Genomic DNA, 72,089 nt, shown 5'->3' on the forward strand with positions numbered 1-72,089 from the left:
AAAATAACCATTCTCCTGAATTTACTGTTTTTTATTATTTTCTGTTTATTATTGTTGTCATTATTTCAGCTTTTATTATATGCACATTCATTACATATATAAGGGGAGACCCCAAAACCCAGAAATTTATTTATTAAAAATTGTACATTTGTTCTTACATGTTTAAACTTCAGTCACCCGCAAAATACTCTCCGTTTGATGCAATACACCTATCAAGACACTTTTTCCACTGCTCAAAATAGTTTTTGAACTCGTCGATTTTGATGCCTTTTAGTGCTTCTGCCATTTTTGTTTCACCTCTTCCACATCAGTAGAACGTTTCCCTTTGAGGATTTTTTTAATCTGGGAAAGCAAAAGTCGCTCGGGCATGATCCAATGAATAGGGAGGGTGGGGCATGAGGGTCATGTTGTTTTGGTCAAAAACACTGAGCACACTGTGGGCAGGTTGTGAGTGTAAATCACCCATCATGAAATGGGCAAATGCACTGAAATAATCTAAAAAAAAAAAAAAATCACTGAAACTGAATGCAGCCTCTCACAACAATGCTCACCGGTACACTGATGCTGACGGGTTCCTAGAACACTTACCTAGTGGGGGAGGTCTGTACTACAGGAGGCCCAGCCTCCAAAAAATAATTCTGAATATTCCTTCAGTTTTGCAGTATACCAAACCCAGTCTCATACCAAAATAAGAATTTATTTTCATGCTCCCAGGTCTGTATGTCAGCGGGGTCAGAATTTCTTCATGTATTTTCATTCCAAGGCTGAAGCTGACGGGATAGTCTCTGGTGACTTGTACTTCTCCTTGTGTAGGTCAGAAGCTCTCAGAAGAGCAAAATGAAAATATGATGCCCCTTAAGGGTTTGGATCAGAACTTTCACACTCTCCATATTCTACTGGACAGAGCAGATCTCATGGCCAAGCTATCAATGGACTGGAAAATTATACTATTCCAATAGAGATAGTGGGAGGAGGCATAAATACTTGCTGAATAATAATCTATTCTATAACAAATATGTGGTATTGTTTTATATGTTTTCAAATTTTATGTGAAAGGTATCTTCTGAATTCATTCTGCACCTTGCTTTAGTCACCAACCTTATGATTTTTAGATGCATTCACACATGTGACTCCAAGACATTCATTTTAACTTTCATTGATTAAATTTACCAAATTTCTTTTCTATTCCCCTACTGGTAGATATTTGACATTCTCTACTCCACATGTCAATGACATTGATAGTCATCATTGTATATGTCTTCTGTTGTACTAAATATGTCTCCATATTCATGCATATTCATGGAAGCGAAGTGAAATGACTAGATCCAAGTATACACCTACATCTTCAACTTTACTAGATATTAACAAATTCCTCTCCAAAAGGTTTATACAGATTTATATTTCAACCAGCAGGGAAGATAGTTCCTATTTCTCACCAGCACTTACTTTGGACTTTTACATTTTTAACAAGTTGGTGGATATGAAATTGTATCTTATTGTCTTTATTTCCCTGAGTTCCAAGCAGTTGAACATCCTATCAAATTCCCTTTTTAGTAAATTACTAAACCTTACCTGTGTTTTTTTACTGAGTTATGTTTTCCTTACTGAATAGTTATTTAACTATTTTATATATTAATCCTCTGTTAGCTATGCCTTTATAAATATCTTCTCCAAGTCTGAGGCTGGCCCTTTCATTTTGTTTATGATAGTGTTTATTGATAAGATTTTTTAAAATGTGTAATTTTTTTAATCATATGTTCATCATTAGTTGGCTAGAAGTGCTGCTTCACTCCAGAATCCAGTATGCCTCCAACTGTAATATTACCTGTCACCATGGGAGAGGAAAAGGAGAGCTCTGGAAGGGCCTATACAGCCAAATACTAATACTGCAGTTTGGAAGTGGCACACATCACTGCTACTCACGATCCCTGACCAGAACTAGTCACATAGCCACTCCCAACACAAAGGGGCCAGAAAAGTTAATCATATATTTTCATTAAACAGAAGTTATTAAATGTTAATGTAGTCAATATATCATTCTTTTGATTTATAGACTGTGCCTTTTGTGTATTTTTAAACAGTCATTTTCTACACTAAAGTTATAAAATATTTTCCTAAATTATGACTTCAAAATTTAAATTTTTTCACGTTTAAGTCATTGATCCATCTGGAATTGAGATTTTTATAAATGGAGTGTGTTAGGGATATAATTTTATTTTCCAAACATATAATCTACTCACAGTATCACTTGTTGAATTATCTATTCTTCCCTCACTGATTTATAATGCTATTTCTATCATATATCTAGTTTCCTTATAATCACAGGTCTGTCCCTTGATCCTTTATTCTGTTCCATTCATCTATTTGTTTATCCCTATGTCAATATCTTACTTGTTAATCATGATAGCTCTAAGTCTTGACATCTGAACACAAATGTGAAAGTCAGCATATAAAGTTGCACTAAAAAGAAGTAGGATACTTATTGGAACTGCATTGAATTTACAAATTCATTTGGGGAAAAAAACTGGCATGCTTTAAGATATCAAGTCTTTCCATTAATGAAACCTATTTATCTCTCCTTTTTGTATTTTCTCTTGCCCTCCAATGATGTTTTACAACTTTCTCTGCATCATTTGTAAGATGTAATCTTGGGTACCTTATATATTTGATTGCAACAGTGAACTGAAATATTTTTCCTGGTCTTGTCTGATTTAAACTAGAATGCTTCTAAAATTTTATTTATTAAGATGTTTCCTGTAAGGCTTGATGGATACCTGTTATCATGATAGAATATTCCTTTTGAGTCCCAGTTAGCTAAAACATTTTTATCATTAATGTCTTAGGATGGTAGTAAAAGAGATAAGTGTGCAGATAAGGAATACATTTTGGAAGTAGAATTGTTAAGATTTGCACATGGATTGGAGGTAGGAGCCAAGGGAAAGAAAGGAATGAGAGATTACTCTCAGCTTTTAGTAGAAGTACTGGTGAGGGTGGAAGAGAAATTTGATAATTTCCTTTGGCATAGGTTAAATTTGAGCAATCTGACCATGCTTATATCAAAGCATCATCATCAAGTAGATAGCATCACCTGGGGGGATTCTATATAGTGAGAGAAGCAATATGCCCTGGGATCTTTTTTATATTGAGAGGTTGAACAGAGGCAGAGGATCCAGAAAAGGATAAGAAGGGCCAACCAAGGAGGTAATGGGGAAAACCAAGTAAATATGGTGCCATTTACTTACTAAGATGGAAATGTTTACAGAAAACAGGTGTAGTGGGGAAGATTTGGATCTTGGTTATGTATATGTATGATTTGTCAAACCTACTAGACATCTCAATAGAGATGTGGAGTAGGTGGTGAGACATATGAGTCTGGGGTTCAGAGAAGTTTGACCTGAAGATACTAATTTGGGAGTTATCATTAAGTCATGGGTTCTCAATCAAGACAGCACATTAAAATCACATGATGACTTATAAAATGTATGCATGTCCAGGCCCTCCCCAAAGCAATTAAATTAAAGCATTTGAAAGTGGATATTGGTATTAGTAACATTTTTATTCTCTAGCTGATTCTGATTTGCAATCAAAGCTGAGAACACTGTATAGATCAGTGCCTCTCAAATTTGAATACAAATGAATCGTCTAGGGATCCTGTTAAAATGCAGATTCTGATTCAGTAGGTCTGGGGTGAGGCCCAGGATACTAAATTTTTTTTTTTTTTGAGTTGGAGTCTCACTCTGTCGCCCAGACTGGAGTGCAGTGGCCGCTCCCGGCCACTTCAGCCTCGACCTGCTGGGCTCCGGGGATCCTTCCGCCTCAGCCTTCCGAGTAGCCGGAATTACAGGCACGCGCTACCACACCCGGTTGATTTTTTGATTTATTGTAGAGAGGAGGTCTCGCTGCCCAGGCGGGTCTCGAACCCGTGGGCTCAGGCAATCCACTCACTTCAGCCTCCCAAAGGCGCGGGATTACAGGCTAAGCTACTGAGCCCAGCTGATACTAAATTTTTAATACACCCCTATGTGTTGCTTATGCTTTAGAACGACAGGTCACACATTGAATAGCAAGGGTATAGATAATATATAAAGCCATAAGATTAAATGAACTTACCAAGGGGGTGGGTGTAGACAAAGAAACTGTGCAAAATAGCAAGATTTTATTTCTCAATGGTCAGAAACTCAGTACAAGCACAGAGCAGGAAATTGTTAAATTTAACCAGCATTAAGACTGTGTTGGATAATTACATGTCAGACTGAGTGAGGTACAGAGGAATGGAACACTTATGTAATAGGTGATTGCCGTAATAAACTATGGACTCAAGATTTGGCAAGTAGGATGGGATCAAAGAGTTGGTAGAGTAGAGATATTAAAGAACATGAGAGACTTGAAATCAGGATTTTGATGATGATATGTTTATTTTGATGATATGATATGTTTATCATCATTAAGAGTGGGTGCTGCAGAAGTTAGGTAGAGGAAGAATATCATTAGAGATAAGAAAGACAAAGAACTTAGAGGCCAAGAAGTTGGAAGAGTAGTTCACATGGATGTTGAACTGTCTAAAAGGATGATAGAAATGAAAATGGAAAAGAGAGTGAGACAGGTGCTAAAGTCCTCAATGAGTGAGGGATGACTAGGAGGTCAGCAGGTGACAGCAGCAATAAATATATGGGTGGTATGGTCTAGTGACTCCCAGAGATTCTGACTCAGTTGAACTGGAATGGGATTAAGGAATCAAAAATTTTAAAAGCTTCCCAGCAGATTCTAATGTTAACCAGCATTAAAAATCACTGCATTAAAGTAAGGTTCATAATCAATGCAAATTTTTAAAAATGAGGCCACTGAATGATTAATACTTTCTAAGTTGCTGGGAATTGTGGAGGTCAACAGCAGATAGGAGATGCTGTCTTAGAGAACTTAGTAAACTCAGCTAAGTAAACTGCCTGAGGACACATAGCTAAGAAACGTTTGAGCTGGGATTCAAACCTTGATTTGTCTGACCCCAGAGCCTGGAATGTCTTTACCATGTTGCCTAGAAGAGCAGTGTTTCAGCACAGAAGATACAAAGACATACTTTGGAAAGAAAGTCAAAGTGCCTCAAATGAGATTCCAATAGGCCACAGTGGGAGGAGATACCATTTCTCTGGAGTAATTCTGATATTTACCTCTTTGTAAACATTTTCCTTTAACTTTCCATCAGCATTTTCCCCCTTCTTTAGTTTCCACCACCTTTTCAGGAAGCAGAGGCTTTACTTGAAAGGGAGCCAGCATCAAGGTCTTGCCCACATGGATGCTGGCTGTCCTCAATGCCCACCTCTCCCAAGTACAGTTATCTGGACCTCCATTCTGGAGAGGAAGGAAAGAGCAGGATACAGTGCTGCCATCAAAACCTAGCATTTTGTCTTCCCCTACTTCTGCCTCCTAACAGATCAGCAGCTCTGTATAATGAAACTGTAAATCATTTGTGTGCACACATAGCAACTGCTTATTTGCTATTAGCTTTGAGGACTCAGTGGGGACTTGATGTATTTAGAGAAGAGATCAACCCTGGGAGAACCTAATCTCAGAAGTAGATGGGAAAAAAATGAAGCTGAAAACGCCTCTCTCTACATATGAGGGAGAGGCCATTAATAAATATCCTTCAACTCCAACCTCTCTCCATCTCAGAAAATGTTCTTAAACCAAAGACACAAGGTGAAGAAGACTCTTTGGAAGGGTCCTGCCTCCTGTCTACTAAGAAGGTTTTCCTAGGTGTAGTTGGAAATTGATTGTGAGTTTTAGAAATAGCTTAGCTTTGTCCTCAAGCCACCAAATGGGGTTTCTTCCATCTTTTATGTAATATATTCACTATTAGTTTTCTTGAAACTTTCATTTTTTCCTATCACCAGGCTGCCTTAAAACCAAATACAATCTTGAAGTTACTCTGCATTAGTATTTCCAGAGAGTGAATGCCAGACTATGAAGAAAGGGTCCCTATCACATACTGAAGGGGGTGGACACTTCCTCTAATACAGCTTGGCAGTTTATAAAGCCCCATCTTCACATATTCTTCCTCATTCTCTCATCATTCAAGGGCTTTCTGTTATTCAGCCACAACCTCATATTGCCACTTACTCTTGCAGAAGACAGAACTTTTTTCCCAGAGGCCAGAACCCTTCCATGTTGGTTCAGGGCACACACTTTTTCTTCGAGGCAGAAACTACTGTCTGAAAGTCACCAGAAGTTATAAGTGAATGGAAGTAGTGACTCCCCTGGGAGTAAGGATAACGAGGGGTGACATTAGAGAGAATAACACTCAAGACAGACCTGAGTGCCTTAACACTTGCCACCCCAGGTGTAGAAATGTCAACCTTCTAGACACAAAGACATGGCAATTGGGCAGTTGTTGCCCATCTGACATTCTATTCTGAAAGGAGTGTCCTGCCAACTGGGCTATTAAGAAATAGTCAATTGACTGTGAGTTAGCCTAGATGAATCACCTCCTACTCTTCACCACTTCTCCAAGATTTAAGTGGTTCCAGGGTAAGAAAAAAACCCATAGTTAGGCATTCAGCCTGCATGCAGAGGCAGCCAGGCATGGGACCAAGTGCAGAGTCTCTGAGGTCCTCACTTCACTCATTCAGCCCTCCACCAGACCCATGTGCTCTTCTTTCTCTCTGTACAACAGCCAGAAGAAGCAGACTTAGCTTCCAAGAGTTTGCTCCCGAACATAGGGAAAAGAGTCGAGGCTAGTCAGATATCTATGCAGAAACAAGGCTTGGCAGTAACGAAACCAGACCCAGGCAGGGAGGAATTTAAATTCAAATTGAACATGGCATTAGATCCCTCTTTGAATATAAGCCCCTACAGGCCCTGTTTCTTCACAGAAAAAAATCTCTTTCAAATCCAGTCGCCATTCCTCCGAAAAGAGGAGGAAACATCCCATCTTACCCCTACCTACAACTAACTCCTACAAGGTGACAGTCATTTTAACTGCTCTTTCAAATTAGCCCCTGTCTTCTCAGTCTCCTTTCCAGGGTCCAAATACTTCATGGTGTGTTTAGGTACCTGGGCTGTGATGGACAGCAAAGTATCTTCCTGGGAAGCAGTGCATAAGGCAATGGTAGTGTTTGGTGGCTAAGAACACTCACTGAGCTGTTCTTTTCTATTTGTCCCTCACACTTCTAAGCTCCCTTCTCTGCCCTTCCCTGCCATGCTCTGTGCCAAAGGAGTCTGACCTGTAGCAACAGGCTTTCTTGCCAGCTGGCGTCTGGCTGAATCTGGCTAATGGTGGACACTAGCAGGAGATCAGAGAGTGAGATGTATGTTCATTCCTCTGTCTCCCTCCCTACTGTGTTATACTTGGGCAGAGACTACATTTTTCAACCTGAGGCCACAGCTCCTGAAAGGCAGCCCGTCTCGCACAACTACAGTTTTTTCTTGGTACAAATAACACTGTTTCTCCTTTTTGTCCCTTAAGTCTTAGGGGCAATAGCAGCTTCTCACTGTTCATAGTCTTTCTATGCCTCACTATCACTGGTAAGTCTCCTTAGCCCTGCCCACACCACCATAAATTGTCTCTTCATTAAACGTGTCTCAGTTAAACTCCCTAAGTATATCATCTGTTTCCCGCTAGGACTCTGGCTTATACTCTTACTTCCACAAATTCTATCCCACAGAATTCCAGAAGGTTCCCTAGTCTGAAGAGAAATCACCTGATATGTCTTTTCTAAAGAGAATGATGTGCCTTTTCCCAAATATTTGACATATTCTCCTTACACTGGGCTCTCCTAAGTTAAGGTTTCTTTACTGTATCTATGCAATAAAAATGAGGTTTAAGCCAGTTCCATTTTTGTTTTAGCTTTTCTTAGTCATCTTTCTTAAATAAAGGAGATTCTGCAGACCCATTACATTGCTTCCTTCCCAGTGAGGTATGCTCAAATTGGCTTTACCTTAAGACACTTAATCTAGTTCCATGAGGGAGATAATACTTGACATGAATTCAATTACTAATACCCTACTTTCTGCTATTCCTCATGTACTTACTATCTTGGTGATAGAAATCACCAACATATTAGGGTGGTCATCCCCAAATTTTCACTTGCCTCCTCCTACACATGTCCATTAGACATTAAATCCTGCAGAACCTACATCCTAAAAATCTTCCTTAAAATTCACTCATCTGCTGGAACCTCAGTCAGTATCTTACTTCAGGATTTGATCCTTTTACATCTTGATTATCTAAATAATCTCTAGTTTTCTTCTTATTCTTTTTCATTTTCATCACTTTAACCAAACTGATCTGTGAAAAAAACACAAATGTGTTCATGTCACTTCCCTTTCAATGGCTCTTCTTTAGGATAAAATCCAAACTCCTTATTCTGGCATAGAAGGTCCCACAGATTCTGGCTACTGCTTTCCTTTTCAGCTTCAGCTTTTGCCACCTCCTTTTTTACACCCGTCTGTCATTCTCATGCTGTCTCCATGCCGTGGCTGACACCACTTCTTGTCTAGTGCACTCTTTTCCTCTGCTGACAAAACTCCCGCTATTCATCTCTCAGAACCATCTTAAGTCTCATATTTGCTAGGAAACTTTCTCATGAACACCTTCTCTTTCCAGTTGGTCCCCATTTCACCTGGTTTGAGATCAGGTACCCTTATTGATGAAGTATTGAAGTATGCCCCCCCCCACAGTTTCCCACTACCGCCAATCCCTTTCTTACAGTATTATGATAATTGTTAGGTGTCCGCTTATGAGTGAGAACATGTGGTACTCAGTTCTTTGTTTCTGTGATAGATATCACTGGTTTAATGGCTTCTCTGTGATCCTTTAACCCATCTTCTTACCATTTCTAGCACTTAATACACTGGCGATTATTTATCAACATGTCTCTCAATACCTTACCACTACCCCTTTAAGAGTGAGAAAAACTGTCTTCATCCTTTAGTCTCCAGGACTTAGTACAGAATGTGGCATATAGTAAGATACTCAAGAAATGTTTCCTGAATGAGTGACTGCATGAATGAATGAACTATAAATGGAGTATGTGTTTGAATTCACTCACTTACGTAAGGTCAATATAAGAACCCTGACCCTTCCTGGAATGGCATATTAACTCATGAAGCCAGTTTTTTTTTTCCTACTTGTCTCCCTCTAGGTATGGTTGCACCCAAACCATGCTGGAATAATTAAAACTAGAAACAGATGAGTTGACCTTTTGAATCACAGGTCCTTCCCAGTCCCTAAAGCTGCAGTTATGGAACAATAGAGCTGGCCTGAATTAACTGGAGAGGGGGGGAGGAGTGAGACAAATTCTGCCCCCAGTAGACACCAGTTTTTCTACACCATCCGTCAGGCTTGAGCACAGATGGGATGGAGTCCAGGCCTAAAAATACATCAGCTCTAGGTGACATCAGAGCTGTGTTTTTTCATGTCTAACTCACTCCAGATGGAAGAGAGATCATTTGACTAGCAGTGTTCAGAGCAGGCAGAGAAACTTATATTATACTAGGAGTAAAGATAGGGGTGAAAGGCCACTGTGGATTTCCTAATCAATAAAAATGAACTCTGATAGAAATTTCAATAAAGGATCCAGCATAAACATCCATGTCACCATTACTGTAAATTCTTATTTACTGAGTGCCCAATAAATGCTAGTCTCTTCTCAGAGCATTTAATTAACATTATTCTGTATCTGCAAAGGACTAAGGAATGCTTGCCATGATAGTTTTTTGCCAGTCACCCAGCCAGAACATAACGTGAACTTCCACGAATATTCTAAAGCATAATTAAGAACAGACTTCAGGCTAAGTACAAGCATCCTTGATTAATGTTTTCCTCACTGGTAGTCACCCTCCCTGCAAGCTTCCCACCAACTAGGAAGGTAGAGAAGCAGGATAAAAAAAGAGTCAAGGTGCAGTCACAAACATTTAAGTAGTGGTACTCCAGAGATGCTTGGAAGTGGCAATAAATATCAGGTGGTGGGCTGTTATGAATGGAGTGGTAGTAAGCTGCCTGGTCCATCTCCTGGTCCCTCCCTGGACAACTGTTCTTATTCAGCCTTTAAGCTTTGGGGTAAGTGGTACACAGGAGCTGTGGAACTTTGAAGAGCTACTTGGTTGTACAGTTACCTTTCAAGTGAGAATCTTATTTTGTATAATGGAGCACTTTGGGACTTCAGGGCTAGTAGGCACTCGCTGGTTGAGTAGACATTTGAGAGAATTATTGTTATAGCTGAATTTTGTAAATAGCCACTGACCTACTGGTATAGAGAAAAGTGAAAATGAATATCAGGTTAGTTAAAAAGCATGCAAACACTAGGCTACACTACTGGCAGTTAGGTGACAACCGGTCTAGTCTTAGTATCTTTTTTTGCGGTTTCCTTCCCTCTCCTTTCCCACCCTCTCCAATCTTCTTTCAAAGCTCAAGGTTTGAGGCAGTGATCAAGCTCCATGGCATAAGAATTGGTGTTCCTCATGATGCTCTCCACCAGCATGACAGGCTTGGGATTTCTTCCAGCAAAGCAAGAGAGCCAGGTGCAGATCAACATGGCTGCAGCTGCTCCACCTCCAGCACAATAATAGGCCCAGCCGAGCCGACAGGTACCTATGAGAACAGGGACAGAGACATGAGGGTTAAGTTGTCTTCTCATACATTCTCCTTAGTAGCAAACTAGAAGCGATTCTAGAAATTATAGTCTTCATACATTCTCCTTGGGATGCTGTGGTTAGCGTGAGAATAAGAAACCGTGAATGCATCTGGCCTTTTCATTTCCTCCTTTGATGACTACTGGTCTTTGCTTTAGTAAGAGGTTATAAGATTTTATATTTGACACTGGATACCAGATCTACTACCAGGGGGAGAGAGGGCTTACTAAAAGCCCAAACCTCACCTACATGCAATTTACTTATGTAGTAAAACTGTACATTTGTCACACAACTCTAAAATAAAATAAAAGAAAATGGAAAAAAAACACAAAATTTTATTTTTCTATTAGAGTAGGAATCTGGGGGTAATGTGGATGATGATTATGCAGTGATGCTAATGACAATGATAACAAGAACAACTTGATTAGGTGTCAAGCATTATGCTAAGCTTTTTATGCACGTATCCCATTGATCATTACAGTATTCATCTCAGATAGGTACTCTTATTACCCCTGTTTTACAGCGGAGTCACAGGTTAAGTTCATTGTAAAAAATCACACAGCTAGAAAGTGGTAGCTTGTCGTGACTCCAAAGCCCAACACTTTTAACACTCTGATATACTACTGTACATAGGCTACTTTCAAAGAGCCATATCCTGAATTAGCAGGAGATTTGACTGGCAAAATCAAATTCCTTCCCCCTTACTATATGTCTCGATCGATCCTAACCCTATCCTTTCAACACCCAGGAAAGAAATATGCATTGGAATCAAAGCCAACTTTCTAGGGGGGTAATTTCAGTTTGAAAAGTAATGGAAAAGGCACCTGCTCAAAACATCCATCCTACCGCCTGCCGTTCTATCAGAGGTAGATTCCTTTGTTTGAAGGATTAGTGGTTTTTTTCAGTGATCCTTCAGAAAATGTCAGTGACCAGAGAAAGAAGGGCTATTATTTAATGAGGTATTAGAGTAACTAACAGTTAAATAAAGTGCTTAAACAAACAGAATTTCAGAAATTGTAGTAGGTGCCCAGTTATACAAAATAATGGAGAGAACCTGAGATGAGAGGTAGGCAGCAACTTTACCCACCTCAAAGTCTTGCAGAAAGCTAGTCCTGACTACAGCCAGTTGAGGATGTTAATACTAATCTTTATGACAATCTTTTTGAAAGGCTAAATTCAGTCAAATAACTACTTATTTTTATTCAGATCGTGCCCAGTGAATCTTAATTTTCCTTTTAATTGACTAGTTTGTGTGTCATAGAAAAGAGTCTAAGATGGCCACAAGTAGGCTACTTTGCTTTTCCATTTAGGCCAGTCTAATTGATCCCAAATTTCCCACCTCAGAAATAGTCTTTCCACCACCAAGTCATCACTCATGTTGTCGCTCCTGCCAGAAACACCTTCTCTCTATTATTCACCAATTCAAATTTTCTTCAGAACACTATTCAGGACTTGGCACCTATAGGAAGTTTTCTTTGACTCACTCCAGTGGGCTCAAGTCACCTATACCAAGTAGCCCTCTAGGAGTTCATCTGTACACTCCATACACAAATGTACTGGTTGGGAAAAACAAAGGGAAAAAGATTTGAATTTCACATTTTTATCTGTCCTTTTTTCTCTTCTATATTGTTGGCTCAACAGTACAGTTGCAGTTATTCTTTTCTTGATGAGGTTTCACGTGCTCTGTCCACAGTGGGTACAATTTCAGTGTGTGTGATTTAGTCTGGCCGTACTTTGAAGCTGGGTATGCTTGAGTTTTCAACCTGCAATGCCCAAAACTATGGCTTAAATTTTGAATTAAAGTGTGCAAAACCAGCTAATGTAGTACCTTATTTGTTTCTGGAATATGTCATGATCCTTTCCAACAAAGTCCTATGTACTGTTGACTTTGCCTAAAATGTTTATTGCATGTGCAAGTGTACACATATACTTCCTATCAGTCTGTGTTCAATGTTCAATCATTCTTCAGAGCTCAGCTCCATCATCAAACCCTCAGTAAAGTTTTTCCTGACCTTTCTGTGTCAAATTCCCTCATCAGAGTCTCTCATAGTGCCATGTACCTTCCTTCTGTACTTGAATAGATGAATGGATCCTGTATCCCCTCTCATGACAAGTGTCAAGTGTTAGTCCTTCAGAGGAAACAATACTTTACCAATAGACCTGGGCAGTCATATAACTTCCAGAACTGCTGTGGTCTCACCCTAAACAGTTATGAAAGACAGACTGAAACAGCTATGAAAACAATGCAAACCTCAGAAAGAGAAAGGCTAGATTTGAAAGAGAAGCCTCCTTAGAGAAAGGAATCCAGCTATGACCAAAATGGCCTCAACATGAACAGCAATGGTGAATTCTGAAAAGACTGAACTGGAGAACATCATGTAGAGGCTAGCCGCCAAAAGATCTATATCCCCCTCTTTGTTGCATCACCTCCTAGACACACACACATGTACTCACTTACTCAAAGTAGAAGGTTTTTTACAATGCTTTGGGATTCATAGAGTGAAAACTCTGGAGACTGGCAAACTTTCAATTTCTGCCATCATTAGGAGAAAGAATGCAGATTTTATTGCATCCACTTCACAAACTGGAATATGAGCCTCAGGTGATAGCTCTAGGAACTCTCAGAAGCAGAGAAGTACAGGCAGAGTTCCAGACCAAATTTCTTTACTCCCAATCCAGCGATCTGCCCTCTACTGGTTTTTTCATGCTCCTCTAACCATTTTCCTTTTACAGTCACCTTGATCTATAAGCCCTGAAGAGAGGACTCTTAAATTAAGGTCTAATAGACTCACCTGAGCTTCTCCTCTAGCCCCCCCCCCCTTCAAAATCTCCGGCACTCACATGGCAGAGTAGACAGGAGTCATCTCTGTGGGTAGGGGAGTGGGGAGGGCACTGCTGAACTACTTCATCCTCTCCAGCTTATTCCCAATCTAGTCTAGACATGGCATCAGAAGTCTCATTCTGTTCATCAGGTCATCTTCTCATTTGAGGAGCAAGGATATTTCTATTAGTAAATGAACTCTGGGACTGGAGAAAGACTTGTTACTCTAAATGAAAAGAATAAGTGCAGAGCATGCCATTACCTCTAAAGCCTTAGGCAGAAAGAAAGCTGACAGAGTGGGCAGCTCCAGCATGAAGAGCTGGCTACAAAGACCTCAATAAACCTTACTGAAGTCAGAACCGGGTGTCAAAAGGCTAGGCGTCAACACCAAAGTGCTCTATTGCCTCCTAAGTGCATTGTGAATTTCCTCTCACAGGGACACTCCTGCTAGGCCTCTGAACAGTATCTAAGTCCCACGGTGCTGCCATACAGGAAACCCATCTTCTGTCTAAACCTTTTTCCACAACCCCACCTGTTATCTGCCCGAGGGAATAGAGAGATTATATCACTGGCCTGGCAAAAAGAAAAAGCAGCATTTTAAAGATTACCTTTCCACTTAGAGAGTCACTGTCAGTACTCAGCTATTTCACATAAAGCTTAGATTCTGGTCTGATGGCCTAGAGAAAAAAACCTTCTACGGAAGGGTGCAAAAGCAGGGAGCAATGGCAATGTGCTGCTACACTTTGCCTCCAGTCATTTTGTAGTGAAGTCTCATGGACCATCACTAATCCCTAAATTGCATTCTTTAAAGTACTGTTGATCCTTGCATTTATCTGACAAACGTGTAATAAGTACTGACTACATGCTGGACATTTTTAACACACAATCTCATTTGATTCTTACAGCAGCCATGATTCTTTCCATTTACAGTGGAAGAAACTGAGTTTTGGAAAGGTAAGTGACTTGGTTAACTATAAGTGTCAGAGTTGAAATTTGATTGCAACACCTAACTCACAGCCCATGATCATCCACTTCAACCATGCCAGTAGCACAAAGCTAAGGACACAAATCACTATAGTCCAAGTTTTATGAGCATGTACAGTACCTTAAACCAATCACTTCACCTTTCTGATCCTCAGTTTTCTTTAAGTGGAACAAATTTTACTGAAGATATTTCTAAAAGTCCCTTCCAATTCAAATTTTCCACTGTACTATGACTATAAGCACTTTAAGAGATATATGTGTAAAATACTAAAGGAACATCCAGGGAAGGAGGAATTGTTTGCCCCTGGGAGAATTCAGGCTCAGGTAAGACTTTATAGAGGACACATTTCAATTTGGCTTTAGTAGCGGGAAGTAGGCATTCCAGGAGGAGGGAGTGGTTGGCATGAGCAAAGTTATATGAGTGAGAAAGCAGATGACATGTTTCAGAGACAGCATAACATTCAGAGTTGTTTCAAAAAAGGAGTGGTAGTTGGCAAAATAATAAGCTGAATCTACATTAGGAGGGGCCAAGAAATCTGTCATTTCTCCCACAAGCAGTGGGGAACAATCGAAAGTTTCAGACCAGGGGATGATATGCTAGAGCAAGGTTTTTCAACCTTGGCACTATTGACATTTTGTGCTGGAAAATTATTTGGTGTGTGTGTATGGGAGTGTCCTACACATTGTAGCCCTCTGGCCTCTACCTACTAGATGTCCACAGCAATTTTTTACTCCTCCCACCAAGTTGTAAAAATAAAAAAAATGCCACCAGACATTTGCCAAGTGTCCCCTGTGTTGGGGGGAAGGAGGTTGCTTCCCATTGAGAACCACTATACTAGAGGTATGGTTTAAAAATAGTAACCTGAAAGCTCTGTGTCAAAGAGATTGGAGGCGTGTGGAGGTCATAGGCAGAGAGGCCAAGGACACTGCCATATATACACCAATACATAAAACAGTACCCCACAAGAAAAAATTATTTGGTCAAAAACGTCACTATTCTTGAGGTTGAGCAACCTTCACCTAGATGGGGACCAGATATTTGTACTTCAAATTCCCTCAAAATGAATCTTGATGACTGAAAGATTAGACCAACAGAGTGAAATTGCCTCTCTTCAGAATGGCCACACATGGTCATTCTTTTTTTTTTTTTTTGAGTTGGAGTCTCACTCCGTCGCCCAGACTGGAGTGCAGTGGCCGCTCCCGGCCACCGCATCCTCGACCTGCTGGGCTCCAGCGATCCTTTCGCCTCAGCCTTCCGAGTAGCCGGAATTATAGGCATGCACTACCATGCCCAGCTGACTTTTTGATTTATTGTAGAGATGAGATCTCGCCTGCCCAGGCGGGTCTCGATCCCGCGGGCTCAGGTCAAGGTCATTCTTGACCTAGGAAGCAGACAGGGACTGAGGCATGGTCAGCCTTGAGCATTCTGATATGTTACCCCTGAAAAGCTGGGGAATGTCAGGCAGAGAAATCTTACAAGTTATTGAGGAAAAAGCATTGATCTCCCAGGAGTCAAAAGACTGGAATCTTTGAAGAAATGTTTTAATCCCAGTAAGTCTAAGCTCTCTCATCCTTCAAATAAAGAAAAATGATTACGTACATGACTAAAGACAGGGCACTAGGACCAGATGAGTTCTTGAAGTCCCATGAGAAATAGCCAGGCTCACTGCTGCCTTGCCTTCAGATTGAATGCACTGACTCTGAGTCTCCACAGTAGAATTGTTCAAGAGCCCATGTCCTCAGAAAATACTGCAGTGAGCTGACATCACACCTAGAAATTTCTCTGTATTCATGCATGGGTGTCTGTGAAGAAAAAGATTGGGTGGCAGGATAGGGGGTGAAAAGAGGTTCTAACTACAAATTAGCTTTATGCAAAACTTCTGGATGAGCCCTAAGAGAAACATGTTCCTTTTTGTGTTCTTCTGTACCATCTCTAACACTCTTATCTGTGAGTCACTCTATTCCAGTGTTGACTTTGCTGTGACAGGATTCCTCATAAAAGTTATTAAATCATCACTCAGCAGTGGGCCTGACATTTAAATCAAGACATGTTGCTTTTATTCCAAGTTGCAAATCAAATTGGTTTGGAGTTTGACTCTGTTTCCTTTGATTCAGCATTGTTATGTTTTACGGCCCTACTAAAAAATTGTCACTGGTTGCCACTTAAACTAATCACCCTCCACAGAGCACCATTCCTATGTCTTTCAGAGGAGTGGCCTTGGGTCAGCTGTCACTGCATCGTGATGAGCTACTAGGAGGATTTAGCCCCAAACTAATGCTTGTGGTGGGGTCTAGCATTGGTGTGGGCATCAAAGTTAAAAACCAAAGTAGCACAGAATCTGACAGTGAGACTCCCCCTTTGGGGGCATAGTCAGAATGCCAGCTTAGAAGTCAAGAATGCTGGGGAAATGATCCAAGGAAAGGCAGAAAATAATGTTGAAAAAAAGGCATATAATGAGAGTGATGTAAGTCTGCCTTTTGAGCTTCCTGAGTCTTCTCTTCCAGAGAATCATCTGATAGAATCCAAGGCCCCTGAAAGGTTGAAGGAAGAGTAAGGGAAGGAGGAATATAGCAGGCATACAATGACAACAAACACCCTGAAACCAAGTAGGGCTAGATGAAATGTAATGAAACTTTTAGATATATGAAGATTTAACTTAACATGAATGTTGCCAGCAGTCAAATTCTGTGAGCTGTTACTCTAGAAAAGGACATGTTTATGACTCAAGAATAGTTATAAAAGGCCCTAAATATTGGTGTGATAAGGGAGAGGCTGATGGGGAGAGGATAAGAATTGTGAAGTAGCTTAGAACTTCAGAGTGGGGTAAGAAGGGATAAAGCTGTTTGAATAATGTGAATAGTTCGGGGGTATATATAGAGAGGTTATAGTCCTGTACAAAGATGAAGTCCAAAATATATGAATTCTTAGAGTCAAAAGATTGGAGGTATTTCAGGTAAGGGGAGAGAGAACAATATTAGCATCTGGATTTTTTTTTCACCTAATATATTTCAATAATCAGAAAATTTGAGAGATACTGCTTTGGCCTTAGATGGCAAAGTAAGAGAAGAAGTGACCTCAAGGATATAGAGGACCTAAAATGGAAACCTGCATATCATCCTCAACCTCACCCCTCAGTGTAGAGGAACAGGACAGATAATGCAGAGACTTCTGTATGGGAGACCTAAGGGCCTTCACAGTCTTCCCCATATCAAGCCAAGCTGCCTATACTGGGCCCTGAGGACAAGACACAATGCTACAAAGAGACACCTAAGAATCTTTGGGAATTTAATAGAGTATGAGGGGAAAGAGCAGAGAGAGATCAAAGAAGAAAAAGAGACTAAAGGAGAATCAATGGGATAGATGGAACAAGATTAGAACACGAGAGATAAATATCATGATACATGGGGACTGAGAGGTGGGGGTGATTACCAGACCTCTTCCTAGTGAGGGTATTTATCGTCCAAAACAGACCTAGCTCAGGAAAACCAGCCATTCTTTCGATCACTGTGGAACCATATAAATTCATGAAACCCGGCAACAATCCATCTCCCAAACCAGTTTGGTGTGAAGGATAGGGTAAGGAAGAGGGAGGGTTGCTATTTGCTGACTCAGAATATGTTTGCCATGGGGACCTGGATTTTGTATTAGCAGGAGCAGTAGAGATTTGGAAGGAGTTAGTGACCTCATCTATTTGGAGACATACTGCAGATTTGGGGGTCTTACTAGGTAGTGACTTAAAAATATTTTCAATGCAGCCAAGCTAAATGATCAGGGAACGTTCTTTGTTAGGTTCTGCAAACAGAGATGAATAATCTTCAAAGATAAAGCAAAGCCAATGAATTCAAGAGCAATTTCCAAACATGCTACCACCCCCACCATGGCCCCCAGTAAAAAAAAAAAAAAAAAAAGACAGCCAAAGCTATGAGAACAACTCTTTTCTCACTCTCTAGGCTGGGTGTGAGTGTCAACAGCAGCCCAGATTGGAGGCCCAGAACCTACTGAAGATTCCATAAAGTTGCCAGGCGCCCTTGCCAGAGAAGAAGAAGGGAGGAAATCCCTCTGAAAACTGCATTTGTTCAGGTAGACATGCTATTTCTGGTAACCACTTTTGGCCCAGTTAGGTCTGCTAGGGACATAGTATATTCTGAGTTTTCACCTTCATTTCAGTTCAACCCAGTGTTCAAAAGGGTTGAGGAAGACCAGGGCACTTCCTAGAAAGTCAAGGCAGCAGTCAATGAGGAACCAAGTCCTCATGGTGACAGAATGCCCTGATTTGGCTGATTCTTTTTCTCTCTCACACACTTCTACCAAGCAAATTGAGTCCTTCTATTGAACTTCCTTGCCACTATTGAGCATTAACTTCTGAATTTTTTTCATGCTTTGCCAATCTGTATTTCCTATTTATATCATTTCTTACACAGCCATCCTGAGTTTTAACTACTTTACTCATCTTTTTCTTCAATGGAGGTAAGCTTGTCTCTGGTCAAGTTAAATTGTGATTCTGGGTCTTCCCCCCAACCTGCCTCTATAAAAACTTCTATGTCACCCATGTTACCTTTTGTACAGACCATCAGCTACACTTGGAGCAGCTTTTCAGAAGAACTTTGGACACTCTCCTCAAGAAACTAAGTCAAAACCTAGCTAACCAAATATTGGATCTCAATACTGGACCTCTTTGATTCAGCAGGAACTCTCTAGGTCACTTAAGCTCTAGGAAATTGGCACCTCTTCTCTAATGTGTGCTCAATAGCCCTCTGCTTGCTTCCACTTGAACTTTATCAGCTAATTAAGTATGAAACTGGAATAGTAATAGCTAATATTGGTCAAATGCTACTACCTGCCAGGCACTGTAGTAAGTTCTTTAAATATGTTCTCACATAGGTCATAGATTAATAAACTAGATGAGTATATTGGCAGAGACAGAAGTAGGATAAACATACAGACTATGAGTGTGACAAGTACTATGATATAGAGTGCTACAAGGATACAGATGAGGGGAATCACATCCAGTTGAAAGGAGATAAGCAGTTTCCAAGGGAAAGTAAGAAGTTAACTAGGTAAGGAAGGGGAGAAGGGTATTCCTAGCAAAGGGAATAACACATGTGAAGTTGCAAAGGTGTGGAGGACCATGGTCTGTTCGGGGCAGCTGGACAAGAGAAGAAGATAGAGTAGTAATGAAAGTGAGTCCCTGGAAGACTTTGCTATAGAGTCTGGACTTTATCCTGAAGGCAATGGGGAACCACAGCTACAGAAGGAGAATGACATCAGATTGGCATTTTGGAATGTTACTTTGGCCACAAAATGGGAGACAGATCAAAGGGGTGGTGTGCAATGTCTTTGGGGAGGAGAGAGAGAGAGAGAGACAGAAAAAGAGAGAAAGAGTGAGTGAGTCAGGGACCGTTTTCAGTAATCTAGATGAGAATTGATATTAAGAGAAAGAACAGAGTCTAGAGTTCTCACTGCGTGTCGTAGCCTCATGACAGTAATTTACTCCTGACAACACTACACATTTGGGATTGATATCATTGCAGTTGTATTTGTTACATAATATATATGAGGGTGCCAAAAAATTATACACATTTTAAGAGATGTTATCTACATATTACTTTGTGAAGTTGAATTGAATTACAGAAGCAACATGTAGTATGACGTCCACACAACCGTGCTTCCGCCGTTTCTTTAACTGTCCTGCCTGTCACATGGTGACGCTAGCATTCATTTTATTAACACCAACTTATGAGCAAATGTCATACTTAAAATATGTATACATTTTTGTTACCCCTGTGTGTGTGTATGTGCGTTTGTGTAAAATGTTTCCTCAAATAAACTACAAGCTCCTTGAAGACTAGATCTTTGATGAATTATTCTCATTTTTACAGTGCATTATTCAGCATCTTGTATTTGGTGAATGTCCATAATAAGTTCATTAAGTGACTATCATTTGTTTTTTACATAATCCTTGAATACTCAAGAATTTCAGAAAACCAGACCTGCAAGGTAACCTACCTCAGGACTCAGAAGTGCATGCTCCCTCATTCCAGCCATTAAATTAGCCCCATACCTGCAATGCCAGCATTGAACATTAGCTATTTCCATCCATGCTCCACCAGCCAACAGATTGACACTATAGAGACTTTTCTGTGGTTCAAGTTCCCTGGGTAATAACATATGTCACAAATAATACTGCTCAATCTGAGTGTAGTGCTTTATATATTTTTTGAGTTGGAATCTCACTCTGCCACCCAGGCTGGAGTGGCAAAATTAAAAGGTTCACTGCAGCCTCGACCTCCTGGGCTCATGCGATCCTTCTAACTCCTCCTCCCAACTATCTGAGACTACAGGCATGTGCCACCACACTCATCTAATTTTTATTGTTTTGTAGCAATGAGGTCTCAGTATATTGCCCAGGTTGATCGCGAACTCCTGGGCTCAAGCAATACTCTCACTTTAGCCTCCCAAAGTCCTGGGATTACAGAAGTAAGTCACTGCACGTAGCCTATAATTTATAAGGATCTCCTTCATTCATTATCTCATTTATTCCTCTTTAATTTGTTTTATTCATCCATCAGGTTCCAGCCAGAGGCAGGAATATTATTATAGAGGAAGGAATTGAGTAGCCAGATGAAGTGTCTGACCAATGTCCACCATTAGACAGACAGTATAGAGCCTGGGCCCAGACTTGTGTGTGTTCAGGAAATCAGTATGGTGTAGGGAAAAGAGTTCAGAATGAGAGTTACAGGGAACTATGTTTTAAGCCATGTCTTGTCACAAACTGAACCTCTTGGGCAAGTCATTTAATCTTTCTGAGTTCCAGTTCCCCTATGGGTAAAATGGAAGTGATGCCACCTACCTCACAGAGCAGTTGTGAAGGTCAAATGAGACGATACATATAAAGTACTCAGAACAGTGCCTAGAATAATTATTACTTCTCAGCTCCATTTTCTCTCAGTCAAACACTCTGGCAACTGTTCTGCTAGTTCCCAAAAGTGACTGGGAGAGCTTTAAAAAATACAGACTCCTAGGCCCCACTCAAGATCTATAAGATTAGTATGTCTGGAGAGAGGGCCGAGGTGATACTAATGTACAGCTCTGTGGTGAGTCACCTGAACTAAACCATATCATTAGTCCACACCGGTCTAGCTTTTAGAGGAACCGTGAAGGGAATCAACATTTATTGAGAATCTACAATGTGCCTGATGCAGTGCGAGAGACTTGTACTTGAAAGATACATTTGTCTCTTCTTCACAATTTTTGACAGTTTGCCTAGGAGGGGCTTGGCGACAAAGGTTTGAAAAAGTCATATGACCCAGACTTTCACTCCTATAATTCTAACCTCTCCAGGGAATTGCTCCTAGGATTTGCAGTTGTCCCTGGTTTTCCTCCTGTTGTCTGCCTTTGAAACTCTCTTCATTTTATTTAAATAAATAAATAAATAAATAAATAAATAAATAAATAAATACCTTCTGGGTTATCTAACTTCTATTAATAACAATAGTAATCATATTCACCATTGTTAGCATTTATTGGGTGCAGACCTTGTATTACTTAATATTTCATTTCATCCCCCTGAGAGCCCTGTGAAATGGGTGCTACAGTATTAGCATCCCGATTTTTAAAATATCTAAGCCTGGTGCGGTGGCTCACACCAGTAATCTCAGCACTTTGGGAGGTTGAGGTAGGAGGATTGCTTGAGACCAAGAATGCAAGACAAGCCTGGGAAACAAAGCAAAACCTCGTCTCTACAAAAGATAGAAACCATTAGCCAGTCATGGCAGTGCATGCCTGTAGTCCCATCTACTCGGGAGGCTAAGGTGAGAGGAATGCTTGAGCCCAGGAGGTAGAGGCTGTCACTGCACACTCTACAGCCTAGATGAGAGTGGGACTCTGACTCAAAAAAGGGGGGGGGTCTGCTTTTTAAACAATGGCTTATGATAAAGTATTATTCTACAGTAGACATGGAAAGATAAACACTCAACTAGGGTAAAGAAGGAAAAAGAAGCCAACACCAAGGTTTATAGAGGAATTCCAGTGGGCGAAATGGATGCAAGGAAATTAAATGTGATTTGCAATCTTTTTTCTTTCTTTTTTTGTAGCTTTAGGGTGTACAAATAATTTTTGGTTACATGGATGCGTTGTATAGTGACAAAGAAGTCTGGGCTTTAAATCTACCCATCACCTCCACCTGTACACATTGTATCTGATAAAGACCTGAGGCAGAACTCAAAAAGCAACAAAGAACAGAATAAATTCTCCTGACTTTCCTGCCATCGTGTGGTCGTCTGATGTATAGACGACCGGTTCACAATTCTGCCTCCTTTTAGTCATTGAGCCTACTAGACCCGCTGCAAGATGATGAGGAAATAAGGCCAAGTAAAGCAGAGGACCTGCCCTTAAAGCCTTTGTCACAACCCTGTCTTCCTCTGGAGTCACCAAGTTGGAAGTCATCTTAACGATCAACTACTTTGAAGGTGGGTACCTCTTTCTCATGCAGACTATTTTAGGAAAGAGAAATGTTTATAAGCACCATCATTATTTTTTCTATTCAAAATGAAAATAGCTTAGTGCCCCAGGGGGTGTATAAAGTCTCATTACTTTAAGCACTTTACTATTTTGAATAGAAGATAATCAGTGAGAATATCTATAGTAGATTGGTTTTCTAATCTTTTATGCCTTATACCTATAGGACATTGTTTTCATAAATCATACTTATGTCCACTTTGTCATTTTATGGCCAAAAAAATTCCTGAAGGTAGGAAATGTTGTCTTCACTTTAGTATGGAAAAGTAGGTTTAAAGAAGTGAAGTGACTTGTCTATGGTCACACATCTTGATAGCAACAGAGCTGCCCTACAATTCGTTCATTCCATTCTATGCAACATTTAGAGATCCCCAAGAGTATGCCAGGCACTAGAAATATGCAGTTAAATTAAGTTGCTCCATGACTCACTAACTCCCTCCTGCCTTCTCCAGTTTAACCCAGCTTCTCCTCTAAATGGACACTGCTTTCTGTGTGAACAAGATAGGAAACTAAAAAACCTTAAGCAACACCTGAGCCATGAATTTTCAAGAATTGGTCACCAGGGCATTCTAGATGATGCTACCACAGTAGATGAGTTGCTTTGGGCAATCCCTGGCCCCCACTGTTATGAGAAGTACTAAAAAGTACTTCTCCTCTAGAAGAGATTACTTAAGCAAATTGATTTATTTTTAGACATATATATATATACATATATATGGTATAAAACATGTTTTGATATAAAATAGTGAAATTATTACTATAGTCAAACAAATTACATATCCATCTCCTAAAACAGTTACCTTCTGTGTGGTGTGGTGTGTGTGTGTGTGTGTGTGTGTGTGTGTATGTGTGTGTGTGTGTGTACGCGCTAAGAGCACCGGACATCTACTTTTCTGCTTTTTAAGAACAAAATACATAAATATGAAATTAGATCAAAGGCCTTACCATAAAGGTAGGAGTGTCACAACAGGGAGCTAGGTCCGCGTCTGGGGACTCTGTTGCCCATCCATGTGAGCTCTCTATGTGAGAATAAGGAAACCAAAGTTCTGAGTGGGCAAGAGACGTGCTCAAGCAAGTTAAAGGAAATCAAAACCCAGGTATCTTGATATTCTAGCCAGGGACGTTTCTATCAGACTCTGATGCCCCTCTGTGGGCATGGGAATGTATTAAGTTGTCTAATTGTGCTCTTTTGAGCACAAGAAAATAGAATGTCCATAAAGAAGGAAACTGACAGAAAGGAAAGGTAACAGGAAATGCCTGGAAACTGAATCTACAAAGGCCAAACCCCAAGTCACCATAAAAGGCTTTGAACTGGCAAGAATGAGAGGAAATGATGGGAGAGCAAAGGAAATGAGCCTCCAGAAGGGGAAATACAGGGAGCACACACAAGACCTGTGGGCACACACAAGTCTCTCTTGAAGGACTTCAACAAGTTGGGGGGGGGGGTCCTTTCCTTCCTAGCATCTCCTCTAAAGAGGCTCTTGAGAACTAGGCTGCTACTAATAACAAGTTACATTTAATTTGTCTATTACTTCATTTTGTCTTCTCAATAACCCTGTAGACAGAAATACAATTGCCAATCCCCATTAAAGGAGACAGAGAAAGGACAAATAGCAAGTTCGGTTTGCACAACTAGTAATTAGCAGGTCTCAAATTTGAAACCAGGTTTTTCTACAATTAACCTTTGTGTTTGTCCTTCATGCTGTGTATACTGGCTCCTTGCTCTAATCGTTTGTTTTGTTTTGTTGTGAAAACTAAAGTACTGGGAATATTTTCATTTTGACAATTTGTATCAATATAATGATGATGATGATAATGATTTCTGACAGCAACTATTGGCTGGTTACTATATACCAAACTTGGTACTAAGTGTATTACATGCACACTCGCATTTAAATCTCAAAACAAGGTGGGTTCGGTGGCTCAGTCTGAGGTGAGTGGATTGCCTGAGCCCGCGGGTTCGAGACCCGACTGGGCAGCGAGACCTCATCTCTACAATAAATCAAAAAATCAGCCGGGCATGGTAGCGCATGCCTGTAATTCCGGCTACTCGGAAGGCTGAAGTGGAAGGATCGCCGGAGCCCAGCATGTCGAGGCTGCGGTGGCCGGGAGCGGCCACTGCACTCCAGTCTGGGCGACAGAGTGAGACTCCAACTCAGAAGAAAAATCTCAAAACAATCCCATGAGGTAGCAACAAATTCACAAAGTTTGAATGATTTGCCCAAGGTCACAGAGCTAATGATGTAGCTATGTTAAAGCCCAATCTTAAATCTATACAATCTATGCCAGGCCCTCCTCCCATGGTTTCATCTCTGTTCCTTGAATTCCATTGCTTTTGGTGCCAACTAGATACTTGGTAAAGAATAGCTAGGAGTTGGAGTTAAACACATCAATTTAGCATTGAACTTATCAAGGATTCACTTATGTGGAATCAAGTCCATAAAATCTACATTTGATGGCTAGAGTCCAGTTAACAACCAGCAAAGCACCTTTCTCAGTTTGAATCTTTCATTTATTTAATAAAATTAAGGTATGTGAAAGGCATTGCACTCAAGAGGTCTATTGCTGGGAACATTTTCCTGACTTTCCCCTTCTTATTGCAAGGGTGATTCATTCAACAAACAGATACTGGGTTGCCATTGAGCTTCTCCTACAGTGCACATAGAAGTCAGGAAGCTAGTCCTAGTTACTAGATGTGGGACCTTGAAAAAATCACCTGCCCTTATTGGGCCTCAGTAGCTATAAAAGCTCCCTCCCATCATAGGTTTCAGTGCAAGCTTGTGGTTAATGTTTGTTCATTTTCTGTTTTAAATATTTATTTGCTAGTTTCTTAAGTGAAGAAAAGAAGAAAAAGAGTTAATTTTTTAAACTGTTCAACTGAAGACTCTGGTGGGTGAGAGTCAGGTAAGTGATTTTCCAGGTAGTTAGAGCAGGCACCAGGGGAGTATTGGGACAGCAGGAGACCTGGGAGATGGACTGGGAGATATCCTAGAGACAGGAGAGGTGGTAGAAGAAAGGAGGTCAAACTTGGGGGGAATAAGGGGTTTGAGATTCTTTTTGCAATTGTATGTTTTTGTCCTCAGAGCTGTGTCTTTTACAAATCCCCTCCAATTATTCATTCTCCTCACCTCCCCCCAAACACACATACTTCCTCTCAAGAAGAAAGACTGAGATAAGTAGCACATAAGGAATAAACACCCCAGAAAACCAAAAAAGACAAGAGGTAGAATCTATATGATCTACATGTGGAACACAAAAACTCTGTATATCTTTTTTCTTTGAATTTAGGCGCCTTTGTTGGTGTGAGTCAAACCTAGAGGCACTTTAAAATCTCCCATATAATGAAGGCAATACTCCACATTTTTAAAATAAAATAACAAAAATAAAATCTTAAAAATATATTTAAAAATCCCATACATATCCATTGCACTGGGAACTTCTTTCAGAATCTCATTAGGTCCAGCCACTGCCTTATTTATTTTTATGCTGATTATACTAAAATTTTAACAGTGGACTGAGGCTGAGGGTAGGGGAGGCGACACAAGATGCACTACTGGGTACTTTCTATAATGTTTCAGACATTTGTTCCTGAAAACAATAGAGCTAAAGTGTATCTTTAAAAAAATTCATTGTAGCACACACAGGACAGTGCTATTCTGCCTTTAATTTGCTGTGTGACCTTCCACAAATCACTTTAGCTCTCCATCTCGGGGTTTCCTCATTATAAAAATGGCATATTACCATCAGTTATGCATGGGTTATTGAGGATCATATTAGATTATATTCATGAGAACATATTGCAAATATGATCTATTTATGGACAACACAGAACTTACCTTAGAATAAAGTGTGATTCATAACACAATGGTTTTATAAGCATGCTTAAAAACAGCTATGTCCCATTAGAAGTATTTAGCTTCTCTAAGTTCTCAGTGGAACCTATTTGGGTGTCTCCTGTCATTAGGAATTGGGTATGAAGGAATTCCCTAGTAGACTGTGTGTTTAAGAAGATTTTGAAAATCTCAGCCTATTCATTCTGCAGGTTTCTTCATAAATCCCACCTTATTAAAAAAAAAATCACACTTTTTTTTGAGGTGGGGATCTCTGTCACCCACGCTGGAGTGCAGTGTGGCATAATCATGCTCACTGTAGCCTCGACCTCCAGGGCTCAAGTAATCCTTCTGCCTCAGTCTCCCAAGTAGCTGGAACTTCAGGCCGCACCACCACATCTAGCTAATAAAAAAAATGTAGAGACAAAGTCTTGTTATGTTTCCTAGGCTGGTCTCAAATTCCTGGCCTCATGCGATCCTTCTGCTCATCCTCCCAAAATGCTGAGATGACAGGTGTGAGACACCATGCCCAGCCTAAATGTCATCTTCTTAGAGAGGTCTTCCCTAATCTTCTCGCAATTTAAGTTAGGTGCCCCCCCCAAGTATCCTCTCTCAGAATCTTGTTTTTTTCCTTCAGATTGTTTATCAATACTATAATTAGGTATCATGGGAACAACTACCATTTTGTTAACCACTGTAGTCCCTTGTTCCCCCTAGCACAGTGCCTGCCTGTAAGTCAGGAAACCTAGGCTGTGTGATCTGTTTAAGTTCTTCCCCAGACCTCAGGTTTCTTGTCTTCAAATTGAGGAAGTTGGACCAAAGTTATTGACTCAATAAGCATTTATTGAATGTGAAAATGGACAGACGAGGTCTCTACCAACATGAAGCTTCCATTCTAATAAAGGAAACAGGTAATCAAATAAGCAAATTTAATAATTACATATTGTGACTAATACTACAGAGGAAATAAAAAAGATGCTGTAATATGGAAAGTATGGTTATGGAAGACATTTGCAGTGGTGATATTTAAGACAGAGGATAATAAAAAGCTAGCCAAACCCAAATGATAACTGAAATCCATTTTGTTTGTACATTTCGTGATTCTATGCAAAAATATGCTACATGTAGCTAAATATACCAAGCAATATAAAGGAGGGTGCCATATTAAAACTGGCACCAAGGGCTTTGAGAGTGTTATTCTTCCTCTCAAGATAATACCAGTAGATAAAATCAACATCATGGAGTTGTTTTAAGAAACCAATATGGTAATGAATGTAAAGTTCATATAGTACAATCACCATATGGAGTGAATACAACATTTAAGTTTTGCAAATTCAGTTACCTCTTTTGGACAGGCGGGAGATGTAATCAGGGCAGGGTATACACATGGATTCAATCATATTAGTAAGGGTTCATTTCTTAAGCTGGTATTCAAATCCCAGCACTGCTATTCTACCAGCTGAGTGATGTTAGGCAAGCTATACAACCTTAAGTACTTATTCAGTGACAGATACATGGATTTTCATTATATTATTTTCACATCTATAATCCTAGCAATTTGGGAAGCCAAGGCGGCAGGATCACTTGAGCCCAGGAGTTCAAGACCAGCCTGGGGAACATAGCAAGACCTCATCCCTACAAAAAATCAAAAAAATTAGCCAGGGGTGGTGGCACACACCTGTAGTCCTGACTACACAGGAAGCTGAGGAGAATGGATTGCCTGAACCCAGGAGGTCAAGGTGCAATGAGCCGTGACAGTGCCATTGTACTCCAGACTGGGTGACAGAGTGATAAACCCCAACTCAAAAAATAATAATAATAAATAAAAACAAAAATTCTGGAGACTACAAAGGAACTTAATGGTCCCTTTGGGGAATGGAATTGAAGTTAGGAAAAAGATTGACTTTTCACTTTAAACCATTATGTATGTACTGTTTTATTTTGTCACATACATGAATTATCTTTATTAGAGTAGCTATACATATATTTTATATACATATAAGTATATATGTAATTTGGCATTTTTATGGCTATCCATTGCTATATGATAAACTACTTCAGAGCATAGCAGCTTAAAACAATGATCATTTTGTTTATATCTCTTGGTTCGGTGGGTCACAATTTGGTCAGAGTTCAGATGGTCAATTCTTTTACTCTAACTGGCATTCACTGGGGTCATTCAATGGTATTCAAATGGCCAATATGAAGAGTCAAAATGGCTTGACCCACATGTCTGATGTCTTGACAGGAATGGCTGAAAGGCTGAACTCAGCTAAGCCTCCCTTTCTTCAAGTATCTCTAGAACTTTCCATGTCGCCTCTCCAGCAAAGTAGTCAGACTTCTCAGATAATATCTCAGAGCCCCAAGAAACCGAGATGAAAACTGGAAGTTGTTTAGAAACTAAACCTAAAACAAACTTGACATCACTTCTGCCATATTCTTTAGTTTCTATAAATAGGCTAATTAGAGTATTAAGTCTAATGTTCTAATCAGATTTAATTAGATTAGGTTAAAGTGGTTATAAGCCAGCACAGATTCGGGGAACAGACAGAGATTGACTCAGCTTCCCTATGGGAAGAGTGTCAAAGAATTTGTGGCTATCTTTAATCTAATATAGACATCAAGATAGGTACCTTTATACAAGTTATATCTTTGGTAATTCAAGTTGGGACTAAATGAATACTGTGGATGGTTTGAGATAACTCGAATAAAAATGTAGGGAAAAAGAGGTTAAAGACATGAGTATGACCCTTTCATACTGGAGACTGCAGTAGGCCTGTAAGAGTGTCAGAGCAAGAAATATTTTTAACTTACTCTGACAGATGGATAATGTCTGTCAGATTACTGATAGAATGCCTCTATTCTCCCTTTCCCCTTCCTCTCTCTCTCAAGCAAGTCAGGGTTAAAAAAAATTGTTTCTCTTGTAGGGACCATGTCTTTTGTTGACTCTGTGTATCTCCCTTTCCAAATTACAAAGCACATAGTAGAGTATGGAACCTTTAGCAGAGTCGGATTAAATGCCACCACTTATAGTCTACCCCCCAGAACATTACTCTGTTATCTTTTAAAGAAGGTCACCATTTATTTTGAGACAAACACCATGCTAGGTACTTTATTATACCTTTTACTATTTCATTCTAACAACAACATTGGAACAGAAGCTATTATTATCCATATTTTACAGAAAAGGAAACTAAGGTATAAAATAAAGCAACTCTATCTCATACAATTATTAGGTGGCAGAGCCTGGATACCAACTGAGATTGTTGACTCTACGCCTATTTCAGTGCACTGTGCTGCTTCCTAAGGAAAAGGGAACAAAAGTCTGCACACTGGATATCCAGTATACTTTTCTCCTATCTCATTCATTCATTCACACAATACCTAACGTGAGCCAAGGATGCTTCTACAATGTCAGAATCTCCAGAGTATTAAATAAAGATTTAAGGAGAAAGGCCATATTTTTAGCTTTGGCATTCCCAAGTTTTGGCAATCTCAGGTATGATATTTCCAACACATCATTTTTTTTTAAATTATTTTTTTAAAAAACTTCTACTACATGCCTTACTGCTATCTTGGCACCTCAACTTTACAAGGAAACAACTGTTAATGTAGTTTAAATTGGCTTGTATGTCTGGACAACTGACCAGGAAAGGATCAAGGATGGCACAGGTATTTTCTTCTTTTCAATGTTAACCAGAAAGGTGCTAATATATAGGCATGAAATTAAAGAATATGGACAGGAAATGTGAACCTCAGAGGGATGAGAAACATGTAGGCAGTTGGAAGAACTCAAAGATAGTTCGTAAAAGGGACCTATGGGGCTTGATTCAAGCAAGATTCAGCAATCCCTTTATCCCTGAGGATTCACAGAACAACACGGTATCCATTGCACTGAAGAGAGAGGAGCTAGAGTTCTCCAGCAGTCATAAGGTGCAGGAGAGAAGCAGAACTAAAAGAGAAGAAGGTAATAGAAAGAGAAATGATACAAAAAAACTGAGCATGAGAAGATTAGAAATGATGTGGTAAAGATGAGTAAGGACCATCAACTTGGGACACAGGCAGCCACACACAAAATTGTCCATTTTAGGGGTGGTTATAGGAGCAGAAAACAAAGTTAGAAAATATCCTGCAAATGATATATCTCACTTTTTTACTTTGTCCTCTTACATTAATCAAAGCAGAATCACAGAAACTCATTATATTAAGCTAGTATTGCCCTAATACCAAAATCCAACAAACACATCACAAGAAATTTACAGACCAATATCCCTAATGAATACAGATGCAAAAACCTGCAACAAAACACTAGATAAGAATCTACCAATATATAAAATGGATCATGCACCATGATCAATGGTGACTTATCCCAGAAATGTAAGATTAGTTTAACAAATGAAAATCAATCAATAAATTGCACTATATTAAAAGGAGAAAGAACAGTTACATGGTTATCCCAGTAGATGATGTAAAAGCATTTGACAAAATGCAACATCCTTTCTTGGTGAACATACTCAACAAACTAGGAATAGAAGGAAGTTCTTCAACCTGATAAAAATCATCTATCTATGAGAAAACATAACTAACATCAATACTTAGGGGTGACAAAATGGATACTCTACCCCTAAGACCAGAGATAAGACAAGGATTTTCACTCTCACTAGTTCTACCTAACATTGTCCTGAAGGTTCTTGCCAAGGCAAATAGGCAAGAAAAAAAGAGACAAAAGGCATCCAAATTTGAAAGGAAAAAGTAAAACTATTTTCAAATAACACAATCTTGTATATAGAAAATCCTAAGGAATCTACTTTTTAAAAATCATTAGAATTAATAAAGGAGTTCAGCAAGTTTGCAAGAAAAAACTTAACATACAAAAATAATTTGTATGCTCCTTAAATTATAGTGGGGTTGCATCCCAATAAACCCATGTTAACTGGAAAATATTGTAAGTTGATAATTCATTAAATACACCTAACCTACTAACCATAATAGCTTAGCCTAGCCTATCTTAAACATGCTCAGAACACTTACAGTAGTCCACAGTTGGGCAAAATCATCTGGCAACACAGTGCCCTGTAGAGTATTGATTATCATCATGGTTGTGTGGCTGACTGGGAGCTGTGGTTTACTGCCACTGCCTGGCATCGCAAGAGCATATATACTACAAATCTCCAATCAAGGAAAAATTCAAAATTCAAAATGTGAAGTACAGTTTCTACTGAATGTGTATCACTTTTGCACCATTGAGTAGTCAAACAAATCATGAGTCAAACCATCATAATTGGGACCATCTGTATTTCTATACTCTAACAATAAGCAATCTGAAAATAAAATAAACACAGAAAACAATTCTGTGCTAATTAGCCTGACTTAATCATTCCACAATGTATATATGGAAAACTGTACAACTTTTAGAAAAAAACAAAGGTAAATCTTCACATTGCAACCCATAAATATATACAAGTATTATTTTTCAATTAATAATATAACTTCACATTGTAACCCATAAATATATACAATTATTACTTTTCAATTAATAATAAAATATTAAATTTTTAAAAAAATAAAATGCTTAGGAATAAATTTAGCTAGAGAAGTGACAGACTTATACACTGAAAACTACAAAGCATCATTGAAAGAAATTAAAAGTGACCTAAGTGGAAAGACATCTCGAGATGTTCATGAAATAGAAAACTTAATATTATTAGGGTAACAATATTCCCCAACATAATCTACAGATTCCACACAATCTGTCTCAAAATGTAAGTTAGAGCTTGTGTAGAAATTGACATGCTGAACCTAAAATACACATGGAAATTCAAGGGACACAGAATAGCCAAAATAGTCTTTAAAAAGAATGAAGACTCACACATCCTTATTTCAGAACTTACCACAAGGCTATAGTAATCAAGACAGAGTGGTAAATATATATCAATGTAATAGAATCAAGAGTCCAGTTATATACCCTTACATTTATGGTTAATTGATTTTCAACAAGGATACCAGTGAGAGAGGAGATAACTAGAGAAAAGCTAAGCAGACAGACAGGGCAGGCCCCCTGGTAACAAAGTAGTAAACTTCTTGCAGGCCTCTCAGAATGATACACTCATGTAGGTAAACAAGCTCCCTATATGCCCGGCAGGCTACGGCAAGAAAACACTCACTGCCAGGATTGGAAAACAAAGTAATCAGCTCACTGCTAAGTGCTGACCAATCAGCTCACTATTGGGCCCCTACCTCTGGACAATTGGTTCTCAGGACTGACCAATCAGCACAGCTAGTGCCAACCAATCAGCACACAGCTAGTGCTAGCCAATCAGCTCAGTCTTAGGGCTCTATAAGCACCAGGTTTCAGCTCCAAATTGGCAGCCCCCTGGGTCCCCTCCTGCTGTGGAAGCTTTTCTGTCCTCTCAATAAATCCTGCTTTCCCACCTTCCGGCCATCAGTGTCCCTCATTCCTCCTGAATGAGAGACAAGAAACCACACCTGAAGAGCTGCAGAAGATCGTGGGAGCTGAAGAACTGCACACCCCAGACAGAGTTGGCTGAACTAGGAGAGCTGCTGGCAGAAGGCGAGACTCTGAAACTGAGACACTTCTGGAAGCTGGTTTACCAGCCCACTGAATCAACACTTTCAGGGATTGGCTTGCCAGTCCACTAGAGCCAACACTCCTGGGGCTAGGCTTGCCAACCCATCGAGCTGACACTCTTTGGGGCTCAGTTTGCTGACCTATTGAGCTGACACTCTCAGATTCCAGCCAATTAGATAAAAATTCTTATCACCAGGACCATTCAGTAAGTTGAAATAATCGGATTTTCAATAAATGGTGCTAGAACAACTGGATACTTACATGTAAATAATGAATATAAACCTGTGCCTCACACCATATAAAAATGAACTAAAAATTAAAAAATGTCTATTTATAAGAGCTAAAACTATACAACTTTTAGAAAAAAACAAAGGTAAATCTTCATGACCTTGAATTTGTTCATGTATTCTTAGATAGAACACCTAAAACACAGCAAAAAGAAAAAAGATTGATAAGTTGTATTTCTTCAAAATTAAATACTTTTATACTTCAAAGGATGGCATTAAGAAAGTAAAAAGACAGTCCACAGAGTGGCAGAAAGTATTTACAAATCATATATCGGAAAAGGGTCTTGTACCAGAATATATAAAGAACACATATAACTCAACAAAAAACTACAAGATTTGAATATACATTACTTCAGATGAGATATAGAAATTAACAATAAGCACATGAAGAGGCTCAGCATCATCAGTCACTAGGGACATGCAAATCAAAACCACAATGAGATAGCACTTTATATATACTAGGATGGCTATACTAAAAAATGGAAAATAAGTATTGGTCAAGATGTTGGGAAATTGAAACCCTTGCACATTGTTGATGGGAATGGCAAATGGTAGTCACTTTGCAAAACAGCTTGGCAGTTCCTCAGAAGGCTTAAATATAAAGTTACTATTTAACCCAGTTATTATACTCCTAGATATATACTCAAAAGGAATGAAAATATATGTCCACACAATATTCATAGCAACATTATTGATTATAGCCAAAAAATGAAAATAACCCAAGCATTCATCAACTGATAAATGGATAAATAAAATGTGTTACATCTATACCACAGAATATTGCTCAGTCTTACAAAAATAAAGTACTGACACAAACTATAACATGAATGAATCTTAAAAACTTTCTGCTAAGTAAACAAAGCCAGACACAAAAAGTCATATATTATAGGATTTGATTTACATAAAATGTCCAGAATAGGTATATTCATATTAACAGTGGTTTCCAAGGGCTGGGAGCAGAAGAAAATGGGCACTGACTGCTAATGGGTAAGGGGTTTCTTTTTGGACTGATGAAAATATTATGGAATTGAGTAATGGTAATGGTTGCACAACCTTGTGAATATACTAAAAATCACTGATTATATGCTTGAAAAGGGCAAATGTTATGATAAGTGAATTATATATTAATAAAGCTGTTGTTTTTAAAAAGTAGAATCAGTTCCCTAACCAAGTAGGAGAAATATGTTAAATCTTCAGCTTTTACTACAGCTAGCAGAACAGTGACTTGTTTTCCATTTCTTCAGCATTCATTCCTCTACCTAAGGCAGAATTCTATTTACAAGTCAGCTATGCTCTGGGTCAAGAACACTGGATCTTCTAGAGCCCACACTGGTTACATGTTCCTTCCTGTTATGTTTGTACAGAGAACAACTTCTTCCTCCCAAAATGGGTCAAGTGAGACTCAAAAAACAGTCTGAGCTAACAGAGAGAAAGAGAAGTTTTGGAACACAGGCTGTATGTGAATGGATGGCCTCGCTGTTCCCAAATCCTTTGTACAATTGAGAATACTTAAGGAAACCTATGTATTTCCTCTCCTATTCTCTTCCGTCATGATAAGTTGGGGAAATATTTTGAAGTCTTCCAGTTAGAGTCTAATCTATTATCATTTCATAATAATGATCCTAAACAATTCTCAAAGAGAGTTAGCAACTAGAGAATGGTCCAGGACTATTTCTGTCACCCACTAATATTTAACAGTGTTTGCCATTAGGAGCAATTTACAATATTTAATCTAGGTTTATCAGGCTTCATGTGAACTAAATTACCTCTTATTACATCCTCAGTGAAGACTGGTAAAAGATACTGCTGATTTACATTTGGGAAATAGTTCCTAGAAGGAAACACTAATGGAAACTAGGATTTATACAGAAGAAGGGAGATTGTTGGTCTCCAAGTATTTTAAATCACTCTGAAGATAGGGTTGCCCCAAACTGATAAAAGTTATCTGGGGAAAAGTGCATTAATGGTGTGGAGAGATAATTAAAGAAGTGGAATTTACAGCCAACCTTTATGAAGTAAGCCAGCACTTCCCACGTGGTAACAGAGTGATAGAGATTCAGGCAAGTGCCACACTAGCAATCAGAAGCCCCTCCAAAAGGTAAAGCACCTTAGAAAACAGATTTCCCACGAACCATCACTTCCATTTGCTCAGGCCATCTTACCTAATTGAAATTGATTGGAGACATTCCCACAGGTTTGCATTACCTCTGGGCTATTCCATCCTAAGGGGTATAATGCACAGCCTGAGCTTATCAGCAGTCCTAGAAAGAAACACATACACATAGGTAGAAAAAAAATAACGTCTTCTGTCACCCCAACATTCCTTTTGGATTAGCTCAGCTCAGATTCTGCCTCCTCTACTCAGAGCTTACATTTCCTCTTTTACCCTAAATTTCTATACTAGTCCTGGCTCAACAGGATTTCTTTGCCATGCCATAGATGGTAGGTACAGTAGATAGCAGAGGACAACCATGAAAAATTGAGACGGCCAATGTACTTTTTATAGCCAAAATATTTTTGACAATGACATATAAGGCTAGGTTGTCTTCTCCAACCTCTTTTTCCTTGGCCTGGTTTACAGAAAATTACAGTGTGGAAACTACTACTCTTTCCTGAAATCCAGTTTTTTCTAAGCATCACTTAGATCCAACTAGCTGAAAGTAGGTCATGATTTCTATCACTGAGAGTCAGCTGCTGGACTGAAATCTACAAGGAACAGACACATTGAGTAGGCTTCTGGTGAACAGGACACCATACTCCCTCTTCTCTGAGAAATTATTCCAGCTTTATACCTAGCATTCCTCTGTTCTTTGGTTCCAATATCTTCTTTGACCCTTTCTTTTGATTTAGGTCATTTAGTCACTGCGGGGAAATTCTGTAGGACCTTAAAGTGGGACTTCTTTGGGACTTTATCTTAGTAAGATAATTTTACTTTTCCAAACAGAGATGCAAATCTTGGTCTTCTTGCCAAGTCTACCTCCTAAGAACAACTGCCTCACCCACCATTCTTTCTTGTTGCCTAGGTTTTCACATCTTATAACCTATGGCACCACCCTGCCTCTTTGTACCTCTGGCCACAAAGGATTGGGCTGAGCATTGGCATCTGACACAAAAACAACCAAATTCACCATTGGTGAATGGGTGATATTGTAGCCTGGCATGAAGAGATGCTAGATTCATGAAGAGGACTAGATTCTTTTTTTTTTTTTTTTTTTGAGAAGGGAGAGAGGCTTTTATTTTGTGACTTTCTGTTCTTTTTGAATTTTCCAACTAATGTGTGTATTTTATTTTTTAATTGTATTTTATTTTAAAGTTGTGAGGTACTTTCTGGAAATTTTAATCAAGAAACATAGAGATGCTAAGCTAGTTAACAGGTAGAGCAGAAGTTGGAAAAATTTTTTAAAAATAAAACACCAGGAGGTAGAATCAAGTCTATGTCTGACTTAAGCCAAGTTCAATTCAAAGTTATGAGTAGACATCAATTCTGGGTAAGTTGAGCAAACTGATTGGTAGAGGAAGAGAATAGAGGAGTATAGTGGCATGAATCAGACACATCATGAGATGAGCTCAATACTGTCCATGAAGGAGCTGGAGAAAAGAGATGTCAGTTCTTCCTGATGTCTTTTCATTATACTTCCTTTATATTATAATAAACTCCCTTTTCTTTGAGAGAACCTAAGTGAGTCTCTGCAACTTGCAACTCAAAGAGCCTAATTACAAGAACACTATACTTGGGTACCACATGAAAGATCACAAGAGAGACACCTGTCATGAGTGTGGATTCAGAAAGTAACACATAGCACAGGACCACCTCAAAGCAACTGCTTGATTAGTGATGAATGAATGGGATTTTTATAGGTTCTGAAGCTCTGTGGTTCAACTGGACAGGGAAAGGCAGGCTGCTCCAGGGACTGCTGATTTCTCCGCCTCTTTTTCCTCACTGAGGAAGAGTCCAGATACACTCTAGGAAGCTAATACAGGAGGGACACCAAAAACATTGGAATTATTTTTTGGAGAGTGGGCCCCTTGTAGTACAGGCTTCCCCTGCTAGCTCAGTGGTCTAGGAATCCATTGGCATTAGTGTACCAACTAGCATTGTGATAGGCTGCGCTTAGCTTCAGTGAATTATTTTTGGGGTAGATTATTTCAGCACATTTTCCCATTTCATGATAGATGATTTACGGGCACACCTACCCACACTATGCTGAGTATTCAGTAGTTTTTGACCAAAAATGGCCTGACCTCTGTGCCCTACCCTCCCTATTCACCTGATCTCACCCAGAGCAAGATTTTTGTTTTGTTCTGTTTTCCTGAATGAAAAAGTCCTCAAAGGGAAACATTTGGCCAATGTGGAAGAGGTGAAACAAAAAATGGTAGAAGCACTAAACGGCATTAAAATTGATGAGTTCAAAAACTGTTTTGACCAGTGGAAAAAGCATTTTGATAGATGTATTGCATCAAACAGAGAGTACTTTGAAGGTGACTGAAGTTTAAACATGTAAGAATAAATACACAATTTTTAATAAATAAATTCCAGGGTTTTTTGCCCCCCCCATGAGCTCACTTTGTCTTCAGATGACTTCTTTAGGAAGAGGATGTCAAAGTAGCCTCCAAACTTGTCTTCCCAGTGGCAACCAGCTTTTCTCGATATTCAATGAGGCCACAGGAGAAGACAAGGGCCTTAAGAAATAGCAAGACAGGCTTAAATAAGAAAACAGGGAGAACTTACTGAGAGTGAAGACGATTTTAGAAACTAAAAGAATGACCAATTAAGGTTAGAAATTGCCTTCAGTGGTGTGCTTAAAATTAGAAAGCATTCTTATCAGTCTCATATTCTCACAGGAAACGAAGCTGGTTTCTCAAAAACCTTTCTAGGCTCTGGAATTCATTCAGTGGCAACACAACAACAACCATTTTTCACCACAGATAAACTTAAATCCTACTACATGAGGAGATAGCCAAGAATACGCACAATGGGTTAAGGACAAAATTGGAAATGAAACTGAAGGCTTTTCCTGCTGCAAGTGTATATTATTTGCAGGAAAAGTTAATGAAGACAGCTTTCCCACACAGTCTAGGAAGAAAAGAACACAAGTTTATCAGCTCTAATTTCTAACCTCCACATTCAGATCCTTGGGATTGGCATGAACTCTGCCTTTTCAAGCAGGAACTAGAGCAGGACAAGTGCCTTTCTTGGCACAGCACAGGAAATCTTCCACCTTCTTCAGCCCCCTTGCTTCTCAGACCTTCCCATGTCCTGAGGAGCTCAGGACAGGGATTACCTCCCCCAGGAAACCTTCCTTCATCATCCCCAACCTCCAAGCTATTACATGCTCCTCCTCTCTGTTCCCATAGCACTCTGTACTTATTCCTGTGACTAAAATAGCCTGTAATATATATTCTTCACATCAGTTTGTCATCTACTTCCCTCACTAGAGTGTGTGTTCCTTGAAGGCAGGAGCCATTATTTATCTTTACCTCCATCCTTGACACCTGGTACACAATAAGTGTTCAATAAGTGCATCTTTTTAGTAATATGCACAGCCTACATAACAAACAGCTTCCCACATTGCCCAAGGGGAAAGCCTTATAAAGGGACTTCTATTGCAGGCTTGGGAGATCGTCCTAGACACCTGATGCAGTCAAGGAATCTTAGAGAGGAAAGGCCTTTCGAGATTACCTGCCCTACCTACCCTCTTCTTGTTACAGATGTGGATATTGATACCTAGATAGGGAAAGTGATTTACCCAAGGTTGCATAGCTAGTGACTAGCAGCAATTTTTCTCACTGGTCAAACAGATAATCAACCCTTAGAGACTCTGTCCTTCTAGAGACATATGACCAAGAATGATTACGTTTTAGCAACAATATCTCCAGCAGTTGCTAGGAATTTTGCAGGCATTAGATCTGGAGAGACAACATTACATGATGGCTTAAGACAATGGGGTCTGTAGTTAACCTAGTCCTAAATTCAAATTCCAGCACTGCCTCCTAGATAGAGGTTGTGTGACTTTAGGCAAGTTACTTAATCTCTCTGTGTCTCAGTTGCCTCATGTTTAAAATGGAAATAGTAATAATACACTTGTCCCTTTGTATCCACAGGGGATTGATTCCAGGACCCCTGTGGTTACCAAAATCTTCAGATATTCAAGTCCTTTATATAAAATCATCTAATGTTTACATATAACCTAGAATATTCTTTTGTCTATTTTAAATCATCTCTAGATTGTTTATAGTGTTAATGTAAAGTAGTTGCTATACTGTATTTTTATTGTTTTTTCTAAATATTTTTTATCTGTAGTTGAATTCGTGGATACAGAACTTGCAGATACAGAGGGCTGACTGTAATTTACAGAGCTATTCAAGAATTAATGAGATTAATATACATAAAGTACCTGGGACATAGAAAGTGCCTAACAAAGAGTTATTATTAAACAGCTGTCTCTCCCTGTGGCTCTTCTCTCAGTTTTCACCTATATTTCCCATGCTAATTTCTTCCTCGCCTCTATGTCCTCATAACAAACAGCTCAAAAGTCAAAAGCTGGGCAAGGTTTGATTCAAAAGCTTCCTGGCTGGAGTTATCTTGCCATTTTGCAGAGGCACCTGTTAAGAAACCAGCAATCTCTGCAAAGCCTGTGCTTTACTCCAGCACATGTAGCTCCATGCTCCGCCCAGCCTGCCCTCCCAACCCTCCCATCCCCCTTCCTGCCTTTTGACAGGTGAGCACATTAGCTTGTAAACATACTTCATGGAGATATTTGACTTGTAACTGATAGCTGATTCCATTACATTTGATCATAATTGGAGAAAGATGCCCTGGGGAACACATTAAAAATAAAAATGAAGTCATAGGGCAATTCATCCTCAATTATATTTGTCACTAACAACTCTTCTCATCATTTTGGAGTTGTGAAGATACGCTTCAAGCAACAACAGAGAATTTATTTGCCAGGGCCAGGCCCTGCCACTTTCTGAAAGAATGGAGGCTTATGAAAAATGTAGATTTTTAGGCTTCAGCCCCAGGTATTTGATTGTAGCCCGGGAATACTCATTTTTAAATTACCCTGTGATGTTGAGCACCTGGTCCTGATACGAACACTTAAGAAAAACACCACTAAAAATGTTACAAGCAGGAGCTCTGAGAACAGAGAAAACTTGTTTAAATCTCAAGCCTGCCACAAATGAATTGCAGCCTGGCTAACACTACTCTTGGAGAAGTCTGTACCAACTGCATATGCTCAGCTGGGGATTTTCCTAGTCCTAGTCTCAACTGCCTCTAGAAGGAAAAGAAAGTCCTTTACAGTGTGTAATAATCTTTACTTCCCTATTGCATGTGGACAGATGTACAATAGCCTGCCATCTTGTTTCTCTCCCTCAACTACTCCCCTCCATAAAACTCCTCATCACAAAAGGTACCAAATGTTCTCTTCAACATGGTTGCTGTGACTTGAATTCACTGAGCTGTCCAAGCAGAGGCCTGAAGTTAGACACTTTACTCAGCTTCAGCTCTTGTGGCAACCTCCACACCAATACAAACCTTCAAGTACAAAATCTCAGACTGAACTGGGAATCCTTCCTCCAGCTACATCTCAGCTATCTACTTTCCCCTACTTCTTGAATTACTATTTTTCCATATCTCAATAGCTGTATAACCCTCTCCCAACTACACATTCTCAATTAGGTAGATGCCTAATCTTTGTCTCCAGGCAAGAATAGCCTCTTCACTGGATGTTACCAATCCTTTCCCCCATTTACAAGTGCAACTCCAATTTTTTTAACTTTATTTTATTATAGAGGTGTAGGGTACAAGTCAAGACTAGGTACATAAGTAATCTACATCAAGTTAATTTTTTGATTTTTTGTAAAACGAGATCTCCCTATGTTGTGTAGGCTGGCCTTTTGGCCTAGTGGGCAGCCATTTTGTTACACTTTCCACTGCCATCCCCAAGTCCCCTGTCTTTTCATGGCTGCTAATTCTTTTCAAACATGATTATTAGTTAGCTTGGATGTACTACCTTGAGTAAAAACCTAAGTGGATTAATTTGTTATTAATTTGTTAAATTTATTGCCCTTATAACAACTTCAACTCCAACATAACACTGGAAAATTTACAAACCTGACTGTCAACTAGAACTCAGCTTCTTCTTTCAAGGGAACTTCCCACTTACCTCCCCCCTTCATTTGACCCCATATTCTCTCTCGGAGTTGCAGGATAGTTTAGATCTCCTGGAAATGTCAAAAGTAGATCAGGGGAAGCTTCACAGAAAGGCTGCATTGGACCTGGCCTTTGAGAGATAGACAGATATTTATAGGCAGAGATGGAAGAAAAGGAAATTCCAGAAAGAAGCTACCATAAGCAAAGCTGAGCAGAGTTTCTCAAAGTTTAATGTGTACTAGATTCATGCTGGGGAATGATTAATCATAAATCCAAGACAGTTGTTTCCTTTGCAATGGGGACAAGGGAATGAATGTGATCAGGGAGTGATGAGTACATGTGAAATATTTCATAATATATTTTCAAAACTATATGATCCAGAGGTGCTGTGTAAAATTCATTTTAGCAGGCACTGGTGTACTCTGTAGCACTAAAGAATCTGCATTAGCAAACTTCCCAGACTCTGTGTGGTGGCTCACGCCTGTAATCCCAGTGCTTTGGAAGGCCAAAATGAGAGGATTGCTTAAGCCCAGGAGATCAGGGCCAGTCTATCTATGCAACATAGGGAGACCATGTTTTACAAAAAAATCAAAAATTAGCCAGACATAGATTACTTATGTACCTAATCCTGACTTGTATCCCACATCTCTATAATAAAGTAAAATAAAAAAATTAGCTGGGCATGGTCACAGCTGTGACTGTAGTCCTAGCTACTTGGGAGGCTGAGGTGGGAGGATCTCTTGAGCCCAGGAGTTTGAGGGTGTGGTGAATTGTGGTTGTGCCACTGCACTCCAACCTGCGTGACAGAGTCAGACCCTGACTCCAGAAAGAAAGAAAGAAGAAGAAGAAGAAAACAACATCCCAGGTAATTCTTATGCAGGTGATTCAGGGACCACTCTGAGAAAACACTGTGATAGCAATTATTTTCCATGGGGAAAAAGAAATATCAAGAGCATCAGTGCATAAAGCTCAGGACTAGGGGGCAGAAGCCCTGGACCATAGTCTCAGCTCTGCTCCAACTTGCTACATGAGTCCTTGTTAGTAAGTTAACTTCCTTGAATACTATTTCCTAAATAGAAAATCACTTTTATAATCCTTGCTCAGCATGGTGAGGAAAAATAAAATGATGTCTGGTGAAACTTTGGAGGATTTTCCAAAAAATGCATGGTTTCCAGAGAATATATTCATTTTTGGAAACATAGCATCCTTCCTGGAATCAAGTTCTCAGTGATGTCGTTCCAGTGGCAACTTTTATTCAGTTTAAAGCAGGTAGCATTAGAACCTCACATGCAGGAAAGCACTGGTGCCTGGATGTGTTAAATGATGTTCCTTTAACAAAAATATGTCCAGGGCTGGGAAAAGGGAATACACATAGACATTAAAGTCACTGGGAGATTTTTCTAAATGTGCAGTCTTACACCTGTTGCTATGTGTGTGTAAGAATGGGAAAGGAGACTGAAGAGTTGGGGAGATCACATTTTCTAAGCACTCCTGGTGATTCTGATACATTCCCTGCTTTAGGAAGATTATTGGCCTCCCTTTCATAAACTGATCCAAGATCTTACAATTTTTTCCTGTCAAGAAATTCCTTATATTTACTTATCACTTATTTGTTCTTTGTTTAGCTTTCACTGACGATAGAGGATAACTCACAAGCATCTTGTACACGTATACACAAGGGGAAAGTGAACAATGGCCATGTTCTCAGGGACCTGGGGACCAGCTGTATAGCAACCTCAGCATCCCCAGGGTTGAAATAATCTCCTGGCCAGATGTTTCCTTCCCTGGTTGGAGCAGGGCATGAAGGTCCCAGTGGAAGGCTCTCTGGACCCTAAGCTTGTCCAGCTGGATCAGTTGCAGGTGGAGCAAATGGGACCCAAGGGCCCCATTGGGTCACCTTGCTGAGTATGAGTCAGGCAAGCAGCTCTTTATTTCTTCCTGTCTCTCCCACTTCCCACCACTCATCTCTGTGGGCAGCCGCCAGACCGGGGAACAAGAGTCAGGCAAGGGAGGGGGTAGTTCTTAATGGATACTCCATCTTTTCAGTGGTTTGGGGTCTGGCAGAAAGAAACCAGACCTAAAACAAATTGGGTCCTCCCCCTGAGGTATTTCGGTTAATGCACTAGCTGCCGAGAAGCAGCCAGGCCTCCAGCAACAAAATCAATTCCCCTAGGCTAAACAGCAAGCTTGAACTTAACCCCCAAAGCTCTTTCTCTTGTGTCTTTTATCCACAGGACTTAGAATGCTGCCCAGGCTTGGCTTCCTACCACTGGCAAAGCTCATCTCAGAGGGTCAGACCCAAGATCTCTAAAGAGCCTTGGGTAGTGGTCATGTACCAAGAGGTTTCCAAAAAATATGGCACATCCAAGTAGTTTTCACCATTCCTTTACATCCGACAGAACCTTGACAACCACCAGTCTCTAAAAAGGGGGTGAGAATGCCTCTTCTTTGGTTGGTGCTACAGATGGGGAAGCTGTGGAGGTTTAGCAATCTATTCCACTATCATTCCTGGCCCAAGAATAAACTTGGTAGCACACCCTAGGTCTTGACCCTTTCTAGTTCTACTGCCAAATGGCACTTTATTCTTACTTTAAAGACCCTCATCTACATGTAAACACTGTGACCATGTTCCTATGAGCAAGGGTCATGAGGAACACAGAATGTCAGAATCGTATGGTCATGAGAGCCATACTCATGGTTTTATTTCCTCTATATGACACCTGCCACTCAGTCAAGTTCTGCCCTGCCCAGTTTGTGAATGTTCAAGTCTGTATTACCTTCTCCCACCCCCCCCCTACAATTTCTTTTGAGCTTCTAGACCTAGTAGGTAAGGTCAACTAAAATGCATCATATGGAGAAATACAAGGGTTTGTAACAGTCTCAATTGTACCCCAAAGAGGAAGAAAGCTAGGAGAAGGAGCCACTATTATGCATGGATCCTGATGGAGGCTGTTGCTACTGGCCTTCTGATTCTTGCCAGTTAGCCCCTTTCTCCTCACTCTCTGTTGGAATCTCTTAGAAATGCAAGTAAGTCTAAGTTGTCACTCTCATGTCAGAAGAGAAGATAGCTCAGGGTGTTGACAGCCCTGCAATGGAAGGCTTGGAAAAAGAGGAAAGAATGTGCACTAACCTGGCTCTCACATATTCAAAGTATCCCAACATACACTACATATATTGCCTTTACTGTGCAGTCATCTTTTCTATAGTTACCGAACATCTGCTGTGTGCCAGGCACTGATCTGGGCCCCGAAGCTATAAACATGAATTGCAAGGACTACACCTCTCTCCTACCAGCCAAGTGTCTCTTCCTGAAATAATGTATCCATAGAAGTTCTGAGTTAACCCTATCATACCAAGAATACAAGTGAAAATTGAGCCTTAGACTCATTTGTGATCCCCACAGTGCTACAAAAGGGAGCTATGATCATTGGTTTAGATCAACCTTAGCATGTAGTTTGGTATCATAGTTTTCAAAGAGAAGAAACTAACCTAATTCTACTTTTCAGTGTGGATTAGAAAACTATTAGTGGCTAAATGGGAAAATTTAGAGATGGGAGAGTCTAAAATGGTAAAGAAGGAGAAAATCCAGAGATGTGGGAAGCTAGAATGGAATTTCAGGTTTAGAATTTTTACAGCAAGTCCAGCACAAGAGGGAACCAGAAACCATCACCTTAACTGGCATCACAAAAGGAACCCGATGTTTTTCATAAGCAGGTCAAGAAACCATGACACCCGGCTCAAGGTTTCTCAAACTTAGCATTATTGACATTTTGAGCTGGATATTTCTTTGTTGGGGGTGGGGGTTGTCTTCCTCTTGCACATTGTAGGATGTTTAGCAGCATCTCTCACCTTTACTCACAGGATGTCAGTAGCACTCTCCCAATTTATAATCCTTAAAATGTCTCCAGCCATTACTAAACATTACGAAATGTCCTCTGGAGGAAGGGCGATGCAAAAGTATTTCTAGTTGAGAACCACTACCTTAGTTCATCACTACCATCATATCTAAGGCCACCTGAATGTGGTCATTAGTGATAAAAAAGAAAATTCAAACCTGAGCTATATCACCAGGGGAAACACACAAAGTGAAGCACAGGGAAGCCCTGTCATTTGCCCACTATGGCCACAGAGCAACCTGGTGAAAGAACCAGAACTGGAATTCAAGTTTCCTGGTTCTAGTTACCTTCACTTTGATGCTAATGGAGGTAATAATGATGATGAATTGGATAATGATTCTAACACTCTGTAACAATAACTAACTTCAGCAGTAGGTTCTACAAGCACTTTTTCTCAGTGTCCCATTCAGGTTTTGCAAAATGGCTCAAATATTTACACACAAATTTGCCTGTCTTTCTAAACTTGTTTTTCCTTCTCAGATAGTTATTAAACTGCTCCCATTGCCTTCTTGCAGTCTACCACTTTTGCATTTTCCTCTTCCCTAGCCCACCCACACACTGCCAGCATCCCAGGTTATCTGCACTAAAATTTGGGGGAGTCAGAATGAGAGAAAGAACAAGTAAAGTGGAACAGACTCACAAGAAATCTGGGTAGACTGCTAATAGCTGCTAGACAGGGCTGGCCTTAAATGTAGGCCAAATAAGTAGTGATATACAATTTGGCTGGTACCTAGCATTTCACTTATAGAGATGTATTTCTTTGGTGAGTGCTGTTAGTAATTTGCATCTTTGTGTATGTGTTTATCAGCTTACTGTTCTCTGAGATAACTATCAGAGAGTAGGGCTCCTGGAGATCAAGTTTATATTGAAGTAGTACTATTAAAGTATATGCTACTACCCTGGAAAGGCAGGCTTAAACAATATTCTTAAATGGGTATCCTACAGGCAGAAAAAGGTGACAAAAATAGAGGCTAAACAACAGATATCAACTCTGCCTACTAGCCATATTTGCTATAAATAAAAACCCTATTGTAGTCTGCACTTTAGGGAGTCCTAGACTAGATATTTTAAATGGGATCTCATTCATAGATTTGGAAAAAAAAGAGGAGGTAAGAATGGATTTCCCCATAAGACCACACTCCCCACTGCCCCAAATCCCCCAAACCCACCCAATCCCAGAAACAGTCTTACCTCCCACAAACTGTGCTGCTCCCATGCAACGTCCCATCATTCTGGAGATGAGCTCCTCCATGCAGCAACCTAGGACAGCAGCCAGTGCCACCAGGAGCAGCAGAGCACAGCCAGCACCTGTCACCACAGTGCACATCTGCCAGGCCAGGCTTGGGATGGCATTGAAGCTGGCATAGCGCCCACACTCTTCCACCATGATCAGACTGTGTCCCTCTCCCCGCACAGGGTAATTGCACCTCCGGAATGTGCTGAATGACACTGGCTTCCCCAGCTGGGATCCAAAGAGCCAATAAGGCAGGAAGTAACTGGTAGAACTAGCCACAGCAGTAACAAGGGACAGGAAGGCCCAGAGGGTTCCCACCATGGTCAGGCTGCTCCTCATGATTGTAGGTTTCTCTGCAGAGATGGGGAGACAAGTTGGATCACAGCACCAAATGCAAAAAGTTACCACATAGGCCCCACCAGCCTATTCTTCATCCCGTTGACCAGTGCTGGGGCTATTATGTGCCACTTGGTCCTTGCTTCTGGATAAGATTATTATCTTGAGGATCATTTGGATCCCTGTGGGATTATGCTTTCCAGTACCTTTTTCATCTTCCCTTCCTTCTGAAACTTCTGATTCAGAGTTCTCTAATCCCTAGGCTGCAAAGGAGCAATGACAGAACTGAATTAATGACTGCTCTGCCAACTCAAATACACCCTGAGCAGACAACATTTAACTCGTGACACACCCCATGGAACAAGTGACAAGAAGAAATTCTGAATGAAAGCAAGGCTACTCCACCCTCAGCCCCCCACCCCCACCGGGCTTCCAGCTGAATGGTCTTGCTGGCCTGGAGGACTGGAAGAAAGTAGTATCTATGTTTTTTTTTTTCTTTTTGAGTTGGAGTCTCACTCTGTCACCCAGTCTGGAGTGCAGTGGCATGTTCAGGACCACTGCAGCCTCGACCAGCTTGGCTTAGGTGATCCTTCTGCCTTAGCCTTCCAAGTAGCTGGAACCACAGGATACGCCACCATGCCCAGCTAATTTTTTGATTTATTGTAGAGACGAGGTCTCACCATGTTGCTCAGGCTGGTTTTGAACCCCTGAGCTCCAGTAATCTCACCTTTGTCTCCCAAAGTGCTAGGATTACATTACAGGCATGAGCCACTGTGCTCAGCAGAAGGTAGTATCTAAAAGAAGGTCAGAAATAAAGTTGTTCTCAGAGAGTGAAGGAGGAAGAAAGATAACTCAACAGTATCTGTCCCTTCAATAAGGTAAGAGGGAAGGGAAGCTCACTATGGAGTTACAGGAGGTTCCCATTTGACTTTGGTAGGATGCCTAACAGTGTGTTAGTGTAGGCTTTACAACTGTGTTGAAATGGGTAAAGTAAAACAAGGGATACCTAGTCTTGTACCCTATACCTGTCTCTGAGAGAGCACTGACCAGTCACTTTTCTCTCAGTTGAAATGGGAGGCAACTTTCCAACCAGTGGGGTTAACTCTAGACTAGCTACTAAGAAAAGTCTCCTTGTCTTTTGTTGGATATAGTCAGTAAAGTTTCCCAGGATGGACACTGGCTCACGCCTGTAATCCCAGAACTTTGGGAGGCTGAGGGCGGAAAATTGCTTGAGCCTAGGCATTCAATATTAGCCTAGGCAACATAGTGAGACTTTGTCTCTACAAAAAATCAAAAAATTAACTGAGCATAGTGACACAGGCCTATAGTCCCAACTACTTGGAGGACCGAGGTAGAAGGATCGCCTGAGCCCAGGGTTTGAAGCTGCAGTGAGCTGTGATCATGCCAGTACACTACAGTCTGGGCAACAGAGTGAGACTCTGATTCAAAAAAAATAAAAGAAAGGAAGAAAGGAAGAAAGGAAAAGAAAGGAAGGAAGGAAGGAAGGAAGGAACGAAGAAGGAAAAAGAAAGAAAGAAAAAGAAAGAGCCGGGCTCGGTGGCTCAGCCTGTAATCCCGCGCCTTTGGGAGGCTGAGGTGAGTGGATTGCCTGAGCCCACGGGTTCGAGATCCGCCTGGGCAGCGAGACCTCATCTCTACAATAAATAAAAAAAAAATCAGCTGGGCGTGGTAGCACGCGCCTGTAATTCCGGCTACTCGGAAGGCTGAGGCGGAAGGATCCCCTGAGCCCAGCAGGTCGAGGCTGCGGTGGCGGGGAGCGGCCACTGCACTCCAGTCTGGGCGACAGAGTGAGACTCCAACTCGAAAAAAACAAAAAACGAAAGAAAGAAAGAAAAAACGAAAGAAAGAAAGAAAGAAAGAAAGAAAGAAAGAAAGAAAGAAAGAAAGAAAGAAAGAAAGAAAGAGCAAGCTTCTCATATAGCTGAAATATATCAGGATTAGACACTCCTTGCCTTACAGCAGGAATATATAGCTGTAAGGACCTTTCAAGGTCCCTTTGGAGCAAGTAATCTCAGATTCAAGACACTGAGAGTCTTTCCAGATCTGGTCCCCTCAGCCTAGCTCACAAATGGCTTTCACAGACCCCCTCTGTCAAAAATCAACCACTTCCCTCCCAACTCCATTAATCTGCCATTGCTTTCTGGCCTGTTTCTCTATTGGGGCGGCTAGAGACCACACTGAAACTTGATGACAGCACCTTGAATATCTCCAGCAGGCAGATGGTGGAGTATGTTTCAGAAACTATTTCTGTGATTCATCATCATTGCTTAAAGTTACAGGTTTGGGGTGTGGGGGATGAGAAAAGAGGTGGAGGACTTAAAGCAGGAATGCGTAGGAATTGGTTGTATAGGGTCACCACATTGACAGTTGGGGACACTGGAAGGAGCAAAAAGGAGTTGTACTCTGGGTTTCAATGTCCCAGCCATAAGCCCTTCCACAATCATCATCAAACAGTGCCTGGCACAGAGTAGAAACTCCTAGTCATGTTTGTTTAATGAAACTCCTTTCATAGAATCATCCAATTTCCAGATTGGCAGAGACCTTAATGCATCACCTAATCCAACCTTCTTGTTTTACATATGGGGGAGTTTGACCCAGTAAAGGAGGAAGTGATTTCCCCCTAACCATAGACTAGGTTAGCAAGTTGCAACACCAGAACCAGAAACCTGATCTACAGATTCCTAGGTCAGTACTTTTCTACCACATAGTGTTAACCGACTCCCTCTCCCATTACTTTACAGATGATAATATGAAGAGGAAGTGATTTACCCAAGGGTAAAGGGCTAGTGAGGTCTGCTGGCCAAACCAGAGCCCAGTTATTAGATTCTTAGTATAAATGCTCTTTTTTCACTCCACTGCAATTCCCCTCTTGATACATATGTATTTTGTGCTATGTGTTTTGTGTAGGAAGGGAGCAGCAACCGTAAATTGCAGGTGCTTTCTTTGGAATGTTAGGGCTTGGGAAGAAAGTGCCCTGAGTTGGGCCCCTGAGAATCGGGCTTTGTGCCTGAGAATAGTAGTGGGAGGGGGGAGAAGAGAGAGAGAAAGACGTGATGAGGGATTGAAGGCCAACAGGGAGAGAAGTGGAACTAGTTTTGAGTAATTGCTGTTAGAAAGCAGGTATGTTTGGCCACAGTGAGGTAATGTTTCTGCTTGTTATATTAGAGTTTGGAAGATTATGAAACATGCACACAGCCCTCTGTTATGGACTAATTTCCTGATGAAGAAGCCTGGGCCAGAGGAGGAAAGGAAGCAGGCTGACAAACAGATGCTGGCTGCATCATTATGACCCCTTCCAAATCTGTTATTTCAGTGCTCTGCCCATCAGTCTTCTTAGGTTGGTAGGAAAGATACCCCCAATTTACAAGTGAGCAAACTGAGTTCCAGAAAGCCAAGTGACTTGCCTAAGGGGACATGGTAATTTAGTGGCAAAGTTATAATTTTCCACTTCTCCTTCACCTGTAGCCTTCTCCCATAGTATTACTCCAAGAATATTACAATTAAAAGCCTCTGTGGCTTCCCATACAGAATTTTAAAAAATGCTTAATGATGGGATTTCAGGGGAAGATAGGGAAGGTAGGAGAAAAGACAGTTTCTTCATAGTGTGTAAGCCATCAGAACAAGAGCATTCACTGTTTCAAGCTCAGCACTTATAGACAGAACAAATCTGCATGTCACCCATGGACATCATCATCGTAAGATCAAAAGTCTCAGTATGACAACCAGTAGGAGGAGCAGAGAACTTAAGGCAGAAGAAGGAACTGTATCAGTGAGTGGTACCCAGACTATAGTAGAAATCAAAGGAGAGGTTCTGATATAAGGTTGTCCTCATCTGTGACAAACAAGGATGTTAAATAAACTATAATACTACTGTTGTCATGATTTCATTTTAAATTTTTTTTTTAGTTTTTGGTTTTTTTAGAGTTTTGGGGTACATGTGAGGATTTACTACATAAGTAAATTGCATGCAAGTGACATTTGGGCTTCTAGAAAGCCCCGTCTCCTCCTAGTAGTGGACCTAGTACCCAGTGTGTAGTTGTATGCCCCTTATCCCTCCTTCCTCCTGCCCTTCTTTACCAATGTCCAGAGTCTTTTGTTCCCACCTTTGTGTTCTCATGTTCAGTGATCAGGGCCTGCTTATGCATGAAATTATGTTCTACACAGTCATAAAGAAGAACATAATTCCATGTTTAAAGTGAAAATTTGAAAGCTATGATGTAGGAAGACAGATTCTAAAATTTTAGTTTAAATGTGTTTAGCTTTAGAAAAACTCATTGTCCTTCAGAATTTAGATGAAGTACCTCCAAATTTAGGAAAAACTCATTGTCTTTATTTCATTCAGGACAAGGGTGACCAACCATGCCAGTGTTCCTGGGACTTAAGGGTTTCCTGGAATGTGGGACTTTCAGTGATAAATTCATGAAATTCCCAAGCAACCTTGGATGAGGTGGTCATTCTATTTAGGCCAAAATGTTGTAAGCCAGCCCCATCCATGGACAACAAGTAGAGATTCACTGCCACAGATAATGCTCTAATATTCTCTTTCCAGGATACAAATAATATTAAGTTGAAAGTGACCATGAAATTAAACACTGAAGAGATGAAGCATATATACTTTGAATATAAACATTTCTAAATCATAGACTTGACCTTATACAGTCAAGGAAGAAATCTCAGAGATCCAATTGCTTAATAGTTTCTGAGCACAAAATGAGTCCCAGCCCAGCTTCTCCTGTGGCTGGATAGGTAGACAGCAGGGCACATGGAATCTGTGTGCACACACTGCTTCATGTTCACATGTACTGGACAGGGGAATGAGTTCTAACAAATGCTTTTATTTATATCATCTGCAATGGAGTAATATCCTTTATGACAGCTCTCCAAAGCAATCCAAGTTCATTTCCAGAAACTAAGTCACTATGTATTCACATAAATAAAAGGCACAAACAATGCTATAAATCTATCTTAATTCTTCTTGTATACTTAATGTATACAATAGCTTTGTTTCCCTGTCCTGAAATGTCTAGGAACCAAAAACTCACCCTGGTGCTCCTGCTGAGTGGTTCAGTAACTAGGCATTGATAGGATCGCAGTTTAACCTCTCTCTTTAAGATGTCACATTGTTCCTCATCCTTCGGTTTCTTCATCTGCTAGATGGGTCACATGCCTGTTTCTGAGAGTAGTTGTATGAGACGCAGTGAATGTGGTCAGAAAGTTGTGATAACTAGGATAAAGAATGTGGTATGTTCTGAATTTGCTGCCCTTACTAAAACCTGATGTTCACTCATCTTTACAGATATGCTAATCATTCTAGTACAGCCTCATGAGTAGAGGTCATCTCAATCTATATGACATAAGAAACCTGCCTAAGCCATATATAGCAAATGGTTATCTCTACTACTTTTAGAGAACTCCAGGAAAAAGAAATCTATAATTTTTCTCAGTAGTTTAACAACTTTCACTGTCAATAAATCGTTTGTTGTATGCCTTTATAAATCTTTGCTGCTGCAACCTAAGGCCAGTTTCTTTTGTTAGATCCTCAGGGGAAAAGGAGATCAGCTGGCCACTGCCCTCCAGATGAGAGCTCTTTATCAACTGATTGCTGGTAGGATATCTTTAGCTTTTTTCGGCTCAAAACAAGCATTCTCCCTCTCCCTCAGGTGTCTCATTGCCAAACCTTTAATTATTTGTTCATACGTTTTCACTCTCCTGTATACTTACTTATATGTGAGCACTTACAATAAGTATCAATGAAACTGGAAACACTGCCCTTATATTTTTCTTGGTGGAGAAAAACAAACCAACTTCTTCCTCTATCATCTCCTCCCCAACCCCACAGAAAAAGACAAAAATTATTTTGTTTCCATATGAGCTTGTCATGCAACTTCTGAGTAAATGAAAGTACCACCTTACCAAGGGTAACAGGGTCCAAGAAAAACAGCCAGAGACTTAAAGACCAGAACACAAAGTGGCCACAAAGGAAGTCAGTGACTTGCAGCTGCTGAGGAAAGCATGGCTGCAAGACTGCCCATTTAGGGCTGGTCTGTGAGGAGCAGCTTTCTTGGCACTGGTGTTGGCAAAGGAATGTGAACAGCCCTTTCTCCTCACGCCCCCAGACAGTGTGCATTGTCTTCCTGCCAATGTTATTACAAATACATTTTACTCAGTGTTGGGACTTTCCTAGGAGATGAGTGAGATATGCAGGCGTATGTTTCCAGTGGGCAAACAGAGTCCTGCTCCAGAGAAATGCCTTGAACCAATGTGACCCCTTGTATCAAGATGGATATATAAATAGCCTGACCATTCTAGATCTTTCTGCTTCAGACACAGTGTCAAAACAAACAAGCAAAACAAAACAAAAGCTATTATCACTCCTCAAATATGTCTCTCCTCATTTTCTGCCACCTGTTTCCCTCAGAAATTTCTTTTCCTCTGGAAATCTCCATGATAGAAATTGCTGCAGCTTCTCCTGCACCTGAAATTGTCTCATGATGTAGTCACTCAAAGGGCTTTATCTTCCATTTGTATCTCAGTGACACTAAGAAGTCCTCACTTTTGACATTTCTTTTTCAAATTCCTCAACTGACTTGTTTCAAATAGCTCAGTTGGCTGAACCTCTATCTAAGCCTTCTCTCTCTTTCCCTCCTCTCTTAGATTTTGGTAGAAAGACTAGTAAAACTCTGTGTTGGGTTAGTTTATGTATTTGCATCTCTCCATCCTGAGGTGGAGATGCTCACAAGAAAGTGAGGCATTAAAAGGCAGAAAGCCAGAGACTAAGTAGAAAGAGAGGCCCAACTGAGCAATTGATAACCTAGAAATAGTCAACTCTAAATAACAGAGTTAACCACACAGAGACAGAAAGAGCTTATAAAAAAGAGCCTCCACATCAGTTCCTGGGCTATTCTCTTTCTCCAGAGTTTGAGATTGGAAAGGTGGGAATTAGAATTATATTCCCAAATTTCATGTGAGTTTCTCCTTCATTCCCCACAAAAATGCTGCTCACTGAGCTTCCCATCTGTTTTACGCTTTGGGAAGTGGGGGGTGCCAACTAGAGACCTTCATCTCAGTTCTTACTCTGGCTAGACAGGTGTCACCACCGTCAGTGGCCAATTGGATGGCTAGGAGTCCTATCTCACACCCTCAGCCAGTTAGAAACTGCCCTGACAAGATACTAAGTCCTATCAACATAGGGCTAACTGGTAAAGCATCCCCTCAAAGCTCTTAGGTTCATAGCCCTGGCACTGCTATTGTTTCTCAATAGTCCCTCTACTCCATGGCATCAGCTGGGTATAAAATGCCACAATGACTGACCACCTCCTCTGAGTGAATCTGACCAGTGTAGGAAGAAGGTGGGCTGGTTGCTTCTCCAATCATTTCAGAGGAGCTGGGAGGCAGCACAGTATATCAAGAATGTTTCTCAAAGTAAGACTCTAACCCCCGCTATGTCAGAGTCACCTTCAATGGTTGTTCAAAATGCAGAATATGACTCTCCCAGATTCACTGAATTCAATTTATGGAAATCTGCATTTTAAATAATCCTCAATTGATTCTGATGAGAACTAATGATTGAGGAATACTGTTTTAGTAAAAAAAAAAAAAAAAATGCCAAGATGATTTTGGAATCAGATTCCAGATAGGGTCCTGAGGTTTGCCCCTTGCAAGATATATGAACTTGAGAAGATCACTTAAAACCTCTGAGTTTCACTTTCAGCTGTAAAATGGAAAGGATGGAGCATAAAGTTCAAATGAAACAACGTCTATGCTATACCTAATGGCAGGGTTGTTATCAATTCTCGCCCTCTCTGAGAAGATTCCATTCTCTCATAAGTGATAGAGAAGACTTGAAGCTACACAAAAAGTAGAGAATCAATCCTCTCCTCTCTCTCCCCAAAACCACTCTACTGTTGAGTTCTCCTTGTCCCTAGGATGTGTTTTGCTTTCAGTTTCCCACCAGAAAATGAAACCACTTGGCAGAGTGTTCTTTGCAATAATGGATTTATGGTTAAACTATGTTAGGTGCTTCTGGAAATCATCATGCTTTGGCACATAGTAGGAACTCATAAATATTTACTGAATGAATGCAACCTTTTTTCCAGCTTCACTGGCTTCAACATCTGCATTTCAGTTTAACCTCAGCACCCCATTTCAGTCCTCTAATTCCTTAGATCTAGGCAAGTCTAAGAGACCAACTACATCAGCAGACCGGATCCATTTTTATTTGTATAGACAGGTCAGAACAAAATCCCTCCCTCCACTCCCAGAGACAAGCACTTCCTCTACTCAGATTACCAACTCTCCTGGGGAGAGCAACTTGCACTTAACCCTTGAGCCCTCAAATCTTGTCACTATGAAATAGGAATTCAGCCCTGATTTCTCTTAGTCTCTGTGCAAACAATGGACTATGAGGAAGTAAAAATGCACCAGGCCGCCCTTGGGAAGAAAACAGCTTCTCTGAGCTTTGAGATGAAAGGACAGGAAGCCTGAGAAGGAAGGGGAGAAGGGGGGCTGAGGAGGGGAGAGCAAAGCAGTTTCTTATCCAGCTGTTTCAATTGCATTTGGCCCAAGTTGCATATTTACCTTCTGACCACGAAGGCTGACTGACTTGTTCCCACTCTTCGGGCTCAGATCTGAGAAACAACTCCTCGCAGCTTGTCAGACAGGGATGGGAATCCCAGCTGCTCTTTGCAGTGATGCCTGAAAACCTTGCTTTACCTTTGGGAGAGAGGGGCGGAGTCCAACCTAATGGGAATTAACTCCAAACACGCTGGAGGCTTCAAGTCCAGCCTCAGACAAACAGGCACTTGAAGTAGAAGGTCGCTTAGTGGGCACAAAGTCCCCCACCTCCAACCTCACAACTGACAAGTCAGCTGTGTGTGTGTGTGTGTGTGTGTGTGTGTGTGTGTGTGTGCATGCGCAAGCCTGCTTTTATCTATCTCACTTCCTTGCCTGCTGCCCAAATGTCTGCTGAGGACCAGATTCTTCCTAACTTTCTTCCAAAGCCCTAAATCTCCAACATATGCTAGGTAGAAAAACTATGTGACTGGAAATGACTGAGAGAACACACGCCTAAACGGAGTAAGACAGAACAACCTTCTTTTCCCCAAAACTGATTTCCACTGTATAATTGGACAGATGCTGCAGCAGAACAATCTTTGACTCCAAGATGTAACAAGCGTACATTTAGGAAACTGTTAAAATCACACATAGAAAAGGATAACTAATACCTTTTGCATAATAACAGTGCTACCAAAAGTCAGTATCTAATTTACAAAGCACCAATAACTGCTTTTCTGGTTGGGAAAAATGCTGAGAGGTCTGGAGATGAATGGAGCTTTGCCTGATGCTCTGCTTCAACCTGTTGTCATCTTACCCACCAATGAATGTCCCTGGCATTTCAGATTTATTTGGGGAAACTTACAACCTTCTACCTTGTATTAGATTTTTTGTTTTGTTTTACATGTGTGTCTCATTTCCCATTCTAGATGCCTTGTGACCAGGGAATTTTGCTGACCAAAATGAATTGGAAGGAGGAATGGTAACTAATAGCTTAACTTAACAGAACATGCTGGACTAATCCAAAGTATCTACACTTCTCTAATGACCCATTTACCTTCCCAAAATGCTATAAAGGTGATCAGGCTTGTTTTCCTGCTTTTTGTGCCAATAATGCAAATTATGAGAGTAAATTAACACTTTAATTGTACTCTGCTTCTTTAATGAAGTTACTAAAGTTTTTCCTGCCTGCGGTGTCTATAACCTGCATCCTGTCTTATATCAGTGATATAGCCTTATATTCATGTATGCAGTTGTCTATCAAGCTACTTTCTTTCTATCTGCAGTTTTTAGTCCTTTTTTTCTGCTCCCCACTATATTCATAAACCACATTTTCATCTGTAACCATGGCTTCCTGAGGCAGTTTCAGGGGGAAGAACAGATGACCCCTTAGATGAAATGTCAGACTTTTACCAGGGTGAGCTTCCCAGATATTTTTAATAATCTCCCAGCGTAGTCCCCTTAAGAATCACTGCTTCAGATAAAGGTCTATATATAATGAAATGCTAGCACCTTCTTCATTAAAGATAAGTCAATTTATTTTTAATTTTAGATTCAGGGGTACACATTCATTTTTGCTTTATAGACTTATTGTGTAGTGATGAGGATTGGGTCTCAAGTAAAAATAAGTCAATATTAACAGACACATAGTAACTGTGTGTGAGAGATGGTTGAAATTTTTGACATATGAAAAATAGTTGATTCCACTCCATGCACCAGCAAATATTGCCCTTTGTTTAGTGGCTAAAACTGTCATTTGGAGAACCTATCACTATTTGAAATTTTAAGAAGAGTACATTTTTATTTTCTCTTTTTAGCATCTTTTCCCTGTGCCTCCAGTTTCCTTAAGTGAAATAATATGGACATTTAAGTGTACACTAAATAATAATCTAATTTATTAGGCAGAATTTTATGTCCTGCTCTTAATTTAACAGTCGAAATCTCTTTCAGAAAAAAATTGCTTGTATCCTGTGGCTCTTGATATATTTCCAATTAAAGATGCTCTTCAGTCATGCTTCCATAAAATCATGTGGGAACATTTGAGGAGGGAACACTTCTTGTAATATATTTAGGGGATAGCATTTTAATTATGCTAAAAGGGATATTGTACAGAGAACCAGAGAATACCTAAGTTCTACCTTTGATGAATGTAGAATAAGAGATTCTGCAAAGATATTATACAAGTGACAGGTGATTCAGATATGTACCCCCATTACCATTACCATCCCTAGTTTGCCAAACACTGCTCTATGTAGGAGCATTTCCCAGACAAGATCAACAATCCCACAACATCTTGCAGTCTTGATAGGGGGTCAACAAGCCAGAGCCTGTGCATGCCAAATCCAGTGGACTCTTTGCTTTTGTAAGTTTTATTGACACACAACCACAACTTATTTATGTATCATCTATGGCTTCTTTCACACACAATTGCAGAGTTGAGTAGTTGAGTGACTGAGATCTTATGGTACAGAAAGTCTAAAATATTTACTATTTGGCTCTTTACAGAGAAAACATGTTCACCCCTGGTTAGACCCACACCAGTAGATTATATTGGAGACATTATTAACTGATAGAAGAAAGAGGTTGGGAAGGAGGGGGAAAGTTAAATAAAAGAAATGCTGCTTGCTTTCAGCTCGGTTAGGGAGCTGGTTCACCCTCACTAGTTCTTTAAAATCTCCTGCTTGTGAGTTAACAACAGACTGGAGTCCAATATAAGCCAAATATTTGGTAGTCTTGTGAAAAAGTATTTTTCTGTTAACTATACTTTGAACTTGTATTGGTGTTGCTTTCTAATATATTTTAAAGTTTTTTAATCTTTTATCAAAGCTTCTTCTTTGAAGACTAACTGCCAACTTTTGCTTTTGATTTTATAAAGTATCTTATTAATATGAATGAATGTATGTTCTGCAAGACCCTGTTTATTGTTTTTTTCCCATAAGCATGGAATGTTTTTCCATTGGTTGGTGTCATCCTTTGGGCCCATTTATCTTAAACGTCATTTCTAGAGTTCTAGTGCCTTTGAACTTTAGGAAGTTTGCATGTAAGTGCTTGCAATTTAAAACCATATAGACTCCGTGACCTGTAACCCATCCAGGTTGAATATGGAAAGTATTCCTTACCTATACTATAGTTTAAGTCCTAGATTGAAAAATTAGAGATGAAACTTTAGTGTATAAGACTCAGAACCAACAACTCTTGTCGAGTTGCCTTATTGATCTCAGAGGATGAACTGATAATATTAGTGATGAAGTGTGCTAGTTAATGTGTATTAACTGGAGAACAGAGGCAAGAGAATCTTGGTTTGTGGTATTTGCTGATTCCCATAGTGTAAATATTCCCACCATGGCCAATTTCAAGCTACCACCTTGACGTCAATAAAAGTGTAATTGAAAAGAGAAGTGCACAATCGATTCTCACAAGCTACTGCAAGCCTGTTCTAGCACATCACTGGAACTCTGTTTCAAGGAATTGCTTCAGCTTTGGTCTCTATAACTTTATAAGCTACATACAATATTAGCCAAAATTGGGTTGCTATCATAGTTGTTTCATATGTTACACATAGGCTTCTCCCTACTACACAATATGTTTCAAAATATATTTTAAAATACATTTCAAACATATTTTGCTGCACCAACTCTTAAGCTTTTCTAGTGCAATTTGTGTATTACTCAGAAGTAAACCAAAAATAAATTGCTCATGGATTTCAGTGCCTGCTCTAACAGCCTTTGAGGGAGGATTTTTATTATATTTATAGTAGGTGGAAATAAACCAGATTGCAAATTCTTTTTTAACTAAAATCATGTACCAAGTTTTTGGTCCAAACTGTATAGGGTAAGTTAAGCTAAATTGCATTTTATTAACCATTATGAGTATCTTCATGTAAGTACATTTATATTGAAATAAACATAAAATAAACAGATTCAGGAAGATAAAGAGTAGATTGGTGGTTACTAATGGCTAGGAAAGGTGAGGTGGATAGATAAAGAGAGATTGATTAATGGGTGCAAATATACAGTTAGAATAAATAAGACGTAGTGCTTGATAAATCACTAGGGTGACTCTAGTTGACATTAATTTATTGTACATTTCAAAATAGCTAGAAGAGAATAATTTGAGTGTTTTTAGCATGTAGAGAAGATAAATATTTAAGGTGATAGATATTTCAGTTACCCTAATTTTATCTTTACACATTATATGAATATATCACATTATCATATATACCCTGAAAATATGTACATCTATTATATACCAATAAAAAAACAGATTTACAGAAAATTTTCATCAAGATGTTAAATTAAAGTCTTTAAATGTGCTAGATACCAGAATTCTATATACTCTTTGGCCCCTGCATTCATGGTACCCCAGTGCTGAACTAATTATGATATTGATTTGCCTAGGAATGGAAAGTTCACTCTCTCATGCTCCAGTCCAAGGAGTTTTGAGTAGACTTTTATTCTTAAAGTAGTGTCCTATATGATGGCCTGGAATGCTTAAAGAACAAATTGTCTCCCACCATTCTCAACAGTATTTCCTCTGTCATTCTTCCCCATCCCACTTCTCTTACCACAAAGACTTTTGTGTCTTTTGAAGCCTATCTAACACCAACATCTCTCTTTTCTCAGTCAGCCAAACCACGTGGGGTAGTGGCTATTGGTAGCATAACTGATCTTCCAAACCACCCCAATTAATTTCCCAGAGAATTTTTTTTCTAAAACAGAGTTTTACAAAATCCAATGAAATAGGAGAAGCAATATTCCAGAAACAAGAAATCATTATTCTTGTCTCTGTCTCCTAAAGTAAGTCATGGAACTTTGTCAATTCATTCATGAAAACTTTGGTTTCTAGGCATCTAGTTGGTTATTACAGCATAACAACACTTTCCTGGCTCTGCTGAATGTTGTAGCCAGCCAGGCTGCTGCAAAAGACCTGGACAACTACACCACAGGTGGACATCAAAAGCACTAAAAGAATGAGAGTATCTTCTGCCATTTTAGTGCTGACTTAGAAGCTAAAGGAAAAGTGATGGTTACAAGACAATTGAAAATTGCTCAAGAAATGAGATAAGGACCTCAGGAAATATACAACAATCTTTACCACAGGGTCATAATCCGTTAGGGCCAGTGGCAAGCCAGACTACTTACCCACAAAGATTCCACGAAGCAACAGCTACAAGAAGCAAAGATTATACAATAAGAAAAATCCTACTCTATAAATCTCAGCTTTGTTCTCCAGGTAAATATATGGGTGCACATTTGAACATTTGAACATTTGCCTAGTAATCTGCAATATAAACCATATTTTCTTGATAGTAATGAGTAAAACAATTGACAGCCAAAAATCTCTGTTTTGCCTCTTCTTAAAAGATGTAATTCTTCTTTCTGGTGAAATCATAGGCAAATTAGTGACTCTAAAGTGGCTTCTATTTAGAAGATCTTCCCAAAACGTAGTCATTAAGAGTGTTTTTTTTTTGAGTTGGAGTCTCACTCTGTCGCCCAGACTGGAGTGTGGTGGCATGCTCCCGGCCACCACAGCCTTGACTTGGGCTCCAGCGATACTTCTGCCTCAGCCTTCCAAGTAGCTGGAACTACAGGTGCACGCTACTATGCCCAGCTAATTTTTAATTTATTGTAGAGACAAGGTCTCGCCAAGTTGCCCGGGTGGGTCTCAAACCCGCAAACTCAGGCAATTCACTAAGAGTATTTTCTGGGTATTATAGGCAAATATTATCTAATCTTTCCAAGCATGATGGCTTTTGATGAGTAATCATTCTTTAAATCTGAATAGTAAAGTTGATCCTCACAACAACCTTATTAAATAGGTATTACCTTCATTTTCATAACAAGAAACTGAAGTTTAGAAAGGTTAAATAACTTTTCCAAAGCCACTGACTCTTAAGTCAACTAAATTATATATTCAGGGAAAAAAAAAAACTTGGAGACAGAAGACAAGCTGGATGGGAACAGAAGGCAGGGGCCAGAAGAGGTTTGAGGGAAAGGGGGGAACTATAATATAAAACCTAATTTCTGCTTTGAGAAAATGGGTGCATAAAGAGATCCTTCGTTAAAATTAGAATAAAGGCATATAGCAACGTCTCCTGAAGATGAATAAATTATTGAATTTACCTTGGTTATTAAGCATCTTAAAGCATCTCTGTACATCCTAGTGAAGATGTAAAATAAACAGATAAGCCGGGCTCGGTGACTCAGCCTGTAATCCCGCGCCTTTGGGAGGCTGAGGTGAGTGGATTGCCTGAGCCCGTGGGTTCGAGACCCGCCTGGGCAGTGAGACCTCATCTCTACAATAAATCAAAAAACCAGCCAGGTGTGGTAGCACACGCCTGTAATTCCGGCTACTTGGAAGGCTGAGGCGGAAGGTTCGCCGGCTCCCAGCAGGTCGAGGCTGCGGTGGCCAGGAGCGGCCACTGCACTCCAGTCTGGGTGACTGAGTGAGACTCCAACTCAAAAAATAAAATAAAATAAAATAAAATAAAATAAAATAAAATAAACAGATAGTTATATTGGCATAGAGCTCAGGATAAAGTTCTGGAATGAAAGTTCATGTGTGGAAGACACTAGCTCTAAGAGTAGATGATATGACCATGGTGTTTGTCAACTATGAGGGCCAAGGACAGGTGAAACCTTGAGAAACACCCATATTAAGGAATGTGTAAAAAGGCAAGGACTTGTGAAGGAGACAAAGATTGGTCAGTCCTTCCACAATCATTCTATTTCCCACACACCACAGCAGCTCAAGGACAAGATCTAGCTCAGAAAGAACTGGCTCAGGAAGGATGTGGGAATGAGGGACAAAGTGGTTAAATATTCTTCCAGTTTTAAGTGCTTTATCGACCAACCATTGTCCGGAGGTAACCAGGGATGAGCTGTGAAAACCCAATATTACTCAGAAATGCAACAATATTTCCAGCTTCTTTAACAATTCTTTTTCATTTTTAATGAGTTCTAAGGAGCCTCTAAGTAGTTGATTCTTGCTGTGCTTGTCAAAAAAACCATCAACTTTGGTACCACCTGGTTTTCTCTCTTGAACTTAGACAAACTTTGAAGAAAGACAGGGAAGCTGGAAGCAGGATATGGCCTTGAGTACTCCAAGCCACGTGACTTTTGTGTCTTTCTCATTCACTCTTGTGGCATACCACAAGCTAAATTAATGCTGTGGGAATTCTTCCACAAATCAGAGACTCTCAATTTGACCTTGGACAACTACTTTCACCCTTCTCAGAGCGTAATTACCCTACCCAGGGAAAAATTTTAGGAAACTAAAAAACATCCTTATATACTGTAAAAAAAGAGTATTCATTAACCTGCAAAGTGATTTGAAGGGCATTGTTATTAGTATTACTACTACTTATAAGACCACTACATTCATTCTACAGTGATTTGTTGACCACATATTATGTGTCAGGTGATAGAGATACAGTGATGAGGACAGACAAGGTCCTTGCTCTTGCAGGGAAGAAAGCCAAGAAAACAAGTGAACAATTAATGAAATATAGTAATAAGTTCTAAAACAAAATAAAATTTGTTCATAGGAGAGGGTGTTGGGGTGACAATAGGAACAACTTTCGATTAGATGGGGTGGTTAGAAGAGACCTTGAGGTGATATTTGACATGAGACCTAAAAATATCAGAAACCAGTCATACAAAGAACAGAGGTAAGAAAATTCCAGGCAGAGGAAACAGTAAATGAGGAGGCCTCAAGTCATAAAAATAATGAAAATGTTTAAAAAACAAAAAGCAGATTAAGGGCAACTGGATATTCATTTGTAAAAGAATAAAGTTGGACTCCCTATCTCACCTTACACCATATTTAAAAAGTTCAAAATGTACCAAATAACTAAATATAAGAGTTAAAATCATAAAACTCGTTGACTACATGACCTTGAATTAGGCAATGAGTTTTAGATATGACACCAAAAGAACAAGGAACAAAAGAGAAAAAATTATGAACTGAACTTCATCAAAATTCAAAACGTTTGTGCATCAAAGGACACTATTAAGAAAGTAAAAAGACAACCCACATGAGGGAGAAAACATTTATAAATCATATACCCGATAGGGGCCTAGTATCTAGAATATATAAACAGCAAAAAATATAACCCAATTATATTTATTTTTCTTTAACTTTTTTACTAATACATAATAATTGTATCTATTTATGGGGTACAAGTGATATTTTGATACATGCACTCAATATGTAATGGTCAAATCAGGGTAATTGGGATATCCATTACCTCAAACATTTATCACTTGTTTTGAGATTATTCTAAATCTTCTCTCTAGATTTTTGAAATACACAATAAATTATTAACTATAGCTGGGCTCGGTGGCTTAGCCTGTAATCCTGCACTTTGGGAAGCTGAGGTGAGTGGATTGCCTGAGCTTGCAGGTTCGAGACACGCCTGGGCAACTTGGCAAGACCTCATCTCTACAATAAATCAAAAAATTAGCCGGGCGTGGTAGTGCATGCCTGTAGTTCTGGCTACTTGGAAGGTTGAGGCGAAAGGGTCACCAGAGCCCAGCACGTCAGGGCTGCAGTGGCCGGGAGCAGCCACTACACTCCAGTCTGGGCGACAGAGTGAGACTCCAACTCAAAAAAAAAAATTATTAACTATAGTCACTCTACAGTGCTATCAAACACTATAACTTGTATGTTCTTTCCAACTGATATTTAATTGGCATTGGTAATCCAATTGGTATTTTTGTACCAATTAACCAACCTCTGTTCATATCACTCTCCTCCTCCCTAACCCTTCCCATGATAACAACCATTCTAACCTCTGCCTCCATGAGATTAACTTTTTAAACTCCCATATATGAGTGAAAATATACAATATTGATCTTTCTGAGCCTGGCTTATTTCAGTTAACCCAGCATCTTTTTGTTTCATTCATGTTGCTGCAAATGACAGGATTTCCTTCCTTTTATGGCTGAATAATATTCCATTGTTGGTATATATATATATATATATATATATATATATATATATATAACACATTTTCTTTATTCATTTATCCATTGATGGACACTTAGGTTGATTCTCTATCCTGGCTATTGTGCAGAGTGCTGTAATAAACATGAGAATGCAGCTATCTCTTCAATATACAGATTTTGTTCCTTTTGGATATATACCCACAAGCAGGGTAGCTGGATCATATGGTAGATCTAATTTTAGTTTTTTGAGAAACATCCATAATGCTTTTCATAGTGTCTGTATTACATTACATTCCCACCAACAGTATATAAGCGCTCCCCTTTCTCCACATGCTTACCAGCATCTGTTACATTTTGCCTTTTTGATAATAGCCATTTTAACTCAGGTGAGATGATATCTCATTGTAGTTTTGATTTGCATTTTCCTTAAGATTATTGATATTGAGTACTTTTCATATACCTTTTGGCTATTTGTATGTCTTCTTCTGAGAAATGTCTATTCAGATTATTTGCCAATGTTTTAATAGGATTATTTGGGTTTTAGGTTTTTCTTTTAGTTTGCTTTGAGTTGTTCGAGTTCCTTATATATTCTGGTTGTTAATCACTTGTCAGTTGTATAGTTTGAAAATATTTTCTCCCATTCTTTAAGTTGTCTATTTACTCTGTTGATTTGTTGACTGTGCACAAGTTTTTTGGTTTGATGTAATCACATTTGTCTATTTTTGCATTTGTTGCCTGAACTTATGAGGTCTTGTACAAGAAACATTTGCCCAGACCAATGTCCTGAAGCATTTCCTCAATGCTTTCTTCTAGTAATTTCATAGATTAAGGGTGTACATTTAAGCCTTTATTCCATTTTTATTTGGTTTGGGTATATGGTGAGAAATAAACGTCTAGTTTCATTCTTATGCATATAGGTGTCCAGTTCTCCCATTAACTTTTTAAAAATAGATAATTCATTTTTTTATGTATTGACTTAAGAAAACCCAATTTTAAAATGAGCAAAGAACTTGCATAGATAGTTCTCTAAAGAAGATATGTAAAAGGTGAATAAGCCCACAAAAAGATGCTAAAAGTAAAAATAATTAAGAAAATGCAAATAAAAATCACAATGAGTTACCACTTTGTACCCATCAGGATAGCAATATAAATACTACTACTACTAATGATAATAATAATAATAGAGAGCTACCATGGGCCTAGCAATTCTACTTCTAGGTACCCTCCAAAACTGAAAACAGATACTCAAGCAAAAACTTACACATGAATGTTCATGGTAGCTACTTTTCACAGTGGTCAAAAAACAGAAACAGCACAAATTCCATCAACCTATAAATAGATTCAATGTTTTATATACATACAATGACATATTATTCAGTCATGAAAAGGAATGAATTACTGATACGTACTGCAACGTAGAGGAACTTTATGCTAAGTGAAATAAGCCAGACACAAAAGACCATATATTACAAGATTTACTTTATATAAAATGTCTGGAACAAGCAAATCTATAGAGATAGAAAATTGATTAGTGGTTGCCAGGGCCTGGGAGGAGGGAGAATTGAGAATGCAGAAGAGGAAGAATATTTATTTCTTAATCCTCACAAGTTCCAGTGAAAATGCATCCCTGTAATAAAAGACAGTTTAACAAAGTAAAAGCAAAAGGAAATGTATTAACATGCATATTTCTTATATATAAGAAATATATATATTTATATATATAAGATATATGTATATAAATATATATATATAAATTATATAAATATATATATATATATGACATCCAGGGAATGAGTAATTCTCAAAAAACTAGCTATAATTTCCAGTTTATGTAGCATCTTCAACAAAGAACAGTAATTTTTAGAGAGGTGAGAAGACAAAAAATAAAGAACTATAAGTCTCTCGGTGGCAAATAGGAGGAAGGCAAATAAATGGCAGATAAAGGCTAGTTAGTAAAGCTTGTTTTTTTGTTTGTTTGTTTGTTTTTTTGAGTTAGAGTCTCACTCTGTCACCCAGACTGGAGTGCAGTGGCCGCCCCCGGCCACCACAGCCTCGACCCGCTGGGCTCCGGCGATCCTTCCGCCTCAGCCTTCCAAGTAACTGGAACTACAGGCACACGCTACCACACCTGGCTCATTTTGATTTATTGTAGAGATGAGGTCTCACCAAGTTGCCCAGGCGGGTCTCGAACTGGCGGGCTCAGGCAATCCACTCACCTCAGCCTCCCAAAGGTGCAGGATTACAGGCTGAGCCACTGAGCCCGGCTAGTAAAGCTTGTTATTGTAGATTCCTCTGGTGCCATCTCTAGGACTACGGGGGTCTACAGTTTTCTTCAGTGGATAAATTTTGTTCTCTCAAGTAAAAAAAGAGAGCAGGATATTTTTTTTCCTTTTGTAAATTTATACCCTGTTTTTATGGAAGAAAAGGGAGGGCAGAGGGCTTTCCTGTATCTGTTTTTATTGTTGTTGTTTTCCCTCAATTGCCTTTAGCTCAAAATAATCCTTATGCCAAAGAAGCATATTTTGGGATGGTGTATTCTGGTCTCCCACAGAAGTGGTTGCTTTACAGGAGTAGAGTTTCTTTCAAGGTTAGGGAGATATTCTAAAACTAGATAATGGTGGTTTCACAATTCAATGATCATCAGTTTAAATGGGTGAATTGTAAGGTATGTAAATTATATCTCAATAAAGCTGTTATCAGAAAAATAGCAGGCTAAAGTGATAGGAGAATAGAGAGCAAGAGGGAAATGATAGATGGGGCAGAGATGGAAATTGCCTAAAGATGTCTCCCTCCTATGGCTCCATGAAGTTTTAAGTTTCCTAATGCCAAACATAGGTGGAGCAATTTTGGGGTTTTTTTTTTTTTGTTGTTGTTGTTGTTTGTTTTGTTTTGGTTTTGCTTCTTTGAGTTAGAAACAAGGTCTTTTATTTCCTTTTACAAATTAGCACTCCAAAAGAACAGATAACCCTGTAATAATTCAGAAAGAAAAAGACAACGTGGTCTTGTATCTAGATTAGAGGTAGTACAAGTACCTTCCCTAGTCCTATAAAGGCTGAAAATTTCTTCCCAATCTTCACTTTTAACACTCCAGATACACAAGAGAAATCAAAACAGCAATAGAGAGAGGCTGCAATGGAAACAGGATGTCCTTCTTGCCACAAGAACATGAAGATGTGTTTAATGGCTTCCTGCATCACATCAAATCTCCAGAACTGTGTCCCAAGAATCACCTTGATCAACATTCACAACTACATTTTATTAGATGCTCGCTGAATAAGTTTACATAGGTTATTTCATTTGATTCACACAATATAGTGAGAATTTTACACATTTGTATCCCAAATTTAATAACTGAGGACATTGAGACAATGATGGGTCAAAACTCCACATGAGATTTTGTAGATAATAAGAACTAGTATCCAAGTCTGTCCATTTAACGTTTCTCTTCAGCATCACATCATTTTACTGTCTCTTCTGACCCCCAGGAGTATTCCTGTTCTGTGGAGGTAGGAGAGAGAGCTCTGAGATTCTTTTAGAAGTTAAAGGCATGCTCCTAACAGCTTTTATTTTTTAACCTGGTGAATTTAGTAAGCTAAGTAGACAAAGTTTTGGTCAACAAGAGATGTAGCTGGTCGCCTTATAAAAATAGGCAGAGTATCAGAAACATTGTCTGTACATCTTCATGAGTCCATTTTTCTGACCTGCCTGAGGACCCTGAGAGAGGACAGAAAGAATGTGTTTGTTCTAGCTTTAATGGTTTCTCTCATCGCATGAAAACTATTACTCTGGAATTGTAGCCTAAATGTGTCTTAACTAACAATCATAGCTAACAAATACTAATCACTATCTAGTAAATGCTGTGGTGAGGGCTTTTACATACATTATCACATTTGATCTTCACAACAGGCATGCCTAATAGGTACTATTTTATTATCTTCTTTTTATGATTGGGAGAACCGAAACATATCTATAACAAACTTATCCTAGTTCTCTCAGTTCATAAAAATACTCAAGCAGATGTCCACTTTCAGTCAGTCAGACCCCAGAACGCTTACTTTTTTTTCTTCTTGGCATTTTTATATTTTGGTAAAAAACACATATCATTTACCACCTTAACCATTTTTAAGTGTTCAGTTTGGTAGTGTTCAGTGTATTTATATTGTTGTAAAACAAATCTCCAAAACTATTTCATTTTTCAAATCTGAAACTCTATACCCATCAAACAACTTCCCTTTTCTCCCTTAACGCCCCCCAACCCCAGCTTCTGGTAAGTACCATTCTACTTTGTAAGAATTTAATTACTCTATATACCTCATATAAGTGGAATAATGCAGTGTTTGTCTTTCTGTAACTGACTTATTTCACTTGGCATAATGTCCTCAAGATTTTTCTGTATTGTAGCATATGACAAGATTTCTTTATTTTATTAAAGTTTATTTTTTTAATAGCATTCATCCAAAAAGATGTGAGGTGGCATCTCATTGAAGTTTTGATTTGCATTCCTCTATTGATTACTGGTTTTGAGCATCTTTTCATATGCTTCCTGGCCAGTTGTGTACTATCTTTGAAGAAATGTCTGTTTAAGTATTTTGCTCATCTTTTAATTTGGTGATTTGGCATTTTGTTGTTGAGTTGTAAGAGTTCTTTGTATACTCTGGATATCATCCCTTATCAGATATACGATTTGCAAATATATTCTCCCATTCCATAGGTTACCTTTTCACTCTGCTGATTGTGTTATTTGATTAATAAAAGTTTTTAAGTTTGATGTAACCTTATTTATCTATCTTTGTTTTTGTTATTTGTGCTTTTGGTGTCATACTGAAAAAAAATCACTGCCAAGTACAATGTCATGAAACTTTTATCCTTTGTATTATTCTAGGAGTTTTATAGTATGGGTGTTATGTTTAGAACTTTAATCTACTTTGAGTCAACTTTTGTATACTGTATGATGTATTCTTTTGCATGTGGATATCCAGTTTTTACAGGTTCATTTATTAAAGAGAACATCTTTTACTCCATTGAATAGTCTTGGCACCCTTGTTGAGGATTATTTCACCATATATAAATATATTATATATATATAATATATAAATAAATATATATATGTATATATAGTGGGGTTCTCTATTCTATTCCATTGATCTATATGTCTGTCTTTATGTCAGTACAACACTGTTTTGATTACTTGCATCTTTGTAATATATTTTGAAATCACGAAGTGTGGTCTTCCGATTTTGTTTTCCTATTGCAAAATTGGTTTGACAAAATTGGTTCAGGGTCTCTTGAAATTCAATATCCATTTGTTAATTTTTAATTTTTTTTTAACTGACAAAAGTTTTCCTGCAAACAAGTGGAAGGGAGAGACTACTGGACCCAAGATCTGCTTCAACACTAAAGCGGTAGAGACTGCCAGCTCCAGGCTTTGTCTTACCACTGCAGCACCTTGCCAGACACTGGCAGCAAGGGCTATGGAGGGAGCCAAGGGCTATGGAGGAAGCCAAGAAGATGAAAGACACACCCCACCACCATCTTGAAAATGGGACAGGAAAGTGCTCTGACTTGCTCACCACGGAGCAACAGAACCAATCTCTGTGACTGGTGGATCAACTACACCGGGGTTGATCATGACCCAGAGGGAATATCTTGAAAGCTCAAATTTCAGAGGGACAGGACAAGTGCTGAGTCTCAGGCACCCCACCCTGTACCATGATTCAGCTGTGGGACAAAGGGTGTGGCCAGAAGAGGATGAGGAAAACACCCAAAGAGATCAGTGCTCCCCATCCTCTACTTATTCTACTTTCAAAACTACAAGAGACAACGAAGTTTCCCACCAATAGTCCTGTTTCAAAATATAACAAATCCAGAGCCCAGATCACAGAAGAATAGAGGGCTGAACAAACATCAGAAGTGAAAACCTCTCCCACTGCCACTGAATAATGGAACTAAAGAGAAAAGCAAGAGATATGTCACAAGTGAGGAAAAACCAGCAGAAGAACACAGGTAATTTCAAGTGTAATAAAGAGAAAACTTCTGAAAAAACAGACCTCAGAGCCCAAAAATGGGTCACCAATGACTGGTCCCAGAATATGACAGGGATCAGGGATGGATGAAAAGAGTGAATAAGACTCAAGAAAGACAAGATGCAACACTAAAAGAACTTGTAACAGAGATCTTAGCCATAAAAAAATTTCATCCATGTATTAAACAACAAGATAACCATCATGGAAAGCAGAATTAATCTAGCAGAAGAAAGACTATCAGAACTTGAAGACCAGAATGTGGAATTAACTAGATCTGAAAAAACACAGAAAGAACACTCAGAAAGAAAGAACAAAGACTACAAAAGATCTGTGATTATATCCAGAGGCCAAACTTATGCCTGATTGGTATCCCAAAGGAAGAAAGGGAAATGGAGAACATGTTGGAGTAAGTATTCCAAGAAAACTTTCCCCATCTCACCAGAGATGTGGCCAGCCAAACACAAGAGATACAGAGAACCCCCATAAAACATCAAATGAGAAGACCAACCCCTAGACACATAATAATTCGCCTACACAAAGTAGGCACAAAAGAAAAACTCCTAAAGGCAACAAGATTCTAAAGGTCACAAACTACCTACCAGGGAAAACCAATCAGAATAGCAGCAGACCTATCAGCAGAAACACTACAAGCAAGAAGAGACTGGAGCCCTATATTCAAAGTCCTCAAAGATAAACAATTTCAACGAAGAATTTCCTATCCAGCTAAGCTCAGCTTCATAAGTGATGGAGAATTGAAATCCTTCCCAGACATCCAATCCCTAAGATATTATGCAGCTTCCAGACCAGCTCTACAGGAGACACTTAAAAAGATATTAAGCACAGAAAAAAGAAAAAAAAATGATTACATACATCTCAAGAGAACAGCAGAGCACAGAATCAACAGAGAATGCATCACAACAACAAACTTGAAAGCAAACACATACATCAAACCCAAAGCTAAAAGTAAACAAGCAAACAAAGAAAAAACTTTATAAGAACCTCATGACAGGGATAAACAATCACATTTCAATAATCAGCCCGAATGTGAATGGACTAAATGCACTACTAAAAAGATAGAATGGCAAAATGGATAAGAAACCATGATCCAATTATTTGCTGCATCCAGAAAATACATCTCACCACAAGGGACACACACAGACTGAAAGTTAAAGAATGGAAAACGAGTTTCCAGGCAAGTGGATCACAAAAGAAGGCAGGAGTCATGATCTTAATATCATACAAAACAACCTTTAAGCTATCAACAATTT

The 72,089-nt window shown here is 39.5% G+C and overlaps 1 protein-coding gene across 1 annotated transcript; it reads right to left on the bottom strand.

Annotated features, from left to right (window-relative positions):
• Positions 1-10,123: 10,123 nt before the first annotated feature.
• Positions 10,124-56,191, bottom strand: LHFPL1 (LHFPL tetraspan subfamily member 1). The gene is made up of 4 exons (XM_008056786.1): positions 55,875-56,191; positions 46,898-47,293; positions 35,818-35,916; positions 10,124-10,585 (listed from the first exon to the last, which is right to left on the bottom strand). Exons 2-4 carry the CDS (start codon positions 47,277-47,279, stop codon positions 10,404-10,406), a joined length of 663 nt encoding a protein of 220 aa, XP_008054977.1. The 5' UTR covers positions 47,280-47,293; positions 55,875-56,191; the 3' UTR covers positions 10,124-10,403.
• Between the last annotated feature and the right edge of the window lie 15,898 nt (positions 56,192-72,089).

This window comes from Carlito syrichta, unplaced genomic scaffold, assembly GCF_000164805.1.
Source record: "Carlito syrichta isolate Samal-C Ts95f unplaced genomic scaffold, Tarsius_syrichta-2.0.1 Scaffold302521, whole genome shotgun sequence".
Taxonomy (NCBI): Eukaryota; Metazoa; Chordata; class Mammalia; order Primates; family Tarsiidae; genus Carlito; species Carlito syrichta.

Bases quoted from the DNA above. Each gene is read 5' to 3' on its own strand.
- LHFPL1 (XM_008056786.1), bottom strand. From the start codon at position 47,279: ATGAGGAGCAGCCTGACCATGGTGGGAACCCTCTGGGCCTTCCTGTCC. The intron at 35,917-46,897 runs GTAAGACTGTTT...GTTTCTTTCTAG, and splicing joins AGCAGCACAGTTTGTGGGAG to GACTGCTGATAAGCTCAGGC. The intron at 10,586-35,817 runs GTAAGATGGCCT...CTGTTCTCATAG, and splicing joins CTCCAATCAATTTCAATTAG to GTACCTGTCGGCTCGGCTGG.